General features: G+C 39.1%; 1 protein-coding gene across 1 annotated transcript; it reads left to right on the plus strand.

The window, feature by feature from the left end:
- Positions 1-46,772: 46,772 nt before the first annotated feature.
- On the plus strand, positions 46,773-51,667 carry LOC143539567 (protein DCL homolog, chloroplastic-like). Its single transcript, XM_077032851.1, has 3 exons — positions 46,773-47,161; positions 50,431-50,545; positions 51,170-51,667. The coding sequence occupies exons 1-3, from the start codon at positions 46,860-46,862 to the stop codon at positions 51,338-51,340; spliced, it is 588 nt and encodes a 195-aa protein (XP_076888966.1). The 5' UTR covers positions 46,773-46,859; the 3' UTR covers positions 51,341-51,667.
- Positions 51,668-72,089: the final 20,422 nt, after the last annotated feature.

A 72,089-nucleotide genomic window follows, 5' to 3' on the forward strand; every position in this document is an offset into this window, starting at 1 on the left:
TGTTTATTTATTTTATTTTTTGTGGTTTCTGCCACTTTTGGAAATTGGGTATGGATATAGTGATACATATACAAATAGACATGATTGAAGGATCGACCAACCAATTTCACATATTTAATTTAAAAAAAAAAATTAATGATGTGGATTTAGCCAAAAAATAAATTTTAAATGCCTAAAACCTAAATAGACATGACCAACCGATCTCAAGTTGAGTTCTTCCTTCGGCTTTTATTTTACATACCCTGCCACTTAATACCTTTTGATTTGTTTAAAAGTTCTCTTTAATTATTTTTTACATGATGCTGGACTTGGATGCTGCTAATAGTGTTAGGAGAAGACAAGCCTTGTTCAAATTTTAGGCTAATCTTGTTATAGTTTGTATCACATGATCGCGCTTTATAAATATAAAATTTAGCCCGTTCACCCATGTATTGACTTCGAGCTAATCTTGGTTTAGTTTGTAAAGGTGTAGTTTTGTTTGCCAAATTAAAGTTGTGCTGATCTTAGAGGTGTACAAAACCGGTTTTAAACCCAACCCGAACCGGTTTATAAACCGAACCGGTTTGGTCAACGACCGGTCAAAACCGGTTTGACTCAAACCGGTTCGGTTTATAAACCGGTATAGAAGCAGGATAGGCCGACCTGGTCACACCGGTTCGGTTCGGTTTATAAACCGGTTTAACCGGTTTCAAACCGGTTTTCCTCAAACGGGTTCGGTTTTAAAACCGGTTTGATAGATTTGAAGGGGAACCGATCCTGAAACTGACGGTTTGGATCAGTTTGGAAACTGGTTTGGGTGAAACCGGTTCGGTTCGGTTTGCCTAAAACCGGTCCCAAACCGGTTTTTTTAACACCTCTGGCTGATCTTCTTCACTTTTTAACCATATCCATACAACCTTCTTTTGTTGCTATTTGTATTTGGTGCGGGCCTGCAAAACAAAGTGGGTAGATATGCCTTGGCTATGAATGGCCTAGGCCCTTAGATTGTGTGTAGTGGGCTGGTTCCTCTATCACCTCACCCATATTTCATCCGACTAAGCATTTCATATGGGCGCCAAAAGGATGTTAGATTAGTGTAATTCGTTTGACTTGTCGACCAATGTTATCATAAATTCTTAATATATATTGAAAGTTACAAACATTTTTATCGAAAGGCAGAGTTGTCGGTATTTGATTAACTATGTGATAATATTTGGAAGAGATCCATGATCTAAATTGTGGGACGCAATCTGAAAGCGAATGATTGAAAATGGAGTGAAAAATAAAGATTTGAGTCTATATATGTAGTGGTTTTGTTTAATTTTAAAAAAATATATACAAATGTAACATCTATGAGACCGTTGCATGTTGGTTTTGTTTCATTTTTGAACAATCGAAATACGTACATGAATACAAAATAAAACCACATAAAATGGAGAGATTTTACAAAGCAAATGAAATGAAATGAAAAAAATAAAAGAAAATTATTCATCCTAAAAGAATGGCCGGCCAGCCAGCCAAATTAAAGAAGATAAAAGATTGAAGGAATAATAAGTTATTTGGGCCAATGACAACCCAGCAAACAAATCGTTTTGTGTCAGAAACCTCTCAAGTTGTGGATGGGCCAACGCACCAGTTGTAGACTTGTAGTTAAGATGTTTTCGGAATTAAGCAAGACGATGACAGAGTTATGGGCTGAGGCTTTTAAAACTTCTCCCTACCATTATTAGTGTCTTCAATATATTATATATAAATATATATATATCTGAGACGTTTATTTGAGCTGAGCACTCCATCGAATGAACATCAAGATCAACCATTATGAAACTTATAGTTGTCACTAATCATTATGAAAATTAAAAAATATATATTCGCAACTAGACTTATTACATATATATAATCAACGAGTTAAATATGTAAGAAGTTGACTTACATACATTTCTTTCAAATTTTAATACAATTACTGATATGTAATACATATGAGAAAAAAAAATTAAAAAGAAGTTTGAATTGTTGATACTGGTTCTCACGATTCTTATATGAAAGAGTTCTCATTTCATCTTTATCCAATATATATATACGCACATACATATGGGTTACATTAAGACGAGTAATTAGATTTACATAACAAGGTTAAACTTATCTTTACTTTTTTATTATTGCAGTTGATTGTCTATATCATTACTTAAAAGTTAAAACTCCTGTAATAATCATTAAGCTATGTTTGGTTCATGGAATTCCTTTGAATTGGAATTGGAAAATTCAATCATACATAAATCAATCGCCTTTACAACGAAATAACCAATGAAGAAAAAAATTAACTATGAAAAAACCAACCAAATCACCTTAAAAAAATAATCGCCATTATCACCAAATCAACAAAGAAAATGATTGACTATAATTTAAGTGATTATAGGCGGTTGACTATAATTTAAGTGGTTTTAGGTAATCCTCTATCTGAGATAGCGGATTACCAGTACACGCAAGCATATTTTTCACGTGTATCTCCAAGTCTTTTCACGTGTATCTCCAAGTCATCCGATTGTTGTCCACGTCAACGGTGTGTAACATGTGGAATCCTCTATTTGAGATAGCAGATTACATACAGTCTTTTGCATTTTAGCTCCCGGACACGTGTCACAACCCTTGTAATCCTCTATCTCAACTAGAGAATTCCACGTGTCACACATCGTTGACGTGGACACCGCTTGTTGAAAATAGGATGACTTGGAGAGACACGTGGGAAGTATGCTTGCGTGTAACGGTAATCCTCTATCTCAGATAGAGGATTACCTAAAACCACTTAAATTTCAATCAACTACCTAAAAACACTTATACTTTTTTCAAACCACCTAAATCAACAAAAAAAATCGACAGTTTCATGCTCTCCATCTTGCCATGGAACAGGAACGACTATCATGGAAAGGTAACATTGACTTTTGGTAAATGATATAAATGATCATTTTAGTCTATTATCTTTTTTTAGACTTTCCAATTCCTTTTCCACATTTACAACCAAACGTTATGTCAATTTACATAGGATTTCATTCAAATTTCATTTCCAATTTCGTCAATGAAAATTTTGTGAAACATACGACTCCTTGGTGGTGTAATATTTTGCTATAATTTAGTGTAATTTGTTTGCCTGACTGTTAAGACTTGCTGCTATATGACACCCATTTTTCTTTTTCCTCTAGTGACAAAAAAAAATTGATTAGTCATTGGTTCCTCAAACTTCCAAATAAGATCTTAAAAGTAACAAACAGTTTGTTAGGCCTATCATAGTTGGTGTTTTGGTCCGGCGTTTTGATGGATAACGCCAGGGGCACCCGTTTCAAAAAGAGCATAGATACAAGAACTCGAAGACCTTTAGGTCGCTTTCGGATGTCTAAAAATTTATTTATGCGCATCATCAATGATTTGGAGCGTGAGTTTGATTAATTTAAGCAAAAGTCGGACGGTCGAGGGACGCTAGGATTAACGGCTATTCAGAAAGTTACATCAGCCGTACGCGTGCTCGCCTACGGAAACACGGCCGACATCAACGACGAGTATTTAAAGATGGCCGATAAAACAACTAGGGACACCTTGGAGTTTTTTTTGTTACGGTACGTTTCATTTTTTTTAAATAATTATATCACTTGTTTATTTAATCAATTATTTTATAAAATTTCTGTAAAATATAGGAATATTGAAACTATATGGACCACATTATCTGAGATAGCCCAACTGGAACGATCTACAACATCTTTACGAGCCCATGCAAGGGTGCATGGTTTACCCGGCATGATAGGGAGTGTAGATTGCATGCATTGGGAATGGGCTAATTGTCCAACTATATGGCGAGGTCAATACACACGAGGTGACCAAAAGGGACCTACGGTCAGCCTTCAAGCGATTGCTTCATACGACATTTGGATTTGGTCGACATTCTTTGGTGTTCCCGGTTCCAACAATGACATAACCGTCTTAGAATAGTCTCATGTGATGGAGAGTTACATATCTGGGATCGTTCTCGTCGCTTTGTTTTTGGCTAATGATAACTTCTACCATCATGGGTACTATATAAGTGATGGAATATATCCAGAGTATGCGATTATCGTGAAAACATTCAGAGACCCGTTGGATGAAAAAAAAACAGTATTTTAAGAAAGTACAAGAGTCTGCGAGAAAGGATATCGAGAGGTGTTTTGGGGTTCTTCAACAACGTTGGCATTTGGTTAAAAATCCTTGTCGTCTATGGTATTTAGAAAGAATGAAATGTGCTATGTATGCGTGTATCATAATGCATAACATGATCATCGAGTACGAGGGAAGAGCAATAATAAATAATGCAATATGTCCAACTTTCATACTGGACTCGGATCCACCACGAACTCCACAAGTATGGAGCAAAGACTCGAAAACTCGGATTTCGTGCCGTCAAGAGAGATACATAACGCACTAAAGGGGGATTTGGTCCAACATCTTTGGATTAATCGGCGTTTGACAAGTGAAAATGAGAATCAAAACAAGGGCAACAATAAACACGATGATGAAGACGACGACGGAGGTGAAGACGATGAAGACGACGAAGGTGAAGACGATGGATACGAGTAGTTTTTTTTAATGTTTTATTTAATAAAATATTTATTGTTATTTGAGTATTCTTAATAAAAAAAATAAAAAAGTGTAAAAGTGACTGAGCGCCATTGGCGCACAACGCTCATTGGTTAAAATTTATGACTACACCATCTTTTTGCAAAAAAATCATAACTCTTACTGACTATCACATGACGCATAATGTCTAGGGGAGTGACATTATAACTACACATGGTTTTACAAACCTCCAAATTGTGAAGCGGTTAACGCTCATTGGTGAAAATTTATGACTACACCATCTTTTTGTAAAAAAACCATAACTCTTACTGAGCGCCACGTGACGCATAATGTCTAGGGGAGTGACATTATAACTACATATGTTTTTACAAACCTCCAAATTGTGAAGCGGTTGTCATCGTAACAATACAAGGTTAATTGTAAATAGGAGATGTTAAGGTTCTTACAAATATATTTAAAGGGTAAAAACATAGGCGGATGGACTTGGTGTGGGTACAACCCCACTCAATTTTTTAGATTTACTGAATTTTATTATCTTAAAACTCTATGTTACCCATTAATTTTTTTCCCATGCCCTTAAATTTCTGATCTTTTCTTTTAGACCAAATTCAAGCTCAAATATAATAAGCCATTATCCTTATACTTTACATCTTTATAGCTAGCTACTCAGGGTCCACAAAATGAGTAAAATTCAATATTTCAACAACTTTTAACCTTGTTTTTCTGTCATTATATTTAAATTTATTGACTTACGGATGGTAATTGCAATATGTTCATAAATTTTCTTTTATAAATACTTACAATTGTGTGAAAATCATAATTATATCTAACACGTTTGCATTGAACAAAGAAATAGATTTTCCTTACATGTTTACTTTCTTTTACCGACTTTTCCCCTATTGAAAAATTTATGGATCCGCCACTGGGTAAAAACGAACAGATTCTTTTAACTTTTTTAACCATTAGTTGCACCTAAGTCCTAAGTTAAGGGTGTAGCCATTCGTGCTAACGCTTTATCGTTAATAAAATTTATATTTGTGCAAAATGAAACACCACCTCTTGAGTTAATTAGTCGGTTGTGGTGGTCCTCTCTAGTTGGGAGATGGCTGTTTGTTTTTGTTGTTGGTTACTCGGTTTGGGTTATAAAAAGTTTATGTTTTGAAAAAAACATAGAATGAGCATCAAATTTTGTCAACTACAAATCTGATAACATAGATTAGTCACCAATGACACACCATATACCTTATTTAATTCACCGTATATACACACACTATTAAATATATGTGTATTTCATTATACATAAACTATAAAGAATAATATAAAATGCCATTTTAATTCAAAAAAATCAAAAAAATGTTACCAGCATTATTACATTCAAATTTACTCAATAATAATATATCTTTGCGTTTATGTTATTTATAATTTCATTATATAAGAAACTTTTATATTTAGTCAGAAATGGTTATATTTATAAAATATTATTAAATTATTTTATACATGGCACATTCATTATAATTTAACAAATGTCACTTGCATAGCACTTTATTATAAACTAACAAATGTCACATTACTAGGCCTTCGGGTGGGTGAGTTTTCCTAAAACTTGAGATAACTTGGAAGCGTTTAAGGGCTCCGTACGACTAAGTTGGGTCAGCTGGCGGTGACTTTTTGCCTTGGGTCACCCCGTACGGAGTACCTAGACATTTTATGTTTGTTGGCCGTAAAAAAGGGTATTGTTAAGCGTCCCATGTAAATTAGGAAGATTCTTTATAGTCTTCATAATTTAGCTAAATAAACTATCACTATTTTACTATGTTTTACCGATCTTTTGTACATAATTGACATGTTTCGACCAATCCATCCTATGTCCCGCTAATAAAAAAACTCTAATTCATCACTGTTTAGGGTGGAAGAGGTGTTTCTTTCACTACCACCCTAAGGCTTCAACCAACTATTCTAATAGGTGGCGTCACTACCTGTCACACTTCAATTTAAGGTCTAGACGTGTGACCAATAGTTAATACATGTTTTGTAAATATATCAGAGTTTAAAGTTATAAAGCGTAAGTCAGTGGCGGATTCAAGAATTTTTTTAAGTGGGTTCACTGTTTGGGTTGGTATGATGGTTCGGGTTGGTGACGGTTTGACGATTTCGGGTCATTTTGACGGTTCAAGTTAGTTAAGGTTTATCATATAATAGAAATACGATTCAATAACAAAAAACAAACATCGTCATTAGAAATTAAAAATAAATAATATCTCTTGATATTCATAATGCCTACAAATTTAAAAGTATATATAGATTTAGAGATTAATTGTTAGTTTGATACTCAGTTAGTAGATTAACAAGTATTTTTTTACAAATAATCTGTGATAAGTATATTACATATTTTATATCCTGTAAATGTTTAACAAGTATTTTATTACAAATAATATGTAATATGTATATTACATAGTTTATACCTACACATTGGTTCTATCCCACTACCGCAAAATAACCTGCATAAATAAGAAAAACACGTGCTTTTAAATCAATTAACTAATTTAAAGAATAAAAATAAAATAGAAAGATGTATGAGAAAACGGGCAGACACCGTGAATCGAACCTAGATTCTCACACTAATAAGAAGGGATTTTTACAACTAGAACAAGTATCCACTTTGTTTATGGGTTCACTCACTATATATATATATATATATATATGGATTCACCCTCATATTTTATTTATGCGTTCTATATAAAATGCGAATCTCAATGGGTTCCCGTGAACCCGGTCTCGTATGCGTAGATCCGCCCCTGGCGTAAGTTATGATTAAAATATTAAAATATTCCAAAAGACGGGAATTTAACACCCATTAGTTTGTTACAAAAGAGTTGAAGTTATAAACCATAATTGTGACATTCGTCATTTTCGGTTTAACTTTTATTTGTATTTGTATCGGAAACCCGACCCATTTGTTCTTTCGGATCCTTCGTTATTAATAAAATATTGGGTTTTATGTTTAATTTATGTTTCACAATTTTCGGATCAAGAAAACACCATTTACGGTGCCTTAAAACACCCTTTTATTATGAAGAAAGACTTAAAACGAACTTCATGGACGAAATCGCCAAACAACCAAAGCTAAAGGGGTGTTTTAAACTAATAGATAATCCTTACTTTTTCCACCACCATCCACCTAGTTTGATCATTTTAACCAATCAAAATGCATGCATAACTCTTACGGGTAACCTTTGTTTTTTCCACTATAAATACAAGTCCAATGCACCCATTTTTGTTGCTCATTCTTCCTCAAAACTCTCTCAATCTAGATCTAAGTATTCATCTTTCAAATTCTTGATAGTTTGACTTTTCAAGGTCAAACTAATGCTAATCTTTGTTTTAACTAATTCTTGTTGATTAAAGCTTGGTATTATAGTTTGTTTAAAACATACTTCCCTTATTTCCTTGGCTTTCCCTTCTCCGGCCATGGTCGGTTTAGGTGTATTGCTAGGTAAGGCTATATGAAGGACTATTATAGTCCTTGTTAACACTTTAAATTTGTTTAAGCTTATTATAATTGTTTAGTTTCTAGTCATTTTAGTTTCCAAATCATTTTAATAGTTCAATGGTATTTGGGTATGTGGCAACCATCCTCGGTTTCATTCCGAGTCAAGGACCGAACCAAAACCAAACTTTTGTTTAAATACTTTATTATTAAAATGTTGTATGTAATACTTGAGTAGAATCATTTCTAAATTTATTTTAATAAGTTCTATGGTATTGGGTATGTGGTAACCATCCTCGGTCTTATTCCGAGTCAAGGACCGAACCAAGACCGAACTAAACCGGGTTCACTCGCTTAAGACATACTAGTTGTGTTTTGCGCCACTGAATCTCGTATTTTTCTCTAAAACTATATTATAAGCTAATTTTAATTATTTTCTTAAAACACTTGGCATGTTGGATCAACAAAGCCAAACACCCGCTTAACAGACTTTGAGGTTCTTCATAATAGAACTACACACTTGGTTAAGTTTCTTTTGATTTCATTGAGTTATCCCATAACATTTATCACTTTGGAATCTTGGCTTCGGGCTTGACCAATTATCAAGACTAAAACCGACAAATCCGGACACTCGTAAAATCTCGTCTTAGTATCTATTTAACAAAGGGTCTTGGAATATCGCAATTATACTCAAATATTTACTTAACAGAGGTTAAGTAAAACTAATGGATAGAATACCGAGATCCGATTTCGAGTAAACTTACTTTTCAAAAACCATTACTTTAATTTCAAATGTATTTACACTTTAACCCTCAAACTTTATTTATTTATCTTACTTGTTATGTTATTTTACTTTAAAGCTTTTAAGACCATCTACTAACTCAAGACCCTCTTAATCTTGGTCTTGCTCGTTGAACTTACCTTTCCTTATATTCGCAACTAATCCTTCAAGTTACTTATTTCACGTGAGTACATTTCATCCCCCGTTTTTGACCTTTATACTTTGGGGGTAACATGCATACTTATTCAAAACAAGAATGATTTAATATACTCGATCCTCAAACCACAAACTCTAGGGTGTATGATACTTAGAATACTTGCTCTATTGTGTGTTATATGTTTCATATGCTTTACGTGCACGAGTGTTTATTTTGTTGTTGTTGAGCCTCAATACGTATGATCATACGCACCCCTACCTATTTAGCCTTGTGCTAGTTGAATAGGGCCTCATTATCCGAGTATGTTGGTTGTTACCGCTTATAAAGGATTCTCATTTATTTATGATTTATATATCACAATTGTTGCTTTTATTTATAGTTTCATATACGAGTTGTGGATTTTGCCTCTTATTATATATACTCAAAACTATAAAATTGTTCACCAACATACGTGTCGACAAATTATATATTATGCATTGTTACAGGTTTGATTATTGGTTGATTGTGTCACACCCCGACCAAAGGCGGAACATGTCGGGGCGTAACTTATTGATTGGACAGTAGCTCGAAAGACACTAATTAAAGCGACAATAAATATTTAATTTCATTAATATTAAACAAGTACACAAATTTGATAATAAGAGACAATTACATCATGCTTTTGTATATTGAGTAATATCCTAAGGTAAAACTAATTTCTTCGATCTTGAACAAAGTAAATTACTTGTACTTGTAGCATGTATAAAAATAGAGTTTGTCAACACGAATATTGGTGAGAATACATAAGTTTTACTTGAGATATATATAGATAAAAACCACAATTCATATGTTAATGTTGAGCATTACAATTCCTATGAAAATGTAAGCAACTAAATAGATGTGGACCCGTTCCTATTGATACAAAATCAACGTACTTGGGTAAATGTATGATCATACTAGATGAGGATGAGATAACAACCACCGAACATAAAATAAACAATTAAACACATAGAGCATAGTCATAGCTATTGCAATCATCACACATAAACACATAACGAATTGTGTTTGAAATAGATGTAGAAATAAAACAATGAATAAAATTGAATAAGGTATTCATGCTATCCCCAAAATGTTTAAAAGAAAAAAAAAGGGGTATGTAAACTCACCTTGGAGGTAAGGGAGACGCTAACGAGGAGGCGGTTAAAGCAAACTAGTTAGTTAGTTCCACGGAGAGTCTTAACAATAAGTCCTAATTAAAGTTATAATTAATTAAACAATCCAACGACATGAAAAGAGCAAGACGGGAAAAGTAGGGGTTCATAACGGATTTGGGATTTAAATATATTTAACATAAATTTTATAACGTTGGAATAAAAACGTGGTCAATTTAGGTATTATTACAAGTTACATGACGATTTTTAATTAAAAATCGTCAATTTAATATTGCTTAAATAAGAATTAAGTGAACACTCGCTTTAAAGTTTAGCGTTGATCAATTTGTTTAGACGAGTAAAATCATTTTAGTTTATTTGATTATTTATCTATAAATTATATTAGGTTAAATCAAGAAATATATATTTATAAATGTAAAGTTGTATAAAATATAAATATAAAGTTATGCGTATACAAACACACATGCACCTATATACGAAAAAGTTTAAAAGATAATTTGTTTTGAGGTCTCATGGTCTTTGGTTCGTTTAAAGGATAAAGTTAACATTGGTTTTAATATATAATGTTTAAAATATAATAATAATACTTAAGTAAGCAATATAAAGAAAAAAATGAAAACCGGGCCTGGGTGATCGAACTCGCGCCCCAGGCTGGTTCAGCCTTTAATAAACAACTACAAACCAACTGATCTAGACTTACGATTTAATATAGATTGATTCTAAATATATGAAAACACTATGCTATGATTATCCCAAATTTACCCTAGATCATTATGAATTCCAATCAGGGTCATATACCCTCTGTCAATCAAAATTGACAGAGGCGTTTTTAAGACGATGCAAAATCGATCCCAAGCTCAGTTTCAATTACCTGAAAAGATTAAGAAATGAAAGTGAACGACGAGGTAGGGTGGTGGCTAGAACATGGATACAAAATCGGTCTTAGACAGCCTGTTTTGTGTAATTTCTTGAGGGCTTAGATTCAAGATGCTAAGAGGATGGTACATGTCAGTTTAATTTAACAAACGACGAGTATTTATAGAGTTACCAAGGTCAATAGGCGCGGCTCGTGATAATGACGAATTGGTTGTCACTCGCTGTCAATTTCCATGTTTACATGACGATTGAACGTGTAATTGGCTCATTGACGCGTAAGAATGGTAAATTCCGTGTTTCCCGGCGGATTTTATGGATCAAAATCACGAGGGGGGGGGTCGACGGTGATGACGGGGAAGGGAGAAAGGAGGGAAAGAGGTTTTGATATTTTTTGCAATTTAGTCCGTAAACTTTAGGATTGGGTGCACAAGTGGATAAATATTAGTTAGGACTAGTTTAATAGTTTTAATATATTATTAAATAAATGAAACAAAAACCGAGTGGTGGAAGTGAAATAACTTATCAATGATCGAATGAATTAATGAATTGTTGAGTTTGTTAAATAACGATTGTCCGGAAAATAAAATTCCACAAAATAAAAAGAAATTTAAACGAGTCGGGTTTTCGGGTCCGAAAATTAACGAATGTTACAGATTGGAGTTTGGAAGACGCTAAGTTATTTTGAGACCGTTTAGGTTATTAGAAGAATGAACAATATATTTCTTGTATTTGGTGTTCTTTTGTATGAACGATGTTGTGTTACTTTTGATGATTAAATGAAGTGAATGAGTTGTTTAAATATAGTCACTTTAATAGTGTCTTGTGTTCTTGAGCAATATGTTGCACCCCGGCATGTTCCGCCGCCTTTAGTCGAGGTGTGCCAATAATTTAAAATATTTTAATAATAAAACTTTATGAGCCATCAGATCGTCTAACGGCTAGACTCCAACTCCAAACATATACTCTTGGTTACATGCAAAACAGTTTATAAAATACGTCAGCAACACATGATCATGAACACGCTGATGCTAAAACATTTACGAAAACCTTTAGTTCATACTTGAAACAATCAGCGGCCCTCTAGACTGGAGTACCAATTATATCACATTAGTCCAGCCCTCACAACCCTATAGACTGGCTCAATATGACGGGGACCTGGTACCATGCGTGGTGGGTATGCCTACCCTTTGCCCACATATGTAAGGATCCAAACACAAGAATAACTAGCCCAATTGCCAACAGATACTAAAGTTTTAGGGATATATTATCCCATGTAAACTTTGATTTCTGGGTAAATGACTCGATTAAAAAGTTTTATAGATATGAGCGTATTCACCTTTGTTTTGATCATCGCTTTCACTGATTTTGTTTTGAAGTTACCTCGGACTTATAGTACGAGTATAACCAAGTATAAATCCTAGATCAATAATCTAGCTTGAGACCTTTAGTCTATTTGCATAATCATTACCTTGATAATTATTTCTTTATACTTGGACCTTTAGTCCAAAACATTCATTAAAAAATACTACATTTCTTCTTTATGATGAAACGTATATATTAGGTTTCTTCTTTGTTAACAAGCATTATAAAATCTCTATAATTATAAAGAAATAATATTTTATCTATACCTTTGTCTTATAAAAACTATATTTCATTTTATTATATCATCAAGGTATAGACTATACCCCCGACTAGGGTCTAAGTCATATATAATAAAATGATCGAGCAGTACCCCCACCTTGTATGACTATCTTATATGAAATGCCTAAGCTTGACATTGGCAGCACTTCTACTTGTCGGTGGGTAATCGAGAATACAAACAAACAAAGCTTCAACACTTGCACGTACTTCGAGAAACGAATCATTGGAACGTCGAAATCGAGACACAAATATCGAGACAAGTGAGTGTGAATTTTATTTGGGATACACAAGGCATAGCCCGACACCCCTATTTATAGAGTTGAGATTATGACCCATCGTGATACACGATGGGTTGAAAAGGGGATCCATCGCGTATCTCGATGGATTAGTTAACCGCCTCTGAATATTATATTCCATCGCGTATCGCGATGAAACTTTGGTTTGGCCATCGCGTATCGCGAGGCCACCCACTAGGCCTGATTCGTGGCCTAGTAGACCTGCCACGTGTTGCCACGTGGAAACACGTGGTTGGACACGTGTCCACGTTTACTTCTCCTGGTTATCGCGTATCACGATGACCCAAAACATAAGGTGATCGCGTATCGCGAAACCGCTTATCCTAGGGCAATGTGATTTACCCGTCGCGTATTGCGATGAGTTATCTTATGTTCCATTGCGTATCTCGATGGGTCTTGAAATCAAGAATTTCCTTTTTAATCCCTTTACTTTTGATGACTTGTCACGTCTTGGTCTTACTTCCATTTTTCAAAAATAATAAGGCGACTTGCGGCAATGCGAGCGTGCGAAGTTCAAAGTGCGTCATCAAAACGCCACATTGCGCCCATAACCAGAGCCCGTTGCCCATGCGCGTCGGGTGCTTCGCACCCTCCACTAGGACCACTGGTATATGCATGACATATAAGAATATTACTAAGAAACTTATGTCTTTATAAAGAGCTTCCAAATATTTCTCACTTTTCATGTGGGATGAACTTTATCTTTCTTATTTATACCCATGTGAAGGAGTTCCATTTTATTCCTTCTTTCCATGTGGGATGGATTTCTATTTCCTTAACATGGAATGCTTCCATCTTTATAATATATATATATATATCCTTGTTTCTTTACCATATTTATTATTAAAATATTTTTTGGGTCCTTTTATTTTTAATGTTGACATTTTAAACCCAAAATAAATATGGTGTTTTTCAAGATGTTACACTACCCTAATTCATTTTTTTTCTTTTTTAATTGAAAATAAATTAGATATTTAAAATGTCACACCCCAATTTAGGGCCTAGAAGTGTGACCAATAGTTGGTACATGTTTTGTAAATATATCAGAGTTTATGGGTTAATTTTAGCAAAAGACTTTAGGTTTAAATATAATATTAATTTACATTGAAAATTTACTTGGGAATTAAATACCTAAGTATTTGTGTTACAAAATACATGTTCATATTACAAGGATTTTAATATCAAAAGTTAAGTCATCTTTTTACATGCTTCTAACTCCACAATGACTCCAATCCTTGCTACTTCTTATAAGTACTAATTACCTGCATTGGGTTGGAAAATACGTCAGCTATGTGCTGGTGAACACGTATGACTCCAAAAATAATTAAATAACAGTTACAATACAAATATAGTTTTCTGTACAAGCTCAGCAGAAGTATTTATACTTTTGGGATTTGTACCACTACCCTACACACACAAAAGTATTCCCCGAGCCACGTAGCCCCTAATGGATAACTATTTATGACTGTTAGCCAGCGACCACGTAGCATTTGACTGTTTAGGCAGAACAATTATGTTTGGATCCAGACACATGTGTAATCGGTCTGAGTTGCTTTTATTTTCTACTTTGTATTATAACGTTTTAGAGATCACGTAATCTAATGTAAACGTTGACTAAATCTTTAAGACAAACAACTTGTTCATCTTATAAAGTATAAATATGTTTTGACTGATTTGTAAAGGTTAACGTATTCACCTGTACCGTCGGTGCGTTTGAAACCTTTCTTGATTGAGAATGATATTAACCTATACATAAATAGGTTTGTATAAATATTTAAATGGTGTTTATTGATTAAGCTATTACTCTTAAGCTTAACCTTGAAATAGTTTACAACTTTGTTTGTGAATGAAAGCACTTTGTTTTATGTGGCGTTTGATATAGCATGCTTTGGCTTAATAGGTTCTAATAAGTTGTTGAGTTTTTCCAGGTAAGTAAACGGGTCTCGCGGTTGGTTGGGATTTGTATGAACTACTTTTTCTTAGGCAAGAAACTCACTATTAGTGATAGCACCCATACAGTTTACTATTGTTAATATTACTTCATTAAGAAGTAACGTTTATGAAAACTCGTTTGTGAATGTTTTATAAAATATGTTCAGGGTCAAAGGCCATAGCCTCGATTAAAGTTTAAGCCATAACTTGAATAATCTTAAACATAATTCCTACCTTAACACGGAAACTCAAAATGATAATAAGAAAAGAGTAAACTTGACGGGTAGGGGTCTTGATCTAACTCGCTTATGTGATTGATAGTTCGATTATAACTTCGTTACTTGCACAAACTTCCTCGTCAAAGTAATCGGGCATGTTATCCTAGGTTAAGTGTGTGAGAATGGAAATGATTTTGGGATGAAAATACATCATGCCCTTCACCCCCTTTTATAGGCAATTTTCACAACTCATCGCGACTCGTGATGGTGTAAACTGCTGGCCATCGCGTATCGCGACGCCGCAATGTACGCCGCCTTGCCACGTTGTGACACGTGGCCTGTCAAAATTTGTGCCACGTGTACCCGGTTACTTAACGAGGTCATAACGATACGCGATGGTCCTATAGGTTTAGCCCATCGTGTATAGCAAAGCCGCCCAACTTTGGTTTATGTTCAAGTCCATAGCGCTGCGTGATGGTATTGATGCTTATCCCATCGCGTATCGCAATGGATGAAATTTTCAGATTTTTTAAGTTTAGTCCCTAAAATTTATGAATATGGTATAAAAGACTAAATTCTAATAGGGTATTTACGCGGTGTTACATAAAACACCCATATATAATCAATTTCAAACATTGAATTAATATATAGATAACATAAAACAGTTCAAGGTAGGCTAGATCTAGAGTTCGCAGATGCTCCATAAGATCAAACTAAAGTCGGTAATGTAAACTTGAATTTTCCAACTTCCAAATGGCATTATTGTCAATATCTGCCTAGACCTGAGGATCCCTTATGTAGACTGGCGAAATCACATTTTTGTCGTCTTTATGACTATATTCTAGGTGGGTCGCCTCAGTATACTCTATTTAGCCTTTAGAATGACGAAATCTCGCTCGACATCTTTCTATTTGACTCTTGTACCATCTTGAACCTTTTTATCTTTTGTGTAGGCCGGCCTTGGAGTCGCTTTCCGAAAAGTTAACCATCGAGAAATTATGTTTAGATTAAACAAGTTAGGTGATATGGGAGTGCGAGCTCAACTTAGTTCTATTGTTATCTAGGCTTTATTATTGGTTTATACTTGGCTTAAAGTGTAATGTTAAATGAGTTTTTAATTAATGTATCTAGGCACATATGAAAATTGAATTTGGACTATAATAATTGATGTGTTTTCATTGCTTGGTGTTGTTGAGCCATAAATAATTAACTGTTAAGGATATGTGATCCTCGATGAAAAGGCTGGATCAACTATCCATCTGAAGAACTACAGGGTTATGTTAGAATCAAGGATCCTCAGAGATTGATATTTTCAACGATTGTTCCACATGTGAAGATTGATGTTTATCAAATGCAATGGCTCTAGGACTTAGTCCACCAGCTATTTCGCTACCGAACTTCTATAGCACATGGTCAAAGGCACGAAGAAAGAGAGTGGAGAAGTGGCGGATTAATAGGGACTAGTTGTTAGTTGTATTTTTATTTTCTTTATATAACGGGTTATGATCAATGCTAGGTTAGTTAGTCACATACACACTCATTAGCTTACACCCGCATACTCTAGCTCGTAATTCTCTGTATTCACACACACACATAGCCATTTTTGTATTCATTGATCATATACTCCACCCATTGTAACCCATTTTTGATATTAATAAATTGGTGATAGACAAGTTGTCATCACCCGGTGTTTTTTTTCCTTTAATCCGAATAAGATTAAAGGGTTTTTCCTCGCAACAAATCAGGGTGTTCGTCCATATTTCGTTCACATATTCACTTTTGTTCCCTTAGCACTAAACCTCATATAACAGATTTGGTTACTGGATCCTTAACAGATTTTTGGCCAAAACAATTTGGCACCCACCGTGGGGCAATTGGTGCTATAATCTAGAAAATACTCAATCAATTTTCAACCTTTTTCATCGATACCACTCTCAGTGGCCTCTCAATCAACCTCTACTTCATCAACTATGCCATCTTCGATTCCTCTCTCCTCAAGAACTTTGCCGCCGATGCCTCTTCCAATTACGGGAGCACCAAGGGCTACTGCTGCTGGAAACTAGACACAACTACCAGTCTTCCAGAGCTCGAAAACTGTTGCTGCCACTTTAGTAGTTAATACTAACAATGATGTTTCTAATATGTTTTCGCAGGTCAAAGCATACATGGAGCAACAAAACAAGACTAACCAGAGGATTCTTCAGGAGATAGAATATCTCAAGAGGACTAAGAGGCTGGTAGAGGATCAAACTCCTCTGGTGCCCAGGGTGTTGGATTTTAACACTCCAATACCCTTGGCTCAATCTACTCAATGATCATCCATCCTTCAACCGGGAGCCATGAATCTACAGACTCACGGACCCTCAATTTTCCAGCAAGGATCATCTATCCTTAACCCGGGGTCCATGGGCCAACAGGTTCAATGATCCTCAATTTTTCAGCAAGGATCATCTATCCTTCACTAGGGGTCCATGGGTTAACCAGCTCAAGGATCCTCTACCTTTCGGCAAGGACCATTGATCCTTCGACTAGGATCTACTGGATCGTATCTTCAAGGATCCTTCAACTCCCAACCGCTAGGATCCTTCGTCCATAATCAAGGATCCTTCTTTCAGGATCAAGGATTCTCAGGGGTTCCACATCAGCGGTCTTCTGAGGTCCATGAAGGAGATATAATCCCTATGCAGACCATAGCTTTCGGTGGACCAACTCCTGTAGCAGACACTTCTTATCTCAGCCACTCTTCTGGAATGCCAACCTTTACACAACAAAGAGGTAACACGTATGATCCTATATCCTTAAATGCTAACCGTGGTTCCATGCAGGATGCAGGTATCAACCAAGCTATCGCTAAGGAACTGCAGAAACTTAAGGATATGATATCCAATGTACCAGGGGTGATCCGTCCTAATCCTGATATACCGGAAGGAATCCATAAACTGTCCATATTTGCTCCACCAATCTATGACGCGGGAATCCCGAAACGCTTTCAAACACCCAACATGAAAGTGTATGACGGGACCACTGACCCTAAAGAGCACGTAGCTCTATACAGAGAAAGGATGGAAATCAACCCGATTCCTGAGAGGCTCAAGGAGGCTTTTCTGTGCAAATGTTTTGGAGTCACACTATCAGGATCTGCTTTGAAATGGCTGATAAGTCTTCCTCCTTTTTCTGTTACTTCTTTCTCACACTTAGTTAACTTGTTCAAAAGTCAATTTTCCTGTAGTAGGAAATTTGAGAAGTTAATTAGTGATTTATACCGAGTTATCCAACCTACTGATGAATCCATTAGGGATTTTGTTACAAGGTTTGGCAAGGAAGCCCTGTAAATACCCAACCTTGACAAGGCTACTGCTGTTGAAGCATTCAAGATGGGAATTCCATAGGGCTCCCTCTTTTATGATGATCTTGTGATGACTCATTGCATGTCCTTAGATGAAGTAAGGAACAGAGCACTAAGGTTCATACGACTAGAAGATGACAAAAGGATCCAGGAACGATTAGGGGATCAAACGAAGCAAGAATACCCTGACAAGAATAAAGGATCCTCATACAGAAACAACAATTCGAAGCCGTACTCCAAATTCAACAATCAAAACGTTCGAGCTGTTGAAGAAGTAGATGATGAGGAAGATTACCCCAACATCTCAGAATGCTTCTCCGTAGATACCCATGGCTTGATTTGTGCCATGAAGGATTTAGGAGAGAAGGCAAGGTGGCCCCGAAAGAACGAGAAGTCAACCACCTTCAGAGACAAATCCAAATGGTGTGCTTTCCATGAGGATTATAGCCACATGACGGACGACTGCAACGCTTTGAGGAGGGAAATCGGATACTTCCCGAGTAAGGGCCATTTTAAGGAACTGTTGGGAAGAAAAAAGTCCAGGATCCAGGATAGAGGTGCACAAACTGGTTTTTTTAAAAAACCGGTTCGGTTATTAACCGGACCGGTTTTTTTTGGCCCGGAAAAAAACCGGTTCGGTTAATAACCGGACCGGTTAATAACCGGTTTTTTTCTGTCAAAACCCTAACCGGTCTAACCGGTTATGACCGGTTTAGAAACCGGTTAGAACCGGTTAATAAACCGGTTTTTTTATTAACCGGTTTTTTAATAACCGGTTTTTAGGTTAACCGGTTTTTTTTTTTTTTTTTTTTTAAATTTCGCGGTTTCAAATACGAATATTTGTTTTTTATATTTTGTACTTAATGAAGACAATTATTTTTCACAGTATAAACAAACCGGTAACTACAAGGCAAACCGGTAACTACAAGGCAAAACGGACTGACCGAAGCCATTCTTTGCTTTCGTTGTTAGGGTTCTTTGCTTGGAAGATGAGTATGAGTGTGTGTTGGTGAATGTGTTTTCAACAAACCAAAGATTAAAAACACATAACTTTCATTTATAGTTTTTACATTAAAAATACAAACATTAAATCGTTATCGCATATTCGTAACTCAAAAATACAAACATTAAATCATTAACACTGAAGAAATCTCTGCCAAGAACTGTTGTTCATGATTTAACTCAAAAATACAAACATTAAATCGTGAACTAGCAGATGCTCCTGTTGTTCCCAATCGCAGTTTGTTCATGATTTGCCTCCATGTTTGCTGTTTCTTTAACTAAATTAGAAAAATCCAAATCAACAAGTAAATAAGAGCACATATTAGGAAAAAGAATGCTTAGACACGATTATATGAACAACTTGATGTTTCTTACTCATGATTTGCCTCCATGTTTGCTGTTTCTTTAACTAATTTTCTTCGCTACCCGATCCCGAGCTATTTCTTAGGTAATCGTCGTACGCGGCTTCTTCATCGGTCATTGGTTGAGTGTGTCCTTCATTGACCTCGTCTTCATACAAGCCCGCTTCATACTCCATTTCCCCCTCGAGTGAGCGTTGATGTTGTGCCCTATCTAAAGAGTCCAAGTAATCCTTGTAGCAAATCGACATCTCTATAGCTGGTGCAGTGAGTCGAGTCCTCCTAATCGATATAACCCTGCCAGAAACAGAAAAAGCAGACTCCGAAGCTACTGTGGAAGCTTGGACCGTTAGTAAATCTTTGGCCATGGCGGCGAGGATCGGAAACTCATCCTCCTTACCTCTCCACCAAGCCAGCAAATCAAGACTTCTAAATTCATCCGGAGTCATGTGTTTCACAAAGTTGGTACCACCATACCTTCCAAGTTCACTGCTTGGGGTGTTTACCCTTTGACGTTTACCGGCGTCTTCCCAAATCATGTAGTACATCCCCAATTCAAGGTCGGTTTGGGATTGGGATTGGGCAACAGCTCTTAACGAGTCATGAATTTGGGAAGACGACCCGTATTTTGTAAGGTAGACATCATACATGTTTGACAAGGTGGTGTTGAAAGCATTCTTTAAAGTTTGGCTATAATAAGGGTTTTGATCGTCGTTTAACCCAAGCTCATCACAAATTTTTTCTATTAAAGCTTCAACACCACCAACATTGATGCAAGGGTTTAACGCAGCAGCACATGTCAAAACAGCGGGTAGTTGTTGAAAATATTTTCTAAATTTTTCTTTCATTTTTACACCCATATCAAAATAAGGTACACCCCTACAATCAAGTTCACTCAACTTTGTGCACATGACAGCAATTTTTGGTAAAGCAATGGGGCTTGTTGGATAGTAAACCCCGGATAAACTAGTTGTGCAAGATTTAAAAATTTGAAGGACCTCCGTAACGATCTCAATCAATAACCAGTTTCTAGGATCATATGGTGCACATTTACCCCTACTTGACAAAATTTGATGAAACGCAATTAATGATTCTTTTTGTTGGATGGCTTTCTCAAACATATTACAAGTCGAGTTCCATCTTGTTGGACAATCCCAATTTGGCCCCAACCATTGACAATTAGCTTCTACACAAAATTTTTTGTATCTTGAAAATGTTTTATTGTTGCTAAAAACATCTCGTAACATTCTTTTAAAACTGTTTCTTTGCGTTTCGATCACGTTTAACCCATCTTGCACGGCCAAGTTGATAATATGTGCAATGCATCGGCTATGAAAAACGCTCCATCACAAATAGGTTTATACTTTAATTTTAAATGGCCAACCGCGGCCGTATTGTTGGACGCGTTATCAAACGAAATTGAAAAGATTTTATCTTCAATTTTGTATTGTCGAATGACTTTATCCAAGATTTGAAAAATATTTCTACCCGTGTGCGGGTAATCAAACAATTGAAACGCAACGGTTCGTTTCATCATTTGCCATGACTCGGGGTCAACCCAATGAGCCGTCACACAAATGTATGAGTCGGGCGAACCATAAGGTACCGACCAAACATCCGTTGTTAAGTTTACACCAGTTTGTAAGTTTGAAAAGTATGAAATTAGTTCGGATTTAGCGTTTTTCCATGCTTTAAGACAATCTCTTCTAAGGGTCGAACGACTTACGTGTTGGTAGCGTGGTTGAACATAGTTTTGCATCATCTCCGTGAATTGAGGGTTGTCGAAGTGGTTGAAAGGAAGTGTTTGTTGAATCACAAAGTTTGAAAACTGTTGACGTACCGCTTCAACGTCGTACGTAAACACCCCTCCTTGATTCGTCATCTCCGGCTGCGAACTACTTCCCGCTTCGTCCTTCAAGGCCTTGCAAAAGCGCTGTTGTATATGCGCTTTTAAAGTGGAGTTTGCATCTTTGGCATAGAACTTCAAACAGTGCTTGCATCGAGCTTTTTGGCGACCGTTAGACAGTTCGCATAGGTCGAAATGTTGCCACACATCTTGGTTTCGTTTCGTGGGGATGATCCGAACGACCGTTATGTCTGTGTTCGAGGCACCCATATTGACGGATGAAGCAGCACTTTGGGAGGCCATGATAATAAGAGCGTATAATCGAGTATGAAATAAACGAGTACGAGTATGAAATAAACGACTACGAAATAAGAGCGTATGGAGTGGTAATGTGGTATAATTGAGTGTGAGATAACAAAATAATCGCGTATGAAATAAACGTTTAGAGCTAGTAGAGTTGTATAATCGAGTGTGAGCTAACCTACCCAACCTAAACTATATATAGTTATTTGTGGGGGTAAAATGTTAAAAAAAACGGCTAGAAATCAAGAAAAAACGGGCAAGAAAGGACCCAAACGGTCATATGGCCGTTTTATAACGGTCAAAAACCGGTTAACCGGAAAACCGGTTAACCGGTTTTTGACCGTTAACCGGTTAACCGGTTTTTAGGTTAACCGGTTTTTTAATAACCGGTTTTTAAATTTAACCGGTTTTTTTACTAACCGGTTCAATAACCGGTTTTTGTCCACGAATGAGTAACCGAAGTACTAACCGGCGGTTCAATAACCGGTCTAACCGGTTTTTAAAAAACCGGTTTTCGTAAAAACCGGTTTCCGGTTTAAACCGGTAAACCGGTTCCCCAACCGGTTTTTTTGAACACCTCTATTATGAGGGAACTCTCCAAGTTTGAGATTATTTTTTTGATATTTTGCCAGGAGATAAATCTGATAGCTCGCTCGTTTATGGAGATTTTTATACGTTTTAGTTTTGTGTTCTTGGTCCATAATAATAAGAAATTATTATTATTTTTGGTTCATTTTATCTTCTTCTCTTGTGTTCTTGGGAGATTAACGGTTGTCTCGAATAAACTGTAACACCAATCATACATCAAGACATCATCTTTCTATTTCGAAAATCATAATTATTTAAGGAATCATCTTTCTATTTATAAAAGTCATTAAATTATTCTTAGAAATCAAACCCTAAATAAAATCAAGATTTAAGATTCAAGTTATCATCTTTTCGTTTTTGATTCTTCCGGTTCTCCCCTAATAGAGTTGAATCATTGATTCTCTCTCTTTATGAAATTCGCCCAAGTAGTAACAGTACATGTACCTCTTCACTATACTCATACATCATACATTACCACCATAAAGTTGTTGCCTTTCAAGAAACGGGTTCTTCCCATGTATGCATCCTGTCCTCCACGACATTAACTCCTTCCAAGTATTGCTCTATGTTTTTTTGCAATAATCCATCAACCTCCCTTGCCTCTTGCTTACCCACAAGTAATTAAGGTTTAAGAACGTAGAATCGACTTAAGAGTAACGATGCTATTGTTTTCACCTCCATTAAAATGCCACACTTACATATGCATACATGTAACTTGGCAATATCTTCCATGAGCATAGCTCTTAAGTCATGGACCTCGTGTCATAGCTCACTATTAAGCTCTTGAAGACACTCATGAAGCCATCCCTTAGTCCTACCGGCTCTGATTCCAACTTGTCCAATTGTTGGTGTGAATCTTTGGCTTGTGTTGTCAAGTGTATCTATATCCACAACCCTCTTGTGCTCGGTTTCCACTGGAAGTGTCTTTATTCTTCTTAGCTACATGACAAGACTCGTCTCACCCACGGTTCTTTTCTTGCTACCGGCCACACCACTTTGCAAGTTTGTAGCCACAATCTTGCCAATTGCATTTATCATTCCCTTGAATCAACCAACTATGATAACAAAATGTTATGGATTTCATTTATCTAGATATCACCTCTATTTATACTATACTTGTTACAAAATGGATGCGTAAGATCTGTTTATATTCACATCTAACCCTTTTGGTCAACCAGGTCTTGGGCCTCTATTACTAGTGAAGCTTTTCCAGAATTTTAAGAATTTGATCAAAGTTTTTGTCCGAGTTTTGATATCATGTTGTGTAAAATACATGTGAGATCAAAATACAGAAGTTTATTTTCTTAGTGCCAGAGTTCATCAACTATCATTTAGTTGGCTTATGTCAATATGTGATCCCTTTTTTTCATCTAATTTATAATCCACCAAGTCAAAATCCAACTCCAAACTGTTTGGTTGACATGCCTTGGGTTGGTGTCCCAGTGACAGAGGTGTAGTCTTTTAAACACTCAAAGATCTTATGATTGAATCACATATGCAACTAAATATAAAATATACTAGAATTGTTATTTGGATTTTCTTGTTTATCGCAAAATACTGAGTATTTTTAATTTCACATTATTCGATAGATGGTTGAACTTTCCTTGGTATACATCTGTATTTGACTTTTGATGAAAGCATTACCATTTACCCAGTCTAACTTACAAAAATGTGTAATGTCAAACCTTAGATTCCTAGAACAGGTCAAACCGTGGAATATAACACCCACTTGATTATTTCTTTTATAACTTCTCGATTATTGATATTTAGATCACAAAACTCTCATCTTATACAGTCAACAATATCATAAACACCCTTATTTATCTCTCTAATTCTAGCAACAAACACCTCACAAATCAACTCCCACCATGGTTGGTGCACCAGTCTCCTCCGCCACCGGCTTAGATGCCAAATACGCACCACCCGCCACTCCATACGCCACCCCCAGTGCTGCGCTTTCTACCGTCCAGTCATACAATCCTAACCCTTCAGCACCGCCAGCAGTCCCGCCTTACACCGGCATGCCACAACCAACAGCCGTCCCCTACTCCGGCATGCCACAGCCAGCACCCGCCCCTTACCCCGCTGCTCCACCGCCAGGTCCTCCAGCCGCCTACCCATGTGCACCACAACCAAGTTACACAAATGCACCATCTATCTACCCTACAGCTCCTCCTGGTTTACCCACATATTCTCCTTTCCCAACTTACCCTCCTAATTCAAATCCAATGGCTTCACTTTTACCATCTTACCCACCAAATCCTGCTTACCCGCCTACCGGATCAAGCCCTTTTCCAGGATTAAATGCATACCCTCCAACTTCTGCTAACACTTATCCTCCTGCAACATACCCACCATCAACGGCCACGTATCCGTCACAAGCAACATATCCACCACAAACAACATACCCGCCATCAGCTGCCACATACCCACCACAACCACAAGGTTATCCACCACAACAAACATCAGGACCGGCAGGGGTGTACCCACCACCACCCTCCATTGGAGTGTATCCACCACCCCGTATTAACCAATCTTCTTCATTCGGATACTTGTATCACTGTACTGAATAAGCTGCTCAACTTGAAGAAAAACAACATCCAGTTTACCTTTTCATTTTATTAGTATGTTAATTTCTATTGATTGATCTAATTACAAACCATGTATGAGTTTTTGTTTCTTTGCTTCTTTTAAGATATTATTTTCAAATTCGGATGCTTAATTGAAACTAAACAGATCAGCTTATCATGTATGAATATTAGACTAGGTATGTTTTGTTTATTATTATCATGCTATTGGGAGCACAAGCCGATTTACCCAAATGCAACCAACCAATCAAATAAATAGCAAACACCTCATTATTTTACTAGAGTACCAAAACCATTAGGTTGGTATTTGCCAAAATACCCAAAACCTTTTTCATTGGTTTCTTCAATGAACTCCTCGGTAGTAGAACCGGATTTCTTTAGCAGAATGGGGAAGCCGATCCATCGAGGAAGTGTTAAACTGAGAAGCTGATTTCACTAGAAAATGGGTGCTCCACTGCTCCAGATAACCTAATATTAGTTTTTATGTATAGAGCTTGCTTCTGTTTAACCCTATTATGAACACAATAAATATACACCACACGTGGTTTACCATGGCATTCGGAGCCAAGAAACTTAAAAACCCTAGTAGTCGCTCCCAACCACCGCTATAAATCCTAGTCGCTGCCATAGACTCTGATCACAAGAGCCACCGAAACCTAGCACAAAGAACCTCCTTTCATTAGGGTTTAGTAGCGCAAAACAACATGTTCTCATCAGGATTTAGTTGCAGAAGCAATCTGCTCTCCAAAATTAACCCTAGGTGCCACTAAAGACCGCTCACACTATAGGCGTCAAACACCCTAACGTTAACAACCTGCTATGCAGCTTCTCAATGGCAGCGTCTTTGTCGGCATAAACCGATTAAAACAAGATTGTTCCAAACAAGATCCACCGTCCGCTGCCAGCTGCTCGATCTAATTGAAAGATATAAAATATAACTCTCTTACGCTTCAAGCTACAAAGCATTAAAATCCTTAGCTTGCGAGGGAATAGTAGACTAGCTATGTTCTTGTTAATCACCATCCTATCTATTCAAGTGTAATATTACTCTCTCTACATATAGAGCTTCTATGTAGCCCTATTATGAACAGAATCAATTTACAATACAGCTCTTGGTTTATCTATGAAAATAGTAAGGGGGAACAAACTTCATTAATAAATAAATAAATACCATCAATGCAGGGGAACTTAGAAGTTAGAACGCGTTAACGTTCTAACTTCTTATGGCAATTTGTAGCTAGTAAATCTAAACTAGATCGAGTGAAATCAACACCAATAAATTAGGACAGTGTTTGGGCACACTGCTTAATCCTTCATTTTTTATCCTATTCGTTTTCCATCCATCAAGGTGAAGCTTGCAATTCAAAGCAACAGAAATAAGCCCTAAATTTGAACAATATAGTGTTTTCATAATATCTTAGTAATCACTCAACTGTAGCATTTCAAGATAAGCTCAAAGATGAGAGATAAGAATAAAACATATACGGTGACAGTTTCGTTACTGAAGAAACACTAAAAGACCCCGGCAGATTACGGATAATCTTAGGGTTAAGTAGATGTTTCCCACGAGGGTTAGGTCCGGCAAAGGTGGTTATTCTTCTTGACCTGCAAAACAGACACCGTGAGCTCGTCACTGAGAAGGGGGGGTTCCTCCTTGTGACCACCCTCCGGCGTGAGAATCAGACTAGATCGCTCTGAATATAAGTGTATATTGAGAGAAATAGCTAGAGAGAAGATAAGATAAGATAAGATAAGATGATACCGTTTCAAGGTGTTGGAGTATTTATAGCCGAAGGTAGGTTTCCAAGCAGGTACGGCCATCTGTATAATATTCCTTTTCCACCAACTACGGGCTATGTACGTGCCACAATGGGAGTTGGTGGGTAGGCAGCGGCTGATAGTGACATTTTGTACTGGAGCGTGCTCCTCCTCGTACTATTGTCGGTGAGCTGTCACCCTGTGATTGGTTCATGGGCTGCTTTGGTCAGATCTTGTCTATTTTATCCATACCTTGGCAGGTATAGTACAAAGGATCTTCCAGAAGCGTACGGACTGGCTCTTTTGGGCGGGAATATTCCCGCCTTGCTCATTCCTTCCTCAGGTGACATTGCTGAAGTATGAGTTAGTGCCTTATGCGTGTAGCCTTACTGTTAGTGCGGGTAGCCTTCCTTCTTGGCTTGTACCCATAGCTGCGGGAACAGGTAGGGTACTGTACCAAGGGAGGCTTTCCTGCGTGAACAGATGGCTTACTGCGTGTAAGGTCTTCATCTCTCTGAGCATGGTGGGTCATGCGGAACCAGCTGGTCCTTGCGCAGACGTACCTCTTCAAGGTGTCTTGCGGGTCCAACCGGGCTTTGCGGGGACCTACCTCTTCAAGTCCCCCCAGTCCATTGTTCTTCTCATGAATTGTTAATAAGGTGAACTTTTGGACTTTAAGCGAGGGGTTTTAAAGAGGGGTTTTTTGTTTTTTAAGGTTTTCCGTGGGGATTCTTCCCGCAGTTTTCCCAATGTCACTTGCAGAAATTCCCGACTTTTCTGCCTGATCTTTGGTCATGATGCGGGTAGATGTTTATTCTCTTCGCAAGTCGGGAGTGTTGAGTTTCACTTGTATAGATTCTTCACGAGGTTTTGGTAGTTTTGGACATAGTGATCAGTTATGTTAAACCACCAATTCCACCTTGAAGCTTCAAACAATCTAGTTCTCAACGTTCCCGCCATGCGGAGATGTTATTTCTCTTTTTGCAAGCATGGCCCATAAGATCCTTCTTAGTTTCAATTCCCTGCCGGTGCTAAGTATGTGAAGGGTTTCGCCTTGACACTGTACCCGCACTTGTCTTACGGTTTCTTGCTTTCCAAGGTAAGGGGGTATATTCCCTCTTATTTTTGAATCTTTTTGAAATTCGAAGAGTTGGTGAAAAGATAAGGACAGTCCAGACGGCTGAAGGGACGTTAGCGTCTTCTGACGGTTTCAGGACGTGCAGGAAGTTATGACAACGTGACAGTATATGGTCATTCCAGACGCTTTTTCAGGCGCCTGGGCGCGAGTTTTCAGGCGCGTGGGCGCGGGTTTTACGACACGCGTCCTTTTGACAGCTGTTGCCAGCTTGCTTTTTCCACGTGTCGCCGTTTCATTGCACCTGTGCTTTCTCTCTCTTCCGCATTAAATTCATCGCATTCATTGCGATGAGTATATAAAGGGGGGAGAGGGTGCGTCTCAATTCATACCTTCACTTCACTCTTCTTCTTCTAAACGATTTCCGGCGAATACTCTAACTTTTCCGTCGAGCATTCTCTTGAAATCGTTCTCTTTCATACTTAAAAGATGTCTTCTATTCATGATCACGAGGTTACTGTCGAGGAGTCCGATGCATACCTCGAGAACCCGACGTCCACGTCTGATAAGGACGATAAGAGTACTGCTGGCGAATGCCAGTGTACTCTTTCTGTCGATTTGTGTCACTATATCGTCAAGAAGTTCATGCTCGAGCCTTACGAGCCTGAGTTTCCAGAGCCCCACCAGACGGTGTATGATGCCCCTAAGGGCAAGATAGGGGTTTATGCCTCATTCTTCATATATGGGAATCTCATATTCCCATTAACGAAGTTTGTGTACCGTGTTCTGGAGAAACACGGTGTACACTTGACGGAGGTGCACCCGATGGCGATCGCTAAGGTTCGCCATTTTGAATGGGTGTGCCACATTCTGTGCATCGAGCCCTGCGTCGACCGCCTGATGACCTTCTACTCCTGGAGGTGCATCCAAGGCTGGTATACCTTGGTCACTCGGATCAAGGGTTTGAAGATCTGCGCTACCGAGCGTAGTCTTCGGTCTTGGAAGCGGGAGTTTTTCTATATCTCTGCTCGCGTCGTCCCCATCGCGATGACGTTCAAGAACGGGAGGGCGCTCCCTAACCTTCACGCCTCCAATTACCAGGAGGCGGAATGGTTCGCCATAATCTCCCATATCCAAACTCCGGTTTACCGCTTCGCGGAGTCTGGGATGGTGATGCTCGGCATGAGCCGCGTGTGGAAAGATGCCGGGTGTGGGACGCCGCAAGTACCCATCGTCCTTGAATACGGTTTGAGCTCTATTCCTTATGGTATGCTCCATTTTTTGTGTTGTTTTAGGGTTTTTCTACTAACACTTGTCTTTTCTTATTTCAGAGGGGAACGACTTGCAATCGCTCCTGTATCCGCGGGAGACTGGTGGTCCCGCGCGGTTGGGTACTCGTGATCTTGACGAGAACGAGTTGCCCATCTTGGAGCAAACTGCGGATAGGTTCGTCGAAGTCTATCCGGCAGGTCATGAGATCCTGAGCGCCACTCGGCCAGGTATTAAATTCTTCAACCCTCGTCCCCTTCATGCTCAAACTTCTGCCGGAATTCCTCTGATTTTGTCAACTTCCGATGAGGAATCCGCAGATGGGCCCTTCTTTGCGAGGAAGAAGAAGGCTGCTGGCGGGAAGGGCAAGGCGAAGGCCGCTTCCGTCGTCGACCTGGGGAATCAGTCGGATTCCGATACTGAGAGTGAGGAGGCGGCGGGGGACCTTGGTAGTGGCGAGACCATTGTCTCGGAGGTTGAGACGGTTGTCACCGAGCAACCAAGCATTGCGACGGTGACTGGCGTGAAGAGGCCAGTTCCAACGGGTTCGTCTCCGCCCGTCAGATCTTTCAAGATAAAGAAAACCCGTAAGTATACTTTTTGTTTACCTTTTCCACATTTCTTTCCGCCATTGTTTTTAATATTTTGTTGTCTTCACGCAGGAGTGGATGTATCCGCATTCCAGAGCGGTGCGGGAGGAAGCAGTTCCGGACCCATGATGATAGGTTTGGTCAACCTATCTGAGGTGATGACCCAGGCGGCTGCGCCTGCTTCCGGTGCTGGTTCAGTTGCTCATACCGTTGAGTCAACTGTTCCAGTTGTGACATCATCTCCGCCGGCCGTCAGTGCCATTTTTACTGCATCCTTCACTAAGCTGGCGGTGATTTTTTCTGCAAGCTCCGCAGCAGCGACCACGGATGTGAGTTCATCTCTAATGAGTTCACCTCCGATGGTTTCTACCACGGTAGCTTCCACCATGCCTCCTCCGGCGCCAGCGACTACCTCGTCGATGGCCGGTTCCTCAGGTATGTTCAGGGTTGAGACTTCTAGCCAATCTTTGCGTCCTTCCCATCTCCTTGACCTCTTGGATGGATATCCCTTAGGATCGGGTGATGGGTTTGGCGGTTACCGGCCTGTTATAGATCCTACAGGTGCGTGGGGTTATTTTGGCCTATTATCCCTTTTGTCATTTTTTCCTAACTGTTTTTTGTTTTTGCAGTTTCGGATCCCAATGAAGTGTACGCTCCACGGTGGAATATCCGCCGGGGAACGACCCTCCGAACGGCTGCGGACTGCGTCGAGTGGGCGCGTCATGCCGCCCCAAGCGGTGCGTTGGGGGAGGCAATGGCCAGCTACCAGGAGGGTAGGCTGTCCAATGAGCTCCGAATCCTCCTTGCCCGGATGCAGCCGCGCGTTGAGCTACTCTGTCGTGAAAACGACAAGTTAAAGACGGCGCGTAGCCTGGAAGTGGCTCAGGCCCGAGCATTGCGGGAGGAGAACAAGAGACTTGCTGCCACCGCAGCGGAGAAGGAGAAGGCCTACAAGGACCTTGAGGTCGAGGTCCAGGCCAGGCATGAGGCCCGCTCCAAGGCTACCCAAGCTGTCAACGAGCAGCTTAGGTTGGCCAAGGAGACTGCGCGTAACGCGACCGAGAGGGCCACCAAAGCTGAAGCCATTGCTGAGCCTCTGCGCGTCGAGAATGAGGAGCTTAAAGCTAAACTAGAGAAGCTTCAGCAGGCTCATGATGCTTTAGCCCTAGAAGACGCCAAGAAGCTCCAAGAGCTCCTAGATCAGAAGGGTATGCTTGATCGCACTGAGCGTAAGCTTAAGGGCGTTGAAGAGGCTGCGGCTAAGGATGTGTTGCTTGCCAACCTCAACAAAAATGAAGCCGAACGCGCCCGCGATCAAGCTCAAGCTACCCTTCAGGAGGCTCTGACAAATAAGGAGTGGCTTCTGCGAGAAGCGTTGCCTCAGGTACGCATAGCTTCATGATTTCTTTACGCTTTCCTTTATACTTAGTTTTTGATATATATATATTTTTTTTGTAGGTTGTGCATCGGATCTTCACGAACACATCTTATGATGATGCCATGAGCGCAGCCCTCAACGCTTCTCATGAGGATGGGGAGAAAGCTGGTTTCCTGCTTGGTCTGGGATTTGCTGAGAAGGGCATCCCGCCTTCCAACTTTCCTCTACACGATGTGGACACTGAAGCTGCCTACGACCAAGCAGTGAACCAGTATGCTGCTTTCTCGCATTCGGTGGTGGAGAAGGTGAACGAGATTGCTGCTGCTGATGACGGGCTATCTGTTCTCAAGGCTTTCCTTGAACCGCCACGGCCAACTGATGGTGCGGGTTCAAGCGGGTTTGGAGGGAGTGGTCCTGAAGCTTGAACTTTGAGATCCCTTCCAACCGTTAGGATAGATTTATAAATTTGTAGGCGGGTAGATACCTAGCCATTCTTGTAATGTTTGAATTTTTATGAAATATAAATGTTTTGTTAACGCTTTGCCTTGTAAACATTATATGTTTTGCTCATGCATATTTCAGTTTACTTTAGCAATTTTGTAAGTGTTTTGAATAAGTTAACCTTTTGACGCGTGATTGATAATAGGCTAATGTTCAGTTTCCGCTATCATGATTGTGCGGGTAGGACCGTCACTTTCACTTAGCAGGATGACCAAACTTCACCTATATCTGATCACCGTGAAGGTTTTCCTCATCTTTTCCTTAGAAATTTTCTACCGTTTTTTGTGTTTATGCGGGTTTTGCCGCTTTCCACACGCAACGACTTACTTCCTCACTTATTTATGCGGTGAATACCGGCATATCAGTGTGGTCAGTTCATAGGTATAAAGGTAAGACTATCAACGTCAATGTGATAAGGGAGAATCATTTCCATTAGAAGTGGCTTTAGGCCTTTTCTTTACAAGTTTGGAATTGATCTACATGTAACATTTGCGTAATTGAGCTCCATTCCATGTTCTTGGGATGGGGGTGCCATCGAGCCTTTCGAGCCGGTATGCGCCCTTTCTCAAAACTTCTTTAATAATGTATGGCCCTTCCCAGACCGGGGCCAGCTTTCTTGGGCGCTTTTGGTTCGAAGCCTCGTTGTTACGCAATATGTAGTCTCCGACATTGAAGTTGCAGAGTTTTACCCGCTTGTTGTAGTACTTTTGCATTTGTCGCTTGTAGTTCTCTTCACGCGCTGCGGCTAAGTCTCTGCGCTCTTCGGTTAGCATAAGGTCTAACCGTCTTTCCGTATCATTGTCCTCTGGTTGGGTTATGACTCTTGGTGAGGTAGACCAATTTCGACCGGGACCATGGCTTCAGTACCATAGGTAAGGCTGAACGGGTTTTCGCCCGTGCTTGCCTTTTTTAGCGTTCTGTTCACCCAAAGGACATGTGGAACTTCGTCCACCCAGCCGGATCTATGCTCCAAGAGTCTTTTCTTTATGCCGTCGACGATGCTTTTGTTTGCTCTTTCCACCTCACCATTACCCTGCGGGTGTGCCACTGAGGTAAAGGTGTGGGTGATTTGAAGTTCTTTCAGCCACTTTTGTAGCTTCTGGTCGGCAAATTTGGTGCCATTATCGCTCACCAAAGTCTGTGGAAGTCCAAAACGGAAAATAATAAATTCCCAAACAAATTTTTGATATGTTTTGCGGTTGTCTGGGCTAAGGGTTTTGCTTCTATCCACTTGGTGAAGTAGTCGATGGCTACCACTAGGAACTGAACGTTCCCTGCTGCTGTGGGAAATGGACCTGTCACATCGATAGCCCACTTCTGAAATGGCCATGAAGAAGTGACTGGAACAAGTTCGTTCCTCGGGCGATGTGTGTTGGGTGCGTAGAACTGGCAGGACCTACATTTTCTGATGTAGGCCAGCGCATCCGTATGCATCCCCGACCAAAAGTATCCCGCGTTGTTTAGCTTAGCTACAAATGCGCGTGGACCTGCGTGTACTCCACAGATGCCTTCGTGTAGTTCCCTTAGGAGGTAGTCGGCATCTTGGTCGTCCACGCATCTAAGGAGTGGGCCAAGAAAGTTACGCCTGTAAAGTATGTTATCAACAAGTTGATAGTTCAGTGATTTACAGCGTATCTTTCTTGCATGTGTCTTCGACTCTGCTAGTATACCCGCTGCAAGGTAATTTATGATTGGTGTCATCCATGTTTCCGTGCCGGTTTGGATGACACAAATTTCCTTGTGCGGGACTGACGGTGCTCCAAGGAGTTCAACGTGGATGTCCTTTCCCAAGTGGGTGAAGGCTAACGATGCAAGCTTGCTTAACGCATCCGAAGATTTGTTTTCACTTCGCTTGATGTGCGTAACTTTGCAATCGTTAAAATCACGCATAAGGTTTTTTGCTTGTGCGTGGTACAGGGCCATTGTGTCGTTCACGGCCGTGTACGTCCCGTTTATCTGGTTGGCTACTAACATGGAATCCACATGGGCTTCCAAGTTTTTCACCCCCATCTTACGCGCAATTCTTAATCTGGCCAAGAATGCTTCATACTCTGCTTCGTTATTCGTACTTGGGAAATCCAGCCGAATAGCGTAAGTGTACTCTTGGCCTGCTGGGTTAGTTAGTTTCAACCCTGCGCCTGAACCCTCGTTATTGGCTGCTCCATCAGTATGGAGACGCCAGACATCGTTAATGTCTTGTGCTGGAGAGGGTTGAGCCTCTTCCTGGCACTCTTTCTCCCGCGATGCGGGCACTTCCGCAATAAAGTCGGCCAAGACCTGGCCTTTTATGGCTGGTCTTGGCTTGTACTTTATCGCGTATTCCCCCAACTCAATTGCCCATTTGGCTAGGGGTCCCGACAACTCGGGTTTGCCTAGAACGTTTGCCAGTTTGAAGTTGGTAAGAATGGTGATTGGGTGGCCTTGGAAATATCGTCTTAGCCTGCGCGAAGCCTGTACAAGCGCTAAGACTAATTTTTCCAGTGTAGAGTACCGGGTTTCCACATCTGTTAAGACGCGGCTAACGTAGTAGATGGGCATCTGGATGCCTTTTCGTTCTACTAGTAGGACTGCCCCGGTTGCTCTGTCTGTGGCGGAGAGGTAAAGAATTAATTCCTCCCCTACTTCTGGTGCTGTGAGTGTTGGGAGTTCGATCAAGCGTGACCGAATCTCTTGAAAAGCTGCTTCCGCTTCTGGTGTCCAGCGGAAGTGCATTTTCTTTAAGCAATTTCTCAATGTTGACACGAATGGGAACGACCTATCCGCATGGTTTGCCAAAAAGCGGTTAAGTGCGACTAGTCGTCCATTCAGTGTATGAGCTTGTTTGATGGTAGTAGGTGATTCCATTTTGATAATGGCTTTGACCTTTTCAGGTTCGCTCTGAAGCTATCTTTGGTAACGATGACTCCTAAGAACTTCCCTTCTTCCATCCCAAAAGAACACTTGCTCGGGTTGAGCTTCATGTTTATCCGTCTGAGCGTGTTGAAAGTTTCTTCGATGTCTTTCAACATCGCTTCTGGCTCAAGGCTTTTGATGACCAAATCATCCATGTAAACTTCCAAGTTCCTCCCGATTTGGGCGTGGAACTCTTTGTCCATCAGGCGTTGGTATGTGGACCCGGCATTCTTTAGTCCGAATGGCATCATTTGATAACAAAATGTGCCATCGGGCGTCCGAAATGCGGTTTTGTCCTGATCGTCAACGGCCATATGGATTTGATGGTACCCTTTATACGCATCAAGGAAGCATTTAAGGCGAAACGGTGCTAACGAATCTACCTTCAGGTCAATTTCGGGTAACGGGTAGCAATCTTTGGGGCATGCTTTGTTTAGGTCTTTGAAATCTATGCACATGCTCCATTGTTTGTTAGATTTTGGTACCATGACGGGATTTGCAACCCATGTTTGATATTTACTAACGCGTACGATACCTGCGTCAAGGAGTTCCTTGACTTGGGTTCTACAAGCGTTAGCCTGCTCTGCACCCATCACGCGACGCTTTTGTATGACCGGCGTAAAAGCTGGGTCACATTTGAGCTTATGCTCCGCCTTACTTCGGGGTACACCAGTCATGTCAGCTGGTGTCCACGCGAAGATGTCAGCATTTTTTTGCAATAAGCGTTTGAGTAAGGTGCGTGTGGGATTAGTGATTGTTGGGCCAATGGTAACGGCCTGGTCAGGGTATTTGGCATTAAAGGCCCATTCTTCTGGCTCGGTGACGGTTGGTTTGGCCATCTTTGGTTTGGGTTTAGATGAGACAGATGCAATGCATACCTGGGGAATGCCCGTGATCATCGCGACACCCTCAGCTGTTGGCCACCCCATCATGCCGTGGACTGAAGACACCACGGCATTAAATCTTGCCATCCCATCTCTCCCGAAGAGGATGTCGTATGTGTGGTGTGGCTTCCTCATTACGACGAAGTCTACGTCTTCTGTGCGGGAGTACTTCCCGTCCGTGAGAGTGACGGGAAAAGATAGGATACCCAAGGGGGTGTTTGTGCTGCCATCGAACCCTTCCATTGAGGCGTAGACGTTTCCAGGCGTTCTTTGTCTTCGTCGTCCAGCTTGTCGAAGAACTGCCTATACATGACCGTTGACGAAGCGCCGTTATCAGCAAGAGTGCGGGAAGTAATGTAGTGCCCCAGCTGGCTTTTCATCACTATGGGGCCTTCTTTGTTGGGTCCTCCTGGCACATGCGGGAAGCGCACTTCAGCTTCCTTCCACGCACTCGGCTCTATCGTTCGTCGTTTTCTTCCTTTGACGTTGCCATGAACCATGTGAATGCTGATGTCGACGGGCTTTCGTCCGTTGCCCTTGTACCGATTGTCATTTCTCCCTCCGTTCTTGATTGACGCCACGAGGTGTGTAAGTTTTCCATCTTTGACGAATGTTTCGACAATATCCTTCAAAGACGTACACTCCTCTGTGGTGTGGCCTTTTATCTCGTGGAAGTCACAGGATTTGCTCTGATCCGCGTTGTGACGCTGCCGGATTATTGGAGCCTTTGGCCACGGGAGTTTCTCGGTGGCAAATATCTCGGTGACGCTTTTGGTGAGTGGCGTCCATCTGGGATTCCTGTTTGATGAGTGCGTGTTGTCCCTTCCGCCTAAGAGAGGGCGAGAGCTGGATGAGGTGTCAAAGTTTATCCTTGACTGCCAAATACCAAGCTTCCTCTTCTTATTTTGTCGGGCGGTACGGACGTTATTCTCTCTTGTCCTCTGCGTGTAGAGGTTTGTGCTCTGGGGAAGATTTCTACCTAGTTACTTCTCCGTCTCGGCAAAGCGTTTAGCTGCCGTCATGATGGCATTCCACGTGGATGGCATGCCATCTTTACCCGTCAAAGTGCGGATAAGCTCTGGGTACTCGGCGCCCTGGATGAAAGCGGCGCGAACAAGATCTTCGCTTATAGTGCCTAGACTTAGCTTCTTTGAGTTGAAGCGAGTGATGAAGTCTAGCAAAGATTCGTCTTCCTCTCGGACGTAGTTGAGGATCGTCCACTGCTCTTCAGTATATCTTCTTTGTTGACTGAAGTGCTGGCTGAACTTGTGCTGGAAGTCCGCCCAATCATAGATGTGGTGGACCGGTAGACGGTCAAACCATGCTCTGGCTGCCCCGACGAGCGTCATTTGGAACATGTAACACCACGTGGGTTCCGTCCAATTACTGACGGTTGCCCCCGCTATGAATCTGTTCAAGTGATCGTCTGGGTCGGATACGCCATCGTAAGTGCCTATGTTGGACATCTGTTTGGCACTCTTTGGAGCAATTGCTTCCGGGATGTCTCTTGCGAACTTGGACGTTCCCGCATTTGCAACAGTCGGTCTGAAAGTTTTGGAGAAGTCGCGTGGGTTTCCCCCTGCGCTCTTTGGCTTGAAAGTTTCTCCAAAATTTCTTTTCCAGCGGAAGTCTACTTCCTTACGCTTCCCTTTCGCCTTATGACGAGGGTTTGCGTCACTGTCAGAATCTTCCCAATCATCATCTGAATACTCGCAATCATTGCTCACGTTGAGCTGTTGAGTACTTCCGAATTCGTCATTGGCCTGTTGGAGTGAACGCAAACGTTCATCCAACTCAGCTTGGAATTCCTTCTGACGTGCTTCCGCCCAAGCTTTAACTTGATCCAGTGTTTGGCGGGGAAGTCTCGTCTGTTGCTTCTCTGCCTGGGTATCAATGAATCCCAGGGGAGGATTGTTTACTGCACTTGCCCCAGCTTGGGTAACCAGGGTAGTGTTCATAAAATCGTATATTCACCGGTGTTCCCCCCAGTAGCTGGGGTTGTGGTTACCGGAGTTTCTTGGTTACTCGGTGGCCTCGGCATGGGAGTAACCTTAACCATCTTTCCAGAAGTTTGAAAAACTGAGAATTAGTTCTAGCTTAATGCACGGATGGCGCCAATGAAGAAACACTAAAAGACCCTGGCAGATTACGGATAATCTTAGGGTTAAGTAGATGTTTCCCACGAGGGTTAGGTCCGGCAAAGGTGGTTATTCTTCTTGACCTGCAAAACAGACACCGTGAGCTCGTCACTGAGAATGGGGGGTTCCTCCTTGTGACCACCCTCCGGCGTGAGAATCAGACTAGATCGCTCTGAATATAAGTGTATATTGAGAGAAATAGCTAGAGAGAAGATAAGATAAGATAAGATGATGATACCGTTTCAAGGTGTTGGAGTATTTATAGCCGAAGGTAGGTTTCCAAGCAGGTACGGCCATCTGTATAATATTCCTTTTCCACCAACTGCGGGCTATGTACGTGCCACGATGGGAGTTGGTGGGTAGGCAGCGGCTGATAGTGACATTTTGTACTGGAGCGTGCTCCTCCTCGTACTATTGTCGGTGAGCTGTCACCCTGTGATTGGTTCATGGGCTGCTTTGGTCAGATCTTGTCTATTTTGTCCATACCTTGGCAGGTATAGTACAAAGGATCTTCCAGAAGCGTACGGACTGGCTCTTTTGGGCGGGAATATTCCCGCCTTCCTCATTCCTTCCTCAGGTGACATTGCTGAAGTATGAGTTAGTGCCTTATGCGTGTAGCCTTACTGTTAGTGCGGGTAGCCTTCCTTCTTGGCTTGTACCCACAGCTGCGGGAACAGGTAGGGTACTGTACCAAGGGAGGCTTTCCTGCGTGAACAGATGGCTTACTGCGTGTAAGGTCTTCATCTCTCTGAGCATGGTGGGTCCTGCGGAACCAGCTGGTCCTTGCGCAGACGTACCTCTTCAAGGTGTCTTGCGGGTCCAACCGGGCTTTGCGGGGACCTACCTCTTCAAGTCCCCCCAGTCCATTGTATAGGTACTGGGTTGGACCCTGTTTCTCATAAAGTACTATTGAGTGAATTATAGCAAAGATTCATACAATCACTTTCATGTTAAACAAAAAAAAAGTTGTTTTTAATCACCAGCAACAACTTAAGTATTGTCGATGAGCTCAACTAGCATGGGATGAAAAGAGAAAACTACAATTTCATCCATATTGCCAGCAAAGTAAGCTCAAATATTTTATTTCTAAAAAAATAATATGAAATTCTCTTTTTAAACTCTCTTCACCAAATGGACAAAACAATCCCCAAAATCCTCTTTCTCTGAGCATGGTGGGTCCTGCGGAACCAGCTGGTCCTTGCGCAGACGTACCTCTTCAAGGTGTCTTGCGGGTCCAACCGGGCTTTGCGGGGACCTACCTCTTCAGTTACCGAGTCGATTCGAGCGAAGAAAGAAGGCACGGCAGTTATTAGTAGTAGAGAGCCATTTCGGTGAATTGCGACTTTGATATCATAGCTTTATTCAGAGTTGCTATTTTAGTGTTTAATTTGCATTACAATTTTTGTCTTTTCGTTAACATATTTTGAACCGAAATAGGAGATTTTAATTAAAACCATATGAGCGAAATTCGCAATTAAAGCAAAAACTTGTGGACAAAAATTGCATTGTAAATGAAACCGTAGAGACGAAAATAATAAATTTGAACAAAGCACATGAACGAACTAACAAATTTGAACAAAATACATGAGCGAAATAATAAATTTTTGGTCTGAAATAACAAATCTGAACAAAATACATGAATGAAAACCATAGTTCTCTTTTTTCATCCAAACAAATTTGAACAAACCACATTAACAAAAACTGTTTCATCCAATGCCAGTTGAGCTCATCAACAATACTTAAGTTGTTATTTTTATGGTTTTATAGTACTCCATCTGTCCCATTAAAAGTGTCAACATTTCATTTTTTATTTATTCAATTACAAATGTTCACTTTCAAAATTTATTAGCTAATTTCCAAGTTTATTACTTAAACACACACAACTAACATTAACAAACAATATTGACGGACCCAATTTTCAAAGACATTATTGCCATTTGGTAAGCAAAGAAAACAATAATTTAATCTACCCTAAACTTTGTGTTTTTCAAACTAAGACACTTTGACCGGGACGGATGGAGTATTTAGATGATAGATTTAATTAATCTTATTGTTTGAAAACATTCGCAAAATCTCTCATTATTACCTGTAGCATATAGTCTTAAACTTGAGTAACTCACAGTACAATTCTCGATACATAAATTTTGACTTGTTAATAGGAAATAATTAACGAAGAAAAGCATATCTGTCTTCATAACCAATAACATGTATAGGTAATGGGTTGGACCCTGTTTCTCATAAAGTACTATTGAGTGAATTATAGCAAAGATTCATACAATCACTTTCATGTTAAACAAAAAAAAAGTTGTTTTTAATCACCAGCAACAACTTAAGTATTGTCGATGAGCTCAACTAGCATGGGATGAAAAGAGAAAACTACAATTTCATCCATATTGCCAGCAAAGTAAGCTCAAATATTTTATTTCTAAAAAAATAATATGAAATTCTCTTTTTAAACTCTCTTCACCAAATGGACAAAACAATCCCCAAAATCCTCTTTCTCTGAGCATGGTGGGTCCTGCGGAACCTGCTGGTCCTTGCGCAGACGTACCTCTTCAAGGTGTCTTGCGGGTCCAACCGGGCTTTGCGGGGACCTACCTCTTCAGTTACCGAGTCGATTCGAGCGAAGAAAGAAGGCACGGCAGTTATTAGTAGTAGAGAGCCATTTCGGTGAATTGCGACTTTGATATCATAGCTTTATTCAGAGTTGCTATTTTAGTGTTTAATTTGCATTACAATTTTTGTCTTTTCGTTAACATATTTTGAACCGAAATAGGAGATTTTAATTAAAACCATATGAGCGAAATTCGCAATTAAAGCAAAAACTTGTGGACGAAAATTGCATTGTAAATGAAACCGTAGAGACGAAAATAATAAATTTGAACAAAGCACATGAACGAACTAAAAAATTTGAACAAAATACATGAGCGAAATAATAAATTTTTGGTCTGAAATAACAAATCTGAACAAAATACATGAATGAAAACCATAGTTCTCTTTTTTCATCCAAACAAATTTGAACAAACCACATTAACAAAAACTGTTTCATCCAATGCCAGTTGAGCTCATCGACAATACTTATGTTGTTATTTTTATGGTTTTATAGTACTCCATCTGTCCCATTAAAAGTGTCAACATTTCATTTTTTATTTATTCAATTACAAATGTTCACTTTCAAAATTTATTAGCTAATTTCCAAGTTTATTACTTAAACACACACAACTAACATTAACAAACAATATTGATGGACCCAATTTTCAAAGACATTATTGTCATTTGGTAAGCAAAGAAAACAATAATTTAATCTACCGAAACTTTGTGTTTTTCAAACTAAGACACTTTGACCGGGACGGATGGAGTATTTAGATAATAGATTTAATTAATCTTATTGTTTGAAAACATTCGCAAAATCTCTCATTATTACCTGTAGCATATAGTCTTAAACTTGAGTAACTCACAGTACAATTCTCGATACATAAATTTTGACTTGTTAATAGGAAATAATTAACGAAGAAAAGCATATATGTCTTCATAACCAATACCATGTATAGGTAATGGGTTGGACCCTGTTTCTCATAAAGTACTATTGAGTGAATTATAGCAAAGATTCATACTATCACTTTCATGTTAAACAAAAAAAAACTTGTTTTTAATCACCAGCAACAACTTAAGTATTGTCGATGAGCTCAACTAGCATGGGATGAAAAGAGAAAACTACAATTTCATCCATATTGCCAGCAAAGTAAGTTCAAATATTTTATTTCTAAAAAAATAATATGAAATTCTCTTTTTAAACTCTCTTCACCAAATGGACAAAACAATCCCCAAAATCCTCTTTCTCTGAGCATGGTGGGTCCTGCGGAACCAGCTGGTCCTTGCGCAGACGTACCTCTTCAAGGTGTCTTGCGGGTCCAACCGGGCTTTGCGGGGACCTACCTCTTCAGTTACCGAGTCGATTCGAGCGAAGAAAGAAGGCACGGCAGTTATTAGTAGTAGAGAGCCATTTCGGTGAATTGCGACTTTGATATCATAGCTTTATTCAGAGTTGCTATTTTAGTGTTTAATTTGCATTACAATTTTTGTCTTTTCGTTAACATATTTTGACCCGAAATAGGAGATTTTAATTAAAACCATATGAGCGAAATTCGCAATTAAAGCAAAAACTTGTGGACGAAAATTGCATTGTAAATGAAACCGTAGAGACGAAAATAATAAATTTGAACAAAGCACATGAACGAACTAACAAATTTGAACAAAATACATGAGCGAAATAATAAATTTTTGGTCTGAAATAACAAATCTGAACAAAATACATGAATGAAAACCATAGTTCTCTTTTTTCATCCAAACAAATTTGAACAAACCACATTAACAAAAACTGTTTCATCCAATGCCAGTTGAGCTCATCGACAATACTTATGTTGTTATTTTTATGGTTTTATAGTACTCCATCTGTCCCATTAAAAGTGTCAACATTTCATTTTTTATTTATACAATTACAAATGTTCACTTTCAAAATTTATTAGCTAATTTCCAAGTTTATTACTTAAACACACACAACTAACATTAACAAACAATATTGACGGACCCAATTTTCAAAGACATTATTGTCATTTGGTAAGCAAAGAAAACAATAATTTAATCTACCGAAACTTTGTGTTTTTCAAACTAAGACACTTTGATCGGGACGGATGGAGTATTTAGATAATAGATTTAATTAATCTTATTGTTTGAAAACATTCGCAAAATCTCTCATTATTACCTGTAGCATATAGTTTTAAACTTGAGTAACTCACAGTACAATTCTCGATGCATAAATTTTGACTTGTTAATAGGAAATAATTAACGAAGAAAAGCATATCTGTCTTCATAACCAATACCATGTATAGGTAATGGGTTGGACCCTGTTTCTCATAAAGTACTATTGAGTGAATTATAGCAAAGATTCATACAATCACTTTCATGTTAAACAAAAAAAAACTTGTTTTTAATCACCAGCAACAACTTAAGTATTGTAGATGAGCTCAACTAGCATGGGATGAAAAGAGAAAACTACAATTTCATCCATATTGCCAGCAAAGTAAGTTCAAATATTTTATTTCTAAAAAAATAATATGAAATTCTCTTTTTAAACTCTCTTCACCAAATGGACAAAACAATCCCCAAAATCCTCTTTCACCGTCTGGTTACGTTTTCCTTAAAAAAGTCCTTTGTCATTTGCGGTTACAACCAAAACGTGAATGTGTTTCAAGTCTTCCAACATTTCCAACAAGGCAACAATCACAACTGTCCCAACTATCACAACAATTCCAAGAATCACAACACTCACAAGTCACACTCAAAACCCAAAAACTTTAACACGAGATCGTTCCCAAAGCCCAACATAACCTTCAAAGAAAAAGAAGATGAGAAAGCGGGTAAAAAGAAGACAATGATAAATGCGTTAAGACGTTTAGTATAAGTGTAACACGTTTTTTAGAAGGTGTTACGGATAGATTTCACTCGAAGTTAGAGCATGAACAATATGGGCATGTTTTTGTATAACTTTTCGTCTGTTCTCTACTTAGGCACGTAGCTATACACGTATAATACATAGAATTTGAAACGTGATTTGGAACATTAGATATTTTTTGTATCATTTGTTTATTTATTATTATTATTATTATTATTTTTTGAACTGTGACTATATTATAAAACACGGCAAACGCCGAAAAGGACTACAACAAACACCGACCGAATTACATGAGATTAAAGGAACACCAATCTACCCAAGAAACCCATTTAAGTTTCGGTCTATTACAATACCAGAGGAACCCCAAGACCTTTACATTCTCAATAATTTCTTCTACAATAACCGGTTTGTTTTCATATATCAACTCGTTCCTAGCTTTCCAAATTCTCCAACAAGCAATGAAAATAATACCTTGGAACATTTCTTTTTTCACCTTAGACAAAGCAACAATGCTGTGAAGTTCCACCAAATCTCTAATGGAAAAGCCAAAGAACCGATGAATATTGCACCACGACGAAACCCAACTCCACACCTTGTCCGCTACACTGCAACCAGCAAAAAAGGTGATCAACCGTCTCCTTAGCTGAATCACAAAGCCGACAAATATCCGAGTCCACCATGATGTTCCTATTTTGAAGAGCCTCCATAGTAGGGATATGATCCAAAACGGCTCTCCAAATGAAAATTTGGCATTTCCTCGGAACCCATTTAGACCGATCAAGCACGTATATGTTACTCATATCCTGATCCTCCACAATTTTCACAGCAGCCACTGAAAAATCTTTTCCAATGTCCCCTCTCCAAACCCATCGATCAGCTCCTCCAAACCCGAGAACCACACCCCAACAGGCCAAAAAGCTCCTCTTCCGAAGTCGGTTTTCTTCTCCATTCCCACATCCACTCAATCAAGGAACCAATCCTTCTGACCCTCTCATTCACAACACACAGTTTATTTTTTTCTAACTTGGATAACTTTGGAAATAAGTCTTTTAACGAGCCTCGATCATGCCACCAATCTACCCAAAATCTTATGGTTTTTCCGTCCCCGATCTTTCCTCTAAGCAGACTAACCAGACTGCACCCTCTAACCCTTAATTTCTTTACAATAACTCCGATATTTTTCCAAACTCCCGTGATTTTATTATTGACCGGGACAGATTCCCAACTTCTAGAGGAGCAGTGAATCGACTCAATAACTTTCCTCCAGAGACTTCCTTGTTCGGTTTTTAGCCTCCAGAACCATTTGGACAACAAAGATTGATTAACGTCTTTTAACCTAGAAATACCTAGGCCTCCCTTATTGATCGGAGAAGCAACTCTTACCCACTCGACCCAATGAATTTTCCTAACCTCTTCCGACCCTCCCCACAAAAATCTTTTAATCTTGCCTTCCAAGGTGCTGATCACGCTAACAGGAGCTTTAAAAAATAGACATATAGTATATAGGCAAGCTTTCTAAAACCGACTTTATAATGACGACCCTCCCCCCCAATCGAAAGAGAGGACGCTTTCCACTTCGAAAGTCTTGAATCGAATACCTCAATAACCAGCGACCAACAGTTAACTCTATTCATATTAGCGCCCGCTTTTAAACCAAGGTAAGTAAAAGGGATCGAATCCGGGGTGCAGCCTAGGAGATTAGCCATTCTACCCACTTCGTTACCATCCACCCCGCAACCATAAAGCTTAGATTTATTCAAGATGATTTTTAACCCTGAACAAAGATGAAAACGTCTAAGAATCCGAGAAAGACTTCTAGCGTTATCATCATCCCACTCGCCAATAATCAACGAATCATCCGCAAACAAAAGATGGGAAATCAGCGGACCTCTGTTCGGGACCTGAAAGCCCTTAAAAAGCCCCTCTGAACACGCTTTCCCAATCATAGAAGATAAGGCTTCCATAACAACCAAAAACAGGAAAGGCGAAAGAGGATCCCCTTGTCTCATACCTTTAGACTGAGGGTAGTGAGGGGTGGGCGCGGCTGCCTACGTGGCTCGCGAACACCGCTACACCCCTCCGGTGAAGGCGGGCGTGGTTGGGCGGCGTGAGTTTGGTCGCGGGACAGAAACTAGCCGTTGGGCTGTGGGTTTCAAAAAACTAGCCGTTGGCTAGTTAATTTCTTTTCTTTTTTTTTTACTAAATAACACATTATAAATAATTACCCCATTTTATAACAATAACACACCATTCTCACTACATTTCTCTCTAATAATTTTAGAATCTATCAAGTTACAAACCATGTCGGGTTGGGGCAACATCAACGACACTCAATTTCCCGAGGAATGTAACTACATGGAAGACGATTCGTTTCAAGAGTTCATTGGGATGTCACAACCTGATTTTTTGGTCCCGGAAACACAATCGGAGCCGGCAAAACGATCCCACAAAAATAAGGGAAAGAAGACCGGCAAAGCGAATGGTCCTTCGGCATCGGAGAAGCGGAAGACTGCTCCGTGGTCTAAAGAAGAGAAGCTTGCGTTGGCGAAAGCTTGGATTGAAATATCCCAAGATCGGAACGCGGGTAAATTATTTCGTGAATTTTATTGTTTAATATATTTTTTAAGTTTTATGTGTACTTATTACATTTTTTGTTATTTATTTTGTAGTCGACTTTCAAAAAGCTCGAGTTTTTTGGGCCAAGGTTTGGGAATGTTTTTATGAATAAGTGGGGAGTAGGGCTCGTACCGATAATATGATATCGGGTCGGTGGACCGATACTCGTAAATATGTAGGATTGTTTACCAACATACATAACCGCAATGCTAACCGTATGCGGCCGAGTGGGTCCGATGATCTCGCGGTTTACCAATTCACTTGTGATGAATGGAAACAAGAGGTGTTGCGGAGGTATGGGGTGGTGAAGACGTTTGACGATGGCTACTTGTGGGAGGTGTTAAGAAAGTGCTCGAAATGGATTGAACTATGTGCGGAGAACTTTGCCGAAGGGGCAAAACGTACTAAAACTAGTGTGTCCGGCACATACGTCTCTTCGAGCGGGTCGGAGAATCATATTGACTTCGACCTAAACTTGTCCGAAGGTCATTTGAAAGACCAAGGTTGTAGCCGCCCTCCGGGTAGAGATCGTGGGTAAAAAACGGTTGTTGATGGCGACTATAAAAAAGAAATTAAGGAATTGTCAAGTGGCATTCACTCGATTGATGAAGCTCGACACAAAAGAAACCGTTTCAAGAGTTTGGCTTTTCTAGCCAAAGACTTTAGCCACCTACCGCCATACGACCAAGCGCTAATGGAGGAAGAAAAAGAACATATTCGGAAGGAATTGGCAACACAAAAGTAAAAGCGCTATTTATATGTATATTTTTATTTTCCTTTTTATTTTCTTTTTATTTATGTTTTAATGAAGTATTTTAATTTATATTTGTGTATATAACAAAAAAAAATAATAAATAAATAAATCAATCAAACCCCTGATCACCTGGACCACTACACCCTCTGAGGCTTAGTTGAGGGGCTTGATCATGTGTCTACGTGTCAGATTTTACTTGGCTCACTTGGGGCTCAACCAAGCCCCATTACCCTTAGCCTCAGAGCATTTAAACTCAAACGCGGAAAACGTGGGGACCTATTTATTATTATTATTATTATTATTATTATTATTATTTATGAGTATTATTATTACACTACCGCGAATGAAGAAAGAGTGGCCGTAGCTAAACCCCTCCACTCCACAGAAGCAACTCTGGTCCCGAATGACAGCACCACTACCACTACTGCTACGAGCCGTCCCTCATCTCCGCCACCACACCACACTTCCGGCCACCGTCTGTTCACTCGTACGCAGACCCTCCTACACCACTACCGCCGCCGACCCACCTCACCCAATTAAAACTGACGACGACAAACCACCCTCCTCGACAAAACGACATCCACCCAGGAACCCTAAATGGGTAAACGACCCTGATTATCGAAAATGGAAGGATAAAGAAGCTGAGATCCTCCTGGATATCGACCCCACCACTCTCCTTATTAAAGATATCCTTCACTCCGGCAGGTTCACTTTCTAATTTTATATATTAATTATTAATCTTATTTATTCCAGTTGTTTTGCTATTTGGTGTTTTGGAAATTATATATTATCAATTGGAAAATGATATTTGTATACGATGGATGGTATTGTTAGGAACTAGTTATATACTTTTATTCTGGTAGATTGTTTTATAGTTTGTTATCTTTATATAGGTTATAAAATGAGCTTGATGAATATGTATAAGGTGAGATACTTTACATTAATTTAAAAGGGACAACTTTGTATAATAGTAACCAAGTTTCAAGTCACTCATATTTTATTTTCTCTCAATTAGGTCACTAAACTTTTGATATATGTTCTAATACTATCTTTTTTACCTTCATATTATATGTTCATAAATAACTAAAACGTCATTTAAACCGACATTTTTTCTATTTTTTTATCAGCAAATACATCACTTACGATACTATAGTAGTTGTCCCTCTCACTTTAAACACATATTGAAAGTTAAGTGACATAACTGAGACAAGCTTAAAGTTGTGTGACCTAATAAAGACAAAACAAAATATGAGTGACTTAATTGGAACAAACTTGAAACTTGGATACTATTCATAGAGTTTACCCTAATTTAAAAGCTGCTAATTTTGATGCTTAAACATTTCGTTATGCGCAATTTTTGAGCTTTTGAGTTTGTAAGCAAAACTCACTTATAAGGTTTGCTGTTACAAAGCATCATTGAAGTTAGACTTGGACTGAAGCGGGTAGGAAGTTCATTCATTTAATAAGCTAATTAACTAACAAACTTGAACAAAACTTTATGTCAGTTTAGTTAAACAAATGAACATGAAAACATGTCTCGTTCGTTCATTTATGTTGTCTACATTAATTGATATTCGTTCGTTTAAATTGTTAGGCCCTTACAGTTAAGTCTAGTTTTATAAATATTTTAGGCATAGCAGATTGATACTCACATTTACCTTTATATGTTGTTTGCTCAGTTATGTTTTTTTTTTATTCATCTACGTTCAGTTGTATTCGTTTGTTTACGTTCGTGAACCGATCGTTTATACTACTAGCGAACGAACATAACCACGTTCATTTTCTTTAACGAACGTATACAAACAAGAAAACCTTGTTTGTTTGGTTATAGTTAAACGAGTGGACACGAAAATGCCCAGTTCATATACGTTTGGTTCATTTACCGGCCTAGATATGTGCCAATTAGCAGAAAGTGAAGTAACAATTAGCCAACATTATGTTTATCCTTTTGAGCACTTACTTGCAACATGTATAAATATGTGGTTTTTCTACATGCTTGTTGAAATATTTTTATTCATTGGTAGCTCAACTCATGACTATTTTACACTCTATATGTATATGTTCCCTCTCATTGAACGAGAACTACCTCTTTTCTTTAAGTGATAAGCCTTCTTACAACATATATGATGCTCTAAAATTTTGAAGCGTAATACAAGGGAAAAAATGCACCTATTTGAAAACATATGAACCATTTCCGTGAACAACATAGTCCACACCTTGATGCATATGTGGTAACATAATGTCATGAGGATAATACTATGACCTTAATCAACCATTCAACCTTAGTACCTTGTATGTCCTTGATGATGCTTTATTGGCATGAATCACTCGTTGACGGGCACTATTGAAGGTATTACAAATGAGGTTCTCCTTTATGTTCTATGCAAGTTTTCACATTAGTAGAGAATTCACAATTTAGGAGAACTACATGTCATGTTACAAGATTTCTAGGATATGTCTAAACATCGATAGAATTCTACTACCATGCCCAATAAAATCCCAACCACAGCAAAGCTGTTGGTAGGGTGGGAATGTGGGATGTGAGCAAACCATACCTCTATCATAAATAGATAGACTGCTTTCGCTGAGACCTTTGGCTCCAAAACCATATCTGGATATGAAAAGTATAATTGTAACAGAGAAAACATCATAGAGACACGAAGACAAGAAGAAGGTAACATGTAAAGGCCATCGAAAGTATCGGAAAAGCTAAGACATATTCGTATCCTCCCCCTAAATGCAAATATTAGTTGTTATGAAATGATGATCCCATAAGATACACACGAAAATAGATCAAACAAAAGATATATTTGGTTCACCGTCAAGAATAACCTAGTTTCCTCGACTATCTCATAAATGTTGACGTTTTACTTAGGAATTATGTTTTTTGGTATCTTATGTAACTAACAATCTAGTAAACCAAGACTATATCTTTGCCGTGTATAATCTTCAAATCTCTACCTTTGTCTATATACACTTCTTGTCTTTCTTATCTCGATCCCATCCAACCTCTATATAATCTTGGGCTATGCTTTAGCTAGCCAGCCCTTGCTTGGAGAGACACGGCACACACACACACACACAAGCTATAAAGCTTAGTGAGAAACCATGAGTTTCCATTGCAAGCTCAAACATAGTACACAAGAATAACAGCTCAAAAATGATAAATCATCACAATCACAATTATTCTTTCTAAATTCACTACTATACTTTAAACTGACACCTCATTTTTCTTTCATTAAAGACCCCATTTTCATCTCTCACAAAGTCTTATCTTCCACATAACTTTATCTTTCGTGAAGTCTTTATCTTTCACAACTCTTAGCTAGCTTTCAAGTAGCTTCTGCCAAGGCGTAGTGGTTCTGGCACTACTCCCGATCATTTTCATGCAATTGCTAATCAATATAATATAACATCCTTAGATCAACAATGTAGGTTAAAAGTTGAAGCCAAACAAATATCCGAGCATGCACATATCACTTAAAAATCATAAATTTAATACTATTATGATTCATGAATGCATCAACTTTTTCCTTAATGTTCATTATGTACGTGTTTTCTAAACATAAAGTTGAATCTAAACATGTATACTGAAGAACATACTTAAATGGATTCAAAAGCAGGTCAAGATTACAATTACTTGTTTTCCTTTGGTGAAATGGTTCTAAACTCGGGGTTTGATAATTCTTGATACTTGGTAATCTCTTTGAAATCTGATTCGTGGTCAAAAGACCATTTTGTCCCTCAATACTGTTTTAAAATTTTGACCTTTTTCATTTATTTGCTTCGTTGCATAAATATTTCAACATTACTGTAGAAACTATTCTCGATATCGTGTTTAGTAGTAAAACTTTTCATTTCTCTTCCTAAAGAAATGTTACATAACATCGTTCAGTCCTTATCTAACTTTAAGCTACTTATATGCATTACCAAATAATCATATTCACTAATTAATCTAATATTCCTGCTGCCAGATATATGGATGGAGAGCAACTTACATCAACAGACCAGAAACTGGTGGTAGATAAGCTTCTTGCTTATCATCCTCACTCTGAAGATAAAATCGGCTGTGGCATCGATTCTATCATGGTAAGTTTATAAAACCTTTAATGAGTCTCATTTGTTTCCCTTATTATAATAATCAGTTAATCACACACAATATTCCTAAAGATTTAATACTCAAGTGCATGTTGGTTTTATTTTCGACATCCATATTGCCAGCAAAATCATAGATGCCAACACATTCAATGAATCCTTTTTTTAGAGGTGTAAATTAAATAGTAAGTCACCTAATTATTACCTCCCACCAGATAACTTAATCTACTTTTGACTTTAAGATGGCAAATAAGTGGCCTTTAACTTTATATTTATATTAACAACTATAACTTAACTCTTAAGTATATGCTCCATTAAATAAATTATTTAAAATAACTAACTTTTACACTTTTTAAGTCTACATGTAGCAACGAGCCGGTCTACCCGTTAAGTATTTTATTGTTTATATACATTTGTGATCACATTCTTTACAGGTAAACTATTAAATTGACATTAGTCTTCACCTGTCTAATTCACTTAAAAGTCCTTGTCTACAGAAATCTTGAGACATAATTGGCCCACAACGGCTGTTGTCTGTGGTCGATTATCTTGACCGGGTTATTAATTTTTGTACATTTATATTATTACTTTTTAACAATAGTTCTCTTAAATGTGAAGGTTGACAGGCATCCACAGTTCAGAAATTCAAGATGTCTGTTTGTGGTGAGAACCGATGGTGTATGGATCGATTTTTCCTACCAAAAATGCATTCGAGCTTACATTCGACAAAAATACCCGTCTTATGCTGAAAAATTCATCAAAGAACATTACAAACGCAGTAGTAGCTGACTGATTGACCATTGGGTTTGAAGCATCAAACACATTTTGTCAATGGGGGTAGATAATGGTAGTTGAAATGGGAACAATTTAGGGAGAAAAATGATTGAAGTTAAAAGATATAATTTTGTTGACTTGTATTGATTTTTGTTTGGCTTTATGTGATAAGTTAATGTTTTCCAGATTTGGGTTTTTCTATGCATTGGTTGGAAATGTAAAAAAGGGGTGTTGGACTGGTGTCTTTGGAGGCAGTTGGCCCCCTAAAAGACAAATATTTAGTGCTTTCTTTGCAGTCATGAACATAGTCACCTACCATGTGAATGTTTGTTGTGATGCTACAAATGCCATTATTCTGACTACTCTTAATTACGCGATTAATACACGGTTTGTCGATTGTTGTAGTTAACGTATTATACACACCTTTCAATAACGACTAAGTCTTAAAATGAGAAACATTACATGTTTTAACTGTAACATGTTAATGTGACCGGTTAACGGTCTTTCTTTCTCTCTTCTAAGTGAGCAGAGAATCCATTTTTCTCGTATGTGAACTTTTTTGTTAAACTATTTCTGTTACATTAGTGTCACATTATCTTTTAGTCTAAATAAAAACCTATATAAATTAATTGTAAATAAAAATAAAACATTCCAAAAGTAAGATTTCATTAAAAAACCTATGTAATTAATTGTAAATATAAAATAACATTCATAAGATTTCATTAATTAAAAAGGTATTACAATACTATATAAACACGCATTAAAAATAAACTGGTTGTGCAAATTAGGTATGGTTTTTGCAATATGTTTTACGAGATTCGACCTCATAGGATGTGGACCTATGGTGGGTTTCACGATTATGCAATTTTCTAAAAATATCATCTTTTGCCTTTTCATTGGTTGGAGGTTAGATTCCTTGTCCATGAGATATCGCTAAACATCCATGGAGCAGGATCATTTTGTATAGAATAATCAAAGCGTACATGGTTTTTTAAATTTTGGGAGAACGCAATGTTCGTGTAGCCAAACGAGGTTTTAAGACACCAGAAGATCGGTCCACGTCCTTTCTTTCCGGTTCTTGCATTTCCTTGGACCTTTTTCGTTTATTGTCACGTGGATAAAAAATGATTTTACAAAAATTACCCAACTGGGGTTGTACCCATCGGCTAGATAAGACCAATGATGGTATTGAACTCCTTTTACCTCAAATGGACACCTCGGCCCGAATCCATGTACACCATCGTTGAATAACGTTTATTGGTTGTGGAGATTGAGGTTGTTACTGAAACAGATGACAACAAAGAAGGCATGCTAAAACCAAAAATATTGGGAGGCTACAACTTCAAGCATAATTGTCAGATACTTGTGATCATCTCTTATGTGTTGACCATGTTGTTCTATTGATTGATTCCTCTAACTCCATAGACAATCAATGTTACCTAGCAACTAGGAAATCCATGTTAACTTTCGTATGTTGCGTACAAAAGTTGTATGTAGTTGAAAGTGGGTCTGCAAAATATTCTTTTCCATACAAATGAATAACATCGTCGTAAAGTATTAAAGACTTTCATGTGAAATTCTTTCGGGCATTATTCAAGTACTCGTCATAAGTGTCATGAGATTTCGTGTATGCTAGTTCTCGTATTGCATATGTGCACTTTTTTAATGATGTAAATGCCCTTTTTACTTCTAGCCTCCCAAGTTGTTTGAAACCATTCAAAGTTTTTCTCCATACTATCGACGATTTGCACAAATAGTTCTTTTGGCCTCTGAAACCTTTTATGAAAACTTCATCACCAAATATTGCACTTTCAACAAAGTAATCTTGCAAAGGACGATGATGAACAACTTCTTGATATCTGATATATAAACTCTTGACCTTGTGCTATCTGAAACTTCTCGACTCATTGCTTTGTTTTTGTGTAATTGCAGAGAGAAATATTAAGATATTAAGATGATGAGTTTGTGTGAACTTGATAATGATGTTGAACTCGATGATGGAATTTAAAAAAAAAATGCATGGTATAGAGTTTAGGTTGAAATTGATAGCGAGACATATTTAAGATTGATGTAAAAATATTGAAGATTGTTGTGAGTATTAAAAAGATTTGACTTAAAAATGATTTTTTAGGGTTGTTTATCAAATGTAATTGCAAATTATTTATGCTTAAAAAGTATATAATAATTCTCAAATATGCAATCATTTCTTTGGGTGTTGAGATTGTCATATTTGGGGCCAAGGCCATTCGTGGGTGGCATACCTATGAAGTTGCATGTTACCACTTTTAATCCACTTGTTACAACTTGAAAACATGTACCATGAATCATGGTTTGTTTAGAAACTGTACAATGATTGTAGTCCCCAAAAGAACCGAAAACTGAGGGTAATAAGTGATCAAGTGGTGGTGTATTCCCATCAATACTCACAATTTCAACTAGCAATCATCGAGAATAATATGAGTGGTAATAATTAGAATTAGATACATTATATTAATGTTTATTTATCACTAGATTAGGTACCCGTGTAGAATACATGTTAAAATAAATAAAATTATTTAAATTATTTAAATAATAACATAGTGAAATATAAGAAATATGTTCAACATATAAAATATATAATATGGTAAAATAAATTACACAATACATAATATGGAAATTAAAAGTTAAAAATTTGTAAACCTCTAAATATCTCTTTGTATACAATATTTTGACTTTAATTTTGGTTTCAACTCTAGATAATGGAAAACCTAACTATGGAACACATAACTGATCACGTGTTATGTCACAGCCCCCGACCCCTATACCCTGGGAGGGAAGCCGTGAACATTGATTGGTGGTATCGGTGTTTATTAAATAATCTTGCAGCGGAATATTTCATCAGAACCGTAGTTAGGAAAAAAATGATCAGAGTTATAAAAACACCATGTTTATTTTTATTATAAACTAGGAATTTAACCCATTTTGATACAAACATAAACTTTATAGGGATAAACCCTAATTTACAAAACACGTTTCTTTATTCTTGTGACAAGCCACTTATTTAAGCTGGAAGCTCGCAGACATCATTCCTTTGTCTCTAACAAGTCACCTGAAACATGTTTAAAATATTTGATCAGCAAGAAATACTAGTGAGTACATTCATTTGTAAATGACACATTTTACAGTTACAACATTAATATGTTTTTACACATGCCTGCTTACAAATTACCGAAAGGTACTTGTCACTCGACCGTATCTATGACTATGGTCATATTACTTATTGGCTAACACTTGTCCAATAAGTAACGTGTAATAGCCAGTAGGCAAGCATTGTATACAAAACCCCACAATACCAATAGTAATCATCCCGTAAGTCTACAGAGACTTAATCACTGTAATGTATTTAAAATATTTTTTGAAAAATATATTTAAAAACATTTAGACTATCTTTCATGAGTTTTATAGGTTTTGAATCATCATGACAGTGTTGGAAAAACAGTTGTCTCACATAAATGTGAGTAATACAAAAACTCGAATGTCTCACCTTGTAAGTTTACAATTAAAGAAAACGCCTCTTGGTATTAAGCACCTAGGATAAACACAATGTAGTATATCTAGATTAGTATAAAACCAACGATAATAACGAGAGTAGAGACTTTACACGATGGCACAATGTCTTACCTTAATAGGCAGAGCTTTTGGATTCGTGTATATTTCTTTCGATCGGATAGGATATCGTTACAATAACTCGGGTATTATACTATCTCTTAATATTATGTATGTGTGTGTGAAAATTCAGAAGTTTTGGACGAAAAATGAAGTCCCGTTGCCAACCTATTTATAACTGATTTTGGACCCCGTCGCGATACGCGATCGCCATAGGCAAAGGTTTTCGCGTATCGCGAATAATCTTATAGCTTTGCCTAATCAGCCCTAGACCTGCTACGTGGCACGCCACGTAGCAGCCTACGTGTCCCGTCTGAGTAACCTCCACGTCGCGATACGCGATGGATTACTTGGATGGTTCATCGCGTATCGCCACGCCACATAGTTTCTGGATAATGTTACATGTCATCACGCTACGCGATGAGGCTAATCTAAACCCGTCACGTATCGCGATGGAAGGATTATTAAAAATCTTAACTTTCCACAAAAATACTAAGGCAACCCTTAAGCGGCTCTGCGAAGTGCAAAGTGCGCCATCAAAGCGCCCATCGCACTTCGCCCGTGCGCGTTCGGGTGCGATCCGCTAGGACCACTGGGTATGATATGACTTATAAAAACATTAACATATGAATTTTCTTTCTTATAAAGAGCTCACTAGTTTTGTAATTTAGCGATGTGGACAATGAGTTACAATCCTATTTATATTATGGTGAAATCCCCACCTTTTCTTTCCTCCACCAATATGGGATGAAATTTTCCTTCTTTTGTTCTTTTGCTATTTTTTTTATGGTTTGTTATATGTTAAAACAGGTTGTCTAAAAAACAAACAAACCATCTAAAGCGGTTAGGCCTTAGTTTTTATTAGTTTTTATTGTAAAACAAACATAAAATGAAAATTTATTTCTTTGATATTTGAAATTAATTAATTTGTCTAAATTAACGTGAAAATTCGTTATTTATAAAAGTTTAATATTAATAACTAATACAAAATATATTTAAATAAAACTAAATAATATATTCATGTTGGTATTAATTTTTTTAAAATCAGGAAATAGTTATAGAATATAATTATGTAAAAGAGAAAATAATAGATTAGAAAGATAAAGGAAAAAAATATAAAACTATTAATAAGAAAAAGAAAAATATATTTAATATGAGAGAGATATGAGAAATAAGGATCACTCATCTCATGTGTAATGACATATGACATTAAGACCCGTGTAGAACACGAGTTAGAATAAATAAATTTATTTAAATAATAACACAACGTGAAACACAAAACATATGTTCAAAAGATATAATATATGTTAGAATAAATTACACATTACACAATATGGAAATAAAAAGTCTTTGAAAATTCATAATCTCTAAACATGTTTTTGTATACAATCGTTGTAATTTTATTTGTAATCTTAACCTTCATATCATAATTAGTAGTTTCGTCTTTTTTAAACTTTATATAATAAAACACATAACTTATCATCCGTTAAAACAGGTTGTCTCAAAAACAAATTAACTATCTATAATGATTGGCCTTTGCTTTTATTAATCTTCATAAAACAACATAAAATGAAAATTTCTTTCTTTGAAATTAAAATTAATTATTTTATCTAAATCAACATGAAAAATCGTTACTTATACAAGCTTAATATTAACAACTAATACAACATATTTATATAAAACTAAATAATATATTTATGTTAGTATTAAGTTTTTTAAATTAAAAAGTTAATTGTTAGATAAAGAAAATTATAGATTAAAAAGAAAAAAAATAGTTAAATATAAAACTATTTAATAAGAAAAAGAAATGTATTTAATAAGAGAGAGATGTGGGAACATTTTGTAGGGTGTTATTTTGTGTGATGTCATATGACATTAAAAACTTTATTTATTATATAGTATAGATAAGACAAGGAAATACAAAATCTCATATTATGTGTATTAATCGATAATAATCATACTTTTAAAAATCATGTCAACGGTTCAACCTTTCGACTATTTTTCTCTCAATGGACCTCTGCTAAAAACACTTACACCTTAAATTTGTTTTTTGAATTTCAAAAAGATGTTTTAGGGATTTTGATCGGAAGAATGATACGAGTCGACTGATATAAAAATAATCTCGAAACGGTAATCCAAATGATGAAACAATGTTTCAATTCGAGTGCTTAAATTTCCAATTAACAAAAATAAAGCCATTTGAATCACTGTTTCGAGATAAGTTTTACATCAGTCGACTCGTATCTTTTTTCGATCAAAAGCCCTAAAACATTGGTTTAAAATTCCAGAAAACACTTAACGACCGTTAAGTGTTTAACATATGTCAATTGAGAGAAAAATAGTGAAAAGTTGGACCGTTGGCATGAATTTTCAAATGTAAGATTATTAACAGCTAATACACAATATGTGAGATTATTTAATTTGCCTTATTATAAATAATTTTTTTTAAACAAAATGTCACATTCTACATGGATTAAACTCTTAACCACATGTTCTACACCTTAACCGCCTTACCACCCCTACCAAAGTAGAAATGACGTTTTTTTTAACCGAGACATGGAAGGAAAAACGAGTTGATTGACACCAATTTTAGCTTGAAAACAATGCTAGTGACCCCAGAGGTGTGTTTTTTAACTGTATCCAACCTAAAGCCACCCGAACCTGACTTAGAGGATACCGAGAAACCCAAAACCGAATAACTCGAACCTAACCAACCCGAACCTTAAATGGGTCGATTATCGGTTCATTTTTTCTAAAAAAAAAACCAAATAAACCGACCCGAAAAACCCAAAACATGAAACCCGAATACAACCCGAACATTTATTGTCTTTTCTTGATATATGTGTTTTGGTTTGAAGTATTTGGTATTTAAAAAATATTATGTTTTACAGTTTGTTTTGGGATTTTTAAATATTATCGTATGATGTTTGAATTTTATGATATTTATTTAGTAACACGTTGATATTTTGTGAATAAAACTTTTTTTTTCATTTTACACTTAAACCCGAAAACCAAATAACCTGACCCGAACTAACCCTAACCCGGCCAACCCAAATTAATATGGGTGGGTCGGTTATCAGATCACTTTTTCCTGACCAAAAACCCGAAAAACTTGAAACCCGAAAATTTAACCTGTCAATGACCCAAACATCATATACTAACTTTGGTTATAAATTTTGAAATCAAATGGATATCTTCACATATATCTACGTAGTACACACAACAAAACCAACATAAAGTATTCACTTTATGTGTATCAAGTACATATTTTCCCCCATTCATGAATTATATTGAATGTTACCATATTGTTATCAGTTATGTATTAAATTGCAAACCATTTTGTCAAATAAAACCAAAAAATAACAAAATGTTTATTTAAAGTTAAAGGCTGTATTGGAGGGAAAACAGTAAAGGAAAAAAGAGAAGAGGGCAAGGTGAAGAAAAAGAAAGCAAGAGATCACATCAAGTAAACAGTCCCCATTTTCATACATAAACTGACCAACCTTACATTTACATAGCCCATCTACCCACTCCTTCCTTGATAGTACAACTTAACATAGCTTAATGTACAACTTCTTTTTTCTTCTTATCTCTACACCTATTTACACACATTTTTTTCAACATATCAATAAAAGAAAAAAAAAACAATAGGTGAAGAAATTTCACTGTTGACCCACAAGCCTACTAGCTTTTATTCAGCTTTTCTTTCCTTTCAATCTGATAAATAATAAATTTGTTGTACAATTCATAAAAATATTATTATGTTTGTAAGATTTTATATTTATTTTCCTTTAAATATTTCTTAATTTTATATATACCTAACTAAACTTTTAATATTTTCCTTTATATTTCTTAATTTATGTATATACCTAACTATACTTAAATATCCAATATAATACTTTCTATTAAACATAAACACACTTTAATTCTTGTCTCACTTAATCAAATTGTGTTTGGTTTTCTTTTTATATATTTAACACATTGAACAACTTATCTATGGTTCTAGTGTTTAATATGATAAATGAAAAAAAATATATATGAAAAGTTATATATCCACCGTTACAAATATCAATAACTACCGTCTAGTGTGCGATAGTGTTACATTAAGATTTTAATATATAGAGTGGTAAGTTTTCAAGTCCCGTAATATCAATAACTACCGTCTAGTGTACGATAGTGTTACATTAAGATTTTAATACAGTAGAAACTCTATAAAATAATACATTTCGGACAACCAAAATTTATTAATTAAAAGAGTTATTAATTAATCGATAAATTAATAATTATTAATTTATATATTAATTAATATTTTATTAATTTATAGTATACTACTTAGTTTACAAACACCTTTCAAGTTTCCACTTAATTATTGTATACAATGCACAGTTATTGACTGATGAAGAAATTATTGAAAGCGTTATTGGAATTAATAAAGATGATATCGATGAGGAAGATGTTGAAAGTTCTACAATGGAGCCCCCTTCGCGAAACGAAGCTATTAAAGCGGCAATCACATTGAACAATTTATTGTTGAGCTATGAGAAAAAAACACCAGAAGTTCTTACCATGCTAAGGAAAATTAGAGACGATATTCAAGGGGAAATTGATTTCAACAAAAATCAAAAAACAATTGAGTCATTTTTCAAGAAACATTCATAAATCATTCATGTAATATGCTATAGATAAAGAATTATTAATTTATATTTTATATAGGGTCAGAAATTATCAAAAATGTATTATCTTATAATTTTAGCGAATTATTAATTTAGCACCCTATCCCCGAGTCGGGACCGACAAAAAATATTATCTTAAAAAGTTAATTAAATAATCGAGTATTAATTTATCGAGTTTCTACTTTATATAGAGTTGTAAGTTTTCAAGTCCCGTAATAAATTAAAATATAGATCTAGACACAATTTTAAAATAACAAATTTCAGTGTATACATATTTCATTATTCATTACTTCTTGATACAAGTAAATAATGTTTCCCTCTACTTTTTATGATTAAAAATAAAATTTGATTTACTTTAAACCAAGGGTGTTCATGGTCCAGTTTTTACGGTTTTTATGTTAAATCGTGAGTCAACCGTTAGTATTGATTTTTATTATCGAAAACCAAAACCGAATCGGTAAAAATTAAAAAACCAAACCGAAACCGTTACTAACAGTTTGGTTCCGGTTTGATTTCACGGTTTAGGCTTACCAAGCTTTTTATAAAATATAAAATTAAAAGCTTATTCAAATGGACTTAATGTGTAGGAATGGAAGAACAATATATAAATGCGTATACATATGTTAACATGTAGATAGAGTTTTGGAATTAATAAACAGTAATGATGTTACACTAAAATGAAGTGTGAAACAATGAAAGTATATGCAGCAAATGATATTTAACAAGATTCTGTATGAACCTGGAAGTAGTTGATTAAAAAAGTTCACGTTATATGGGATTAGATAAGATTGGAAACCGATAAAAATTTCTATTAAAAACTTCAATACATATACTAAAATATTGTTATATAAAAGACTAAAAAGATATACTAAAATTTTGTTATATAAAATATATATAAACGACTAAAAATATATAGTGTCAAATCTTACGGTCCGGTTCGGTTTATACGGCCGGTTTCCAGTATAAACCGTTCACTACGGTTTAAAATTTTTGAAACCGACCGACCGGAAGTTAATGAAAAAAAACCGACCGTGAAACCAAACCAATGACCAGTTTGTACGGTTTCACGGCTTGAAACTGAACCGTGAACAACCCTACTTTAAACAAGTTTTGTATATAAAAAGAACGAGAGTCGAGAGGTATAGAAAAAATTTAACTAAACATTTAATGAATCTTTTGTGAGCTATTCAGCAGTCGTTGATTAATCATAAAACAAAAACGAAAACCATTTTTTACTTTATTTAATTAATTAAATGAATTAGTACAAACATATGTCTTATCGTTCAGTTACGAATATACATATTTATTTTTATATGTATATTTATTAAAGGTTGTCATTAATGAATATACATGTCTTACCGAGTCATCGTTCACTAACACACATACCTTAAAAGCTGAGAAGGCAACATGAATTGCCACATGTACCATTTGGGTAAGAGTTAAGTCCGAAAGTGCGCAAAATAAATTAACAAAAATCTGAGCATGAAGTCACCAATCTTGACCCAACGTTATGAGGTAAAACCGTATAGTGCTGGTTTGGATATAGACCTTAATGTGTCTAGCAAAATGCATTGTCTCACCCTTTTTAGATGTCTTAAACTTTTAGTTAATCTCGGTTATGTATGTAGATATAGATATAGATAGTACTTAAAAAATATGTAGGTATATACATTTATTTTCATTTAGTGTGTTTATAACAAAAAATAAACGAATAGAAACAAATATACATATTTGAATTCATTCACGGTCCTAACATAGTAACATGTATCTAAATCTAAAAGATTTCACAGCTAGTAATTGAAGGATTGAACAATGTATATGAGTAGTAGGTCAGATTGAAATTTATTTATGTTAGTGCATAGCATATTAAGAAACAAAACAAATGAGTTCATTTATTTATTTGTTTGATTAAAATTAAACGACTAATACAAAAAATTACCGTCAATGAGTTTTAGCTCAACTGGTATTAGAGAAAGTAAAGATTTATACTAAAAACACTAAGATCTCAAGTTTGAATCCGATCACAACTGGATTTTACCGCGCTAGGCCTTCGGGCGACAGGTTTTCCACGGAATAAAATATGGTGAGCTTGGGCTATCTACTGCTGTCTGCAATCGCGGACGTATCACATATGCGGTCGCCTTTATGCAATTGAGTTACTCTGAACAACCAACTTTATTCGTTAGACGTTAGAGAAAATACGAAAGATACCTTGATCGTATATCATTCATCTAAAAGATTTTTACAGCTAGTAAATTAGTAATTGAACAAGTAGACTGAGGACATTGAGTCAGACAGATCACAATCAAAAGGGTGAAAATAGTCAGACATTTATACAGTTTATATCAAAATAAATGGACCACCTACAAATACACCAAAATTTATGTACTCTCTTTTGTCTGCAAATACTTTAATGTTACCAGTTCTTTCTTTTGTTCTAGCAAATACATTAAATCACCAAACAAAATAAATAAATAAATAAATTAGGAGAGATAAAAATGTGACCATCGATGTTTTAAAAGCTGGACTAATAGCAGAAACACCACTACTAGCTGTTGCTAGTTGGTTAGAACTTGAAGAAACACTAATCGACCCCGGGCAGATTACGGATAATCTGGGGGTTAAGTAATGTTTCCCACGAGGGTTAGGTCCGGCAAAAAAGGATGTTCTTCAGATGACCTGCAAAACAGACACCGTGAGCTCGTCACTGAGAAGGGGGGGGGGTTCCTCCTTGTGACCACCCTCCGGCGTGAGAATCAGACTAGATTGCTCTGAATATAAGTGTATATTGAGAGAAATAGCTAGTGAAGGTAAAATACCAGATGATCATACCGTTCCAAGGTGTTGGAGTATTTATAGCCGAAGGTAGGTTTCCAAGCAGGTACAGCCAGCTGTATAATATTCCTGTTCTACCAACTACGGGCTACGCACGTGCCATGCTGGTTGGTGGGTAGGCAGCGGCTGATAGTGACCAGGCCGGCTGTGTACTATTCCTTTTCCACCAACCGCAGGCTATGTGCGTGCCACGACAAGGGTTGGTGAGTAGGCAGCGGCTAATAGTGACAAACAGTACTAGAGCATGCTCCTCGTACTGTTTGTCGGTGAGCTGTCACCCTGTGATTGGTTCATGGGCTGCTTTGGTCAGATCTTGTCTATTTTGTCCATACCTTGGCAGGTATAGTACAAAAGATCTTCCAGAAGCATACGGACTGGCTCATTTGGACGGGAGTATTCCCGCCTTGCTCATTCCTTCAGGTGACACTGAATTATTTAGTGCCTTGTGCGTGTAGCCTTGCTATTAGTGCGGGTAGCCTTCCCTGATGGCTTGTATCCGCAGCTGCGGGGACAGGCGGGGTACTTCACCATTGGGAGGCTTTCCCTGCGTGAACAGCTGGCGTACTGCGCGTAAGGTCTTCATCTCTGAGCATGGTGGGTCCTGCGGAACCAGTTGGTCCTTGCGCAAACGTCCCTCTTCAAGGTGAATCTTGCGGGTCCAACTGGGCTCTGCTGGAACCTACCTCTTCAAGTCCCCCCAGTCCAATGTTTTTCTCATGAATTGTAAATAAGTGAGGTGAACTTTTGGACTTAAGCAAAGGGTTTTGAAAAGAGTTTTAAGTTTTAAGGTTTTCCGTGGGGATTCTTCCCGCGGTTTTCCTAATGTCACGCAGAAATTCCCGACTTTTCTGCTTGATCTTTGGGTATGATGCGGGTAGATGTGTAACCTCCTCGCAAGTCAGGAGCGTTGAGTTCCACTTGTGTAGATTCTCCATGAGGTTTTGGTAGTTTTGAACATAGTGATCAATTATGTTAAAACAACCAATTCCATCTTGGAGCTTCAAACAATCTAGTTCTCGACGTTCCCGCTATGCGGGATGTTATTCCCGTTTCCGCAAGCATGGCCCAGAAGATCCTTCTTGGTTTCAATTCCCTGCGGAGTGCTAGGTATGTGAAGGGTTTCGCCTTGACACTGTACCCGCACTCGTCTTATAGTTACTTTACTTCCAAGGTATTCCTGGCTTCAATTCCCTGCGGGTGCTAAGTATGTGAAGGGTTTTGCCTTGACACTGTACCCGCACCCGTCTTACAGTTACTTGGTTGCCGAGGTATTCTTGGCTTCAATTCTCTGCAGGTGCTAAGTATGCGAAGGGTTTTGCCTTAACACTGTATTCGCACCTGTCTTATAGTTACTTGGTTGCCAAGGTAAGGGGTATAGTCCCGCTTACTTTTGAATCTTTTTGAATCTTTTTGAAATTCGAAAAGTTGGTGAAAGGATAAGAACAGTCCAAACTGTTGAAACGTCGTCCGACGGTTTCTTCTGACAGTTTCAGGACGTGCAGGAAGTTATGGCGACGTGACAGTACATGGTCATTCCAGACGCTTTTTCAGGCGCGTGGGCGCAATTTTTTGGGCGCGTGGGTGCGGATTTTACGGCGCGCGTCCCGTCAACAGCTGTTGCCAGCTTGCTTTTTCCACGTGTCATAGTTTCATTGCACCAGCTCTTTTCTCTCTCCTCCGCATTAAATTCATCGCATTCATTGCGATGAGTATATAAAGGGGTAGAGGGTCCTTTGTAATCCACACTTTCACTTCTGTCTTCTCCTTCTAAGCGATTTCCGGCGAATATTCTTTCTGAAATCGTTCTTTACCTCCAAAACATGTCTACTCATGATCCAGAAGCTATCGTCGAGGAGTCTGACTTGTATGTCGAGAACCCGACGTCTACGTCCGATAAGGACGATAAGAGCACTGCTGGCGAATGCCAGTGTGCTCTTCCCATCGAGCTCTACCGGTACATCGTCCGGAAGTTCATGCTCGAGCCGTTCGAGCCTGAGTTTCCGGAGCCACACCAGACGGTGTACGATGCCCCCCAAGGGCAAAATAGGGGTATATGCCGCCTTCTTCGTCTATGGGAATCTTAGGTTCCCATTGACGAAGTTTGTATACCGTGTTCTGGATAGACACGGTGTGCACCTGACGGAGGTACACCCAATGGCGATCGCCAAGATCCGCCATTTTGAGTGGGTGTGCCTCATTCTTGGCGTGGATCCCCACGTCGACCGCCTGATGACCTTCTACTCCTGGAGGTGCATCCAAGGCTGGTACACCCTGGTCACCCGGATCAAGGGTTTGAAGATCTGCGCTACCGAGCGCAGTCTTCGGTCTTGGAAGCGGGAGTTCTTTTACATCTCTGCCCGTGTCGTCACTATAGCGATGACATTTAAGAATGGGAGAGCTCTCCCCAGCCTTCACGCCTCCAACTACCAGGAGGCGGAATGGTTCTCCAAGATTTCCCGGATCCAGACTCCGGTTTACCGCTTTCCGGAGTCCGGGATGGTGATGCTCGGTATGAGCAGGGTGTGGAAGGATGCTGGGGCGGATGCACCACAGATTCCCATCGTACTTGAATACGGTTTGAACTTTATCCCTTACGGTATGCTCCGTCTTCTTTGTTGATTTAAGGTTTTTTCTAACTGTTTTTCTTTTTATTTCAGAGGGAAATGACTTGCAGTCCCTCCTGCATCCGCGGGAAGCTGACGGTCCCGCTCGGTTGGGTACTCGCGCTCTTGACGAGAACGAGTTGCCCATCTTTGCGCAGACTGCGGATTGGTTTGTGGAGGCCTACCTGCCAGGCCACGAAATACTGAGCGCCACGCGGCCAGGTAAAAGACTATTTAACCCTCGCCCTCTGAATGCTGAAACCTCTGCCGGAATTCCTCTAATCTTGTCATCTTCTGATGAGGAATCCGCAGATGGTCCTTTTCTTGCGCGGAAGAAGAAGGCTGCTGGCGGGAAGGGCAAGGCGAAGGTAGCCTCCACCGCCGACCAGGTGAACCGGTCTGAGTCAGAGACCGAGAGTGAAGAGGCGGCGGGGAACCCAGGTGGTGTTGAGACCACTGCTCCGGAGGTTGAAACGGCTGTCACCTCCGAGCAGCCCAGGACGACGACGGTAACCGGTACGAAGAGGCCGGCTCCATCGGGTTCGTCCCGCCTGTTCGCACCTTCAGGCTCTAAAAGACCCGTAAGTGTTCATAACTTTAACTTCATATCTTTCCGCTATTATACTTATATATCTTGTCTTCGTGCAGGCGTGGATGCTACGGCATTCCAAAGTGGAGCGGGAGGGAGCAGCTCTGGACCCATGAAGGTAGGTTTGGTCAACCTACCCGAGGCGATGACCCAGGCGGCTACGCCTGCTTGCAGTACTGGTTCAGTTGTTCATCCCGTTGAGCCAACTGTTCCAGCTGTAACCTTATCCCCGCTGTCTGTCAGTGCCATTTTCACAGAATCCATCACTGAGCCGGCGGTGATTTCTCTTGCGGGTTCTTCCGCAGCCGCGGCCACGGTTGTGAGTTCACCTCCGGTGAGTTCACCTCCGTTGGTTTCCACCGCGGCAGCCTCCACCATGCCTCCTCCGGCGCCTGCGACTACGGCCAGTCCTTCAGGTACGTTTGGGGTTGGGGCGTCTAGCCAATCCCTGCCTCCTTCCCGTCTCCTTGACCTTTTGGATGGATATCCCTTAGGTTCAGGTGATGGGTTTGGTGGCTATCAGCCAGTTGTCGACCCTACAGGTGCGTAGGGTTATTTTGGCCTATATCCCTTTCATCATTTCTCTCTTATCTGTTTTTTGTTTTATTGCAGTTTGTGATTCCAACGAGGTGTACGCTCCTCGGTGGAAGATCCGCCGGGGAACGACCCTCCGGACTGCTGAGGATTGCGTCGAATGGGCGCGTCACGCCGCCCCAAGCGGTGCGCTGGGGGAGGCCATGGCCAGCTACCAGGAAGGTAGGCTGTCCAACGAGATCCGAATCCTCCTCGCCCGGATGCAGCCGCGCGTCGAGCTACTTTGTCGTGAAAATGACAAGTTAAAAACGGCGCGTGGCCTTGAAGTGGCTCAGGCGCGGGCTATCCGGGAGGAGAATGCGAAGCTTGCCGCCGTTGCTGCGGAAAAGGAGAAGGCCTTCAAGGCTCTTGAGGTTGACGTTCAGGCTCGTCTCGAGGCCCGTTCCAAGGCCGCCCAAGCTGTTAATGAACAGCTTCGGTTGGCTAAGGAAACTGAACGGAACGCAACCGAGAGGGCCACCAAGGCTGAAGCTGCCGCTGAGCCTCTACGCATCGAGAATGAGGAACTTAAAGCCAAATTAGAGAGGCTCCAGCAGGCTCATGATGCCTTGGCCATGGAAGATGCCAAGAAGCTCCAAGAGATCTTGGACCAGAGGGGGTGCTTGACCACACTGAGCGTAAGCTAAAGGGTGTCGAAGAGGCTGCAGCCAAAGATGTGTTGCTTGCCAACCTTACAAAGAACGAAGCCGAACGCGCCCGTAATGAAGCTCAAGCTGCCCTCCAGGAGGCTCTGGTTTCCAAGGAATGGTTTCTTCGAGAAGCGTTGTCGCAGGTATGCGCAGTTTCACAATTTCTTTACGCTTTTCCTTACACTTTGAAGAGTTTTTGATATACTTCTGTTTTTTAGGTTGTGCATCGGGTGTTCACGAACACATCATATGACGATGCGATGAGCGTAGCCCTCAACGCTTCTCATGAGGATGGGGAAAAGGCTGGCTTCCTGCTTGGTCTAGGGTTTGTTGAACAAGGCATTCCACCTTCCAACTTCCCTCTTTACAATGTGGATACTGAAGCTGCGTATGACCAAGCAGTGAATCAGTATGCCGCCTTCCCGCATCCGGTGGTGGAGAAGGTAAACGAGATTGCTGCTGCTGATGATGGGCTAGCTATCCTCAAAGCTTTCCTTGAACCGCCACAGTCTACTGATGGTGCGGGTCCAAGTGGGAGTGGTCCTGAAGCTTGATACTTTAGATCCCTTTCCACCATTATAGATTTTTGTTTGTAGACTTCTAATCTTGTATGCGCGTATGTACCCAGCAATTCTTGTAATGTTTGAATGTTGATGGAATAAAAATTATTTGTTAATGCCTTGCCTTGTTTATTTCGCGCATATTTTTTTTTAACTTAGCAATTTCTTTAGTACTTAGATAAGTTAACTTTTCAACGTGGCAGATAATAAGTTAAAGTTTTGCTTCCTCTTTCGTGATTGTGCGGATAAGACCGTCACTTTCACTTAGTAGGATGGCTAAACTTTACCTATATCTGACCTGCGTGGAAGTTTTCCTCATCTTTTCCTTTGAAATTTTTTAAGTGTTTTGAATAAGTTAACCTTTCGACGCGCGGTTGCCAATAGGTCAATGTTCAGTTTCCTTTATCATGATTGTGCGGGTAGGACCGTCACTTTCATTTATTGGGATGACCAAACTTCACCTATAGCTGACCTGCGTGAAGGTTTTCCTTAGAAATTTTTACCGTTTTATGTGTTTATGCGGGTTTTGCCGCCTTCCACACGCAACGACTTACTTCTTCCCATATTTATGCGGTGAATACCGGCATATCAGCGTGGGAAGTTCATAAGTATAAAGGTAAGGCTATCAACACAATGTGAAAGGAGAATCATTTCCATTAGAAGTGGCTCTAGGCCTTTTCTTTACAAATTTGGAATTGATCTACATGTAACATTTGCGTAATTGAGCTCCGTTCCATGTTCTTGGGATAGGAGTGCCATCGAGCCTTTCGAGCCGGTATGCGCCTTTTCCCAAAACTTCTTTGATAATGTATGGTCCTTCCCAGACCGGTGCCAGGTTTCCTGGGCGCTCTTGGTTTGAAGCCTCGTTGTTACGCAATATGTAGTCTCCTATATTGAAGTTGCAGAGTTTTACCCGCGTGTTGTAGTACTTTTGCATTTGTCGCTTGTAGTTTTCTTCACGCGCTGCGGCTAAGTCTTTGCGTTCCTCGGTTAGCATAAGGTCTAACCGTCTTTCCGCTTCATTGTCTTCTGGCTGAATCAAGACCCTTGGTGAGGGCAAACCAATTTCGACTGGGACCATGGCTTCAGTGCCATAAGTGAGGCTGAACGGGGTTTCTCCCGTACTGGCCTTTTTCAGCGTTCTGTTTGCCCAAAGGACGTGTGGAACTTCGTCTACCCAGCCGGATCTGTGTTCCAGGAGTCTTTTCTTTATGCCTTCGACGATGCTTTTTTTGCTCTTTCCACCTCACCGTTACCTTGCGGGTGTGCCACTGAGGTAAAGGTGTGGGTGATTTGAAGTTCTTCTAGCCACTTTTGTAGCTTCTTGTCAGCAAAGTTGGTGCCGTTATCACTCACCAAAGTCTGTGGAAGTCCAAAACGACAAATAATAAATTCCCAAATAAATTTTTTAATATGTTTTGCGGTTGTTTGGGCTAAGGGTTTTGCTTCTATCCACTTGGTGAAGTAGTCGATGGCTACCACTAGGAACTGAACGTTTCCTGCTGCTGTAGGAAATGGGCCTGTCACATCGATGGCCCACATCTGAAATGGCCATGAAGAGGTGACTGGAACAAGTTCATTCTTCGGGCGATGCGTGTTGGGTGCGTAGAGCTGGCAAGACCTATACTTTCTGATGTATGCCAGCGCATCCGTATGCATCCCCGGCCAAAAGTATCCCGCGTTGTTTAGCTTAGCTACAACAGCGCGTGGACCTGCGTGTACTCCACAGATGCCTTCGTGTACTTCCCTTAGGAGGTAGTCAGCATCTTGGTTGTCCACGCATCTTAAGAGTGGGCCAAGAAAGTTACGTCTGTAAAGGATGTCATCGATGAGTTGATAGTTTAATGCTTTACAACGTATTTTTTTTGCATGTGTTTTTGACTCTGGTAGTATACCCGCTGCAAGGTAATTTATTATTGGTGTCATCCACGTTTCTGTACCGGTTTGGATGACACAAATTTCCTTGTGCGGGACTGATGGTGCTTCAAGGAGTTCAATGCGGATGTCCTTTCCCAAATGGGTGAAGGCTAATGATGCAAGCTTGCTTAACGCATCCGCAGATTTGTTTTCGCTACGCTTGACGTGTATGACTTTACAATCATTAAAATCGCGCATAAGGGTTTTTGCTTGTGCGACGTACAGGGCCATTGTGTCGTTCACGGCCGTGTACGTTCCGTTTATTTGGTTGGCTACTAACATGGAATCCACGTGGGCTTCCAAGTTTTTCACTCCCATTTTACGCGCAACTCTTAGCCCCGCCAAGAATGCTTCATACTCGGCTTCGTTATTCGTACTTGGAAATCCAGTCAAATAGCGTAAGTGTATTCTTGGCCTGCTGGGTTGGTTAATTTCAACCCTGCGCCTGAACCCTCGTTGCTGGCTGCTCCATCAGTGTAGAGTCGCCAGACATCATTGATGTCCTGTGCTGAGGAGGGTTGAGCCTCCTCCTGGCACTCTTTCTCCCGCGAAGCGGGGACTTCTGCAATAAAGTCGGCCAGGACCTGGCCTTTCATAGTTGGTCGGGGCTTGTACTTTATCGCATATTCCCCCAACTCAATTGCCCATTTGGCTAGACGTCTCGATAATTCGGGTTTGCCTAGAACGTTTGCGAGTTTGAAGTTGGTGAGAATGGTGATTGGGTGACCTTGGAAATATCGTCTTAGCCTGCGTGAAGCCTGTACAAGTGCTAAGACTAGTTTTTCTAAGGTAGAGTACCGGGTTTCTACGTCTGTTAGGACACGGCTAACATAGTAAATAGGCATCCGGATACCTTTCCGCTCTACTAGCAGGACTGCCCCGGTTGCTCTATCTGTGGCAGAAAGGTATATGATTAATTCCTCCCCCGCTTCTGGTGCTGTGAGCTTTGGGAGTTCGATCAAGCGTGACCGAATTTCCTGAAAAGCTGCCTCCGCTTCTGGTGTCCAGCGGAAGTGCGTTTTCTTTAAACAGTTTCTCAATGTTGACACGAATGGGAACAACCTATCCGCATGGTTTGACAAAAAGCGGTTAAGTGCGACTAGGCGTCCATTCAGTGTCTGAGCTTGCTTGATGGTAGTAGGTGATTCCATTTTGATAATGGCTTCGACCTTTTCAGGGTTCGCTCTGAAGCCATCTTTAGTATCAATGACTCCCAAGAACTTCCCTTCTTCCATCCCAAAGGAACACTTGCTCGGGTTGAGCTTCATGTTTATCTTTCTGAGCGTGTTGAAAGTTTCTTCGATGTCTTTCAACATCGCTTCTGGCTCAGGGCTTTTGATGACCAAATCATCCATGTAGACTTCCAAGTTTCTCCCAATTTGGGCGTGAAACTCTTTGTCCAACAGGCGTTGGTATGTGGACCCTGCATTCTTAAGTCCGAATGGCATCATTTGATAACAAAATGTGTCATCGGGCGTCCGAAATGCGGTTTTGTCTTGATCATCTACAGCCATGTGGATTTGATGGTACCCCTTATATGCGTCAAGGAAGCATTTAAGGCGAAACGGTGCTAATGAATCCACTTTGAGGTCAATTTCGGGTAACGGGTAACAATCTTTGGGGCATGCTTTGTTTAAATCTTTGAAATCTATACACATGCGCCATTGTTTGTTAGCTTTCGGTACCATAACGGGATTTGCAACCCATGTTTGATATCTACTAACGCGTACGATGCCGGCGTCAAGGAGTTCCTTGACTTGGGTTCTACACGCGTTAGCCTGTTCCGCCCCTATTACTCTGCGCTTTTGTATGACTGGCGTAAAAGCCGGGTCACACTTGAGCTTATGCTCTGCTTTACTTCGAGGTACACTAGTCATGTCAGCTGGTGTCCACGCGAAGATGTCAGCGTTTCTCTGTAGTAAGCGTTTGAGTAAGGTGCGCGTAGGATCAGCGATTGTTGGGCCAATTGTAACAGCCTGGTCAGGGTATCTGCCATTGAGGGCCCATTTTTCTGGTTCGGTAATGGTTGGTTTAGCCATCTTTGGTTTGGGTTTAGATGAGACGGATGCGATGCATACCTGGGGGATACCGGTGATCATCGCTACACCCTCAGCAGTTGGCCATCCCATCATGCCGTGGACTGAAGATACCACGGCGTTGAATCTTGCCATCCCGTCTCTCCCGAAGAGAATGTCGTATGTGTGATGTGGCTTCCTCATTACGACGAAGTCCACGTCTTCTGTGCGGGAGTATTTCCCGTCCGTGAGAATGACGGGGAAAGATAGGATACCCAGGGGGTGTTTGTGCTGCCGTCGAACCCTTCCATTGAGGCGTAAACCGTTTCCAGGCGTTCTTTGTCTTCGTCGTCTAGCTTGTCGAAGAACTGCCTGTACATAACCGTTGACGAGGCGCCGTTGTCAGCAAGAGTGCGGGAAGTTATGTAATGCCCCAGCTGGCTTTTGATGACGATAGAGCCTTCCTTGCTGGGTCCTCCTGGCACTCGCGGGAAGCGCACCTCAGCTTCCTTCCATTCGCATGGTTCTGTCGTTCGTCTTTTTCTTCCTCTGATGTTGCCATGAACCATGTGGATGCTGATGTCAACGGGCTTTCGTCCATTGCCTTTATACCGGTTATCATTCCTTCCTCCATTCTTGATTGATGCCACAAGGTGTGCAAGTCTTCCATCCTTGACGAATGTTTCAACAATATCCTTCAAGGA

The sequence above is a fragment of the Bidens hawaiensis genome, unplaced genomic scaffold (assembly GCF_021521415.1).
Source record: "Bidens hawaiensis isolate Kalapana, Puna unplaced genomic scaffold, B.hawaiensis_p1.1 tig00011949_1, whole genome shotgun sequence".
In the NCBI taxonomy this organism is placed as follows: Eukaryota; Viridiplantae; Streptophyta; class Magnoliopsida; order Asterales; family Asteraceae; genus Bidens; species Bidens hawaiensis.

What these genes read in the sequence shown, in the direction of transcription:
- LOC143539567 (XM_077032851.1), top strand. Translation starts at nt 46,860, where the DNA reads ATGACAGCACCACTACCACTACTGCTACGAGCCGTCCCTCATCTCCGC. An exon ending in GATATCCTTCACTCCGGCAG is followed by an intron (nt 47,162 to 50,430) that starts GTTCACTTTCTA and finishes TCCTGCTGCCAG; the next exon opens with ATATATGGATGGAGAGCAAC. An exon ending in GTGGCATCGATTCTATCATG is followed by an intron (nt 50,546 to 51,169) that starts GTAAGTTTATAA and finishes TTAAATGTGAAG; the next exon opens with GTTGACAGGCATCCACAGTT.